General features: G+C 37.0%; 2 protein-coding genes across 3 annotated transcripts; one reads left to right on the top strand and one right to left on the bottom strand.

Annotated features, from left to right (window-relative positions):
• The first annotated feature begins 1,587 nt into the window (after positions 1–1,587).
• Positions 1,588–15,482, top strand: LOC144432700 (organic cation transporter protein-like). 2 transcript variants are annotated; one of them, XM_078120967.1, is made up of 12 exons: positions 1,588–1,707; positions 2,502–2,634; positions 6,621–7,072; positions 7,795–7,898; positions 9,009–9,163; positions 9,633–9,801; positions 10,408–10,561; positions 11,047–11,144; positions 11,816–12,036; positions 12,828–12,942; positions 13,851–14,060; positions 14,912–15,482. In XM_078120967.1, the coding sequence occupies exons 3-12, from the start codon at positions 6,629–6,631 to the stop codon at positions 14,997–14,999; spliced, it is 1,758 nt and encodes a 585-aa protein (XP_077977093.1). In that variant the 5' UTR covers positions 1,588–1,707; positions 2,502–2,634; positions 6,621–6,628; the 3' UTR covers positions 15,000–15,482. The 2 variants fall into 2 exon arrangements, with proteins under 2 accessions (XP_077977093.1, XP_077977092.1); XM_078120966.1 differs by lacking the exon at positions 1,588–1,707 and adding an exon at positions 2,270–2,347.
• A 1,977-nt stretch (positions 15,483–17,459) lies between these two features.
• Positions 17,460–25,732, bottom strand: LOC144433260 (organic cation transporter protein-like). The gene is made up of 10 exons (XM_078121569.1): positions 25,358–25,732; positions 23,838–23,941; positions 22,668–22,822; positions 22,047–22,218; positions 21,580–21,733; positions 21,100–21,182; positions 19,894–20,114; positions 19,218–19,326; positions 18,035–18,247; positions 17,460–17,544 (listed from the first exon to the last, which is right to left on the bottom strand). The coding sequence occupies exons 1-10, from the start codon at positions 25,730–25,732 to the stop codon at positions 17,460–17,462; spliced, it is 1,671 nt and encodes a 556-aa protein (XP_077977695.1).
• Between the last annotated feature and the right edge of the window lie 31,341 nt (positions 25,733–57,073).

Below are 57,073 nucleotides of genomic sequence, written 5' to 3'. Positions count from 1 at the left end.
CCAGCACTGTCAACATCATGCAACACGATCCCCTTTTTCGGAATCAAAATACACATGTACTCATTTAATTTAACCCATCAACAAATGAAAATCACAACCTGTCCCATAAATTTGGTTCACGAAGGCTTCTAAGCTGTGGCATGGGAGATAGATGTTCCGGTAGCAAGTTCAGTGTTTCGCACACGTCAGTGATTAGGTCAGAGGTCACGACAGTGACAGTAGGCAAAACATGTGACGAGAGACGTCCATTTCGACGTCTCATCTAATCCCTCTAATGTTTTAATTTGTAGATTAAGTTTATCAAAGTTGATCTTTTTGTGGCATTTTTTATGTTAACAATAGAACTGCGCGTTGTCACTGTATCTTATATGATGTCAACAAAACTTTCCCTTACGCAGTCAATATACTTCTTGTGGGATTCACGTCGAGTCAGAGCCTGGCCTGGTCCGGCCGTGGACTTAGATAATTTTGATGTCTGCCGTAAAATGAATGCGCCAAAGCGACGCAAGGTGGGAAAATTATTGCTTCATTTGTAATTTTAGGGGGCCAATGTCGCAAGGTCGTGGCCTCGGCAGAACTGGCCTAAGACGCCATGGGGATCCTTACAATTTGCTGTGCTCAGGGGTCGGTCGGAAATAAAAAAACTTTTTTTTTTCTGATGTCGGAGCTGCAAATTAGGGTCGGTCGGGAGATGAGAAACAGAAAAATAAAAAGGGCCGCCCTAATGAGGTATCACAGTTGTTTTTTACCCATCATGCTCTGCACCCGTCCGGCCTCCTCTGGGTCTCACCTATAAATTGAGGTGATAGCCAGGTGCCTCATAGATGCAGCGGTAGGTAGGTTACTAGGTAGGTAGGTAGATGGTTTATTTTATTTTAATATATATATTTTTTTCATATGTGAGTTTCTAGGTCAGGTAGTTATGTTTTCCATTGTTTTCCATATAGTCTCTGTGTTATTGGTTTCTTCTCATCAGATGTACAGCCATTACAGATTGGAAGAATAGTTTATATTCTCTATTTAAGTTGATGGAAGTTTCCACATCCACTATTCCTTGCGAGACTTCACAATTTTCGCCATTTTATTACTCTCTTTTTTTCTCGAATATGTAAAAAAGAAGTTTAGGATCGGGGTGAAAAACTAGGTGGGGTCGGTAACCGGAACAAACAATTTTTTAGGCCCAATAATAATAATATATATATATGTATGTCGGGCTGTGAAAATTAATAGGTACATTTAAGCTGTGTGAAATTACACGCACTTCTATATACAGTATTTAATATAAACATAATATGGGGGTGGCGACGGTGGGCTCAACTAGGAAAGAGGTTAGTAGGTTGTGCCCATTTCACTAATGAACAAAAGCAAATTACCCATGACTCCCTCCCAGTTAGCGTACGCGTACGCAAGAAAGATCAATGATCGATATGACACAAACCCCTTCCCCTGACTGACTCTTTATGGAGAAAATAATTGTTAAAACGCTCATAGCTTTTCAGACTTAGACCTTCAAACCATATCTATGCTCTTATTAAGCCCCGCCTTCCCCAGCGATTAGTATTAGGTCATGTGACATCGTAGGTGACATGAGGACACTGCATTTGTTTTCAACTACAAATATACATGCTATGAGCAACCATGCTGGGGGTATGCCGTATACACAATACTCGTAATTCATGTACAATAAGATCCATTGGAACCATGAAGGTAAGGTTGTTATTTCTTCCAAACAGTGAAATGGTAACACGATCCTTCTAATGCCGAGACTTTGGTCCCGATCATTTTCAGACATATCGACGTAATGTTTGTACCACCATTGCATAGCAAACTATTGTATGAACCGCTAATATAATGTTATAGTTTTGACAATGTCAAGTATCAATAGTCAACTTTCAAGTCGATTTAGCCTTCGATGAGGCGAGCACATGACACGAACGCGGTTCGCTCCACTCAAACTTATCCATGAAGATATATCTTTATAACTTCGAACTCAACCATTTCAAATGCCAAATTTTAACCTGTTGTACAACATGATATCTGAATAACGATACACACTCTGCCACGAACAGCCAGCTGTTATTGCTACAATGCAGTTTTGTTCTCTGCTAATTTTTGTTGTTTTGATCGATGCAAGTAACTAAGTACTTGCGTGCTTATACTTGCACAAATGGAAACGGCCACCACCCGTAATCGAACACATAATTTGCATCTGAAAACATCAAATGTTAGGTTCATCAGATGGTCACCGTTTTATTGTCAGTCTAGCCAGTAGCTACCTGAGCTGAGACTGGGTCACGATTACATTAACACCCCCTACTGTATATCCTTCCTGCTTCCTGTAATTGAGGTATGTCTTATTTGTTTTGTAACGAAACTACATTAAGTCGTATAACTATGAACAAGACTTAATTCGAGCCGTGAAGTTCCCCGGATATATACACAGTAATCAAACTGCACAACTGTAAGTTATGTTAATGAACTGTTCATGTTTTTCTTCGCAGGTGATTGTATTCAGGTGAAGGTAACACTGAAGCACGCGTTCGGGTTTCCAGGTTTACAACTTCTATGCAATACATACAGCGGCAGTGCCTAGAAAGAAAACGGATCAAGTACAGCGGAACTAAACAGAAATATGTAAGTATTTACACTGGGTTTCAGTCCTTGAAAAATATACTTCAATCTATGTGTTCGAAGCTAGGTCAAGGTTCAAAACCTCTCACGCCACGTGACTTGCTCAACCGTTTTTGCCTTTGGAAACGGTACACACGGTGTTAAAGAAAATAACTGCATTGCGTAGTGAGTACAGGCGCATATTCAATTCACAGAAGAATTGCTTTCGAGTGTAAAATGTAGGTAAATCAGAAGTTGGCATAATACATTTTGATTATTTGTGTTGTATACCCAAAACTGCTGTTGGCAATTTACTTTGCAGGGTAGCCTATACAACAACGGTCACCCTAATTGATGGAGGTCACGGACGTCAGCCGAGGGCGAGTCTTTTATAATTTCATGAATGTGTTCACTCACACGGTACCAATGTTCTCCCTGAACATAGTAACAGAGTCACCGCACCCTTTTTTAACATCTGAGTGCCCTGAGTTTGTATATATTCACAAAGGATACACACTTGCGATGTTGTGTCAATGAAGCTGCTTCACACATAACTACATAAAAATGGACATTACTCTACACTAATCTCTTTGGGAAAAGAACAATGAAGACGACCATTAATTACAAAAGTGACAAATACTCCACTATTTACAAAAAACACATATAAGTAACACAGACAAGTTACTTATTCATGCAAAAATGAAGAAAAGTACAAACTTGTGTGAACTGACGCTATACTGCATGCTGAATGCATTTTCCATGTGTACTCCACGTGGAGTCATGATGGGTAAATGGTTAGCGTGACCGGCTTGGAATCTACAGGTTGCAGGTTCGAGCCCTGTCTCTGCCTCTTGTTTGGTTCTGAGTGGCTAAAGTCCTTGGGCAAGATTTGAACCACGACTGTGCCTCAGTCAACCCAGCTGTATAATTGGGGACCTGGTAGGATGTAGGTTGCAATATGCGAAGGCTTTAATCCTATGCGCTGAAATGGCTGCAATGGATTGTATGCTCCCGGGGAGTTGAGGAAGACTAAAGGGCCGTTGTGCCATTCTGATCTGAGCCAGGGGTAATAATTGTAAAGCGCTTTGAGCATGGTGTGGGAAAGCACTTTATAAGAACCTAACATTTTTATCATTATTATTACTATACTATTATCGTACTATACATTTTGATAAAGTGGTCGCGATGTTTTATGCGATCATCAGGTTTATGTTTAATAGTACTCTGAAAACACTTTTGGTTCGTAGTTTGACATCGTACATCGTGAATTTCTAGCGACTGTCAAACGCATCATGTTTTTTCCATTAACATGGCTGATGACATCACAACCTATTGCCAGTTTTAGGAGTCATCAGTGGTAAATTATGGCAAGTCTCACGTTTCACGAGAAAAAAATCGATATGTAAATAAAGATTGATGTTAGAGTTACGAGACTCATGGCTTTGACTGTAGCTATTGTCCGTATACGTGAGCAAGAAGCCCGGGACGGTGTTGTCGCTATCGACTACACAGATTGAAAAATAAGCGGACAATTTCAACCGATTTTGCAAAAAGTAAACGCGTTCAGTTTTTAATTACTTGATGGACTATCTACAAATTCTAGACGTCACTCTGTTCATCCCTTATCTGTTAGAATGTCACCATGTGCTCAAAATACTTGCAGAAATAGTCTTAATTTTATATCAATAAATTTGGCATTAAATACTTTACCCTTTTTTCCTGACCATGGCCAGCTTTTGTGAATATGCCATGGTACAGTGAATACGCAAGACAGACTTGTTTTGTTGTTTGATGAATCAAAACACTCTTTCGTTTTTACCTTTGTGAGCATAACCCCGGGACATTAAGCTGATGTGACCTGTGTGGTTGTAAATATCCTACACTGTCGATGAATCCACCCACACAAATTCCCACCAGTTCGGTATAGCGTACGTTTGAGTACAATGTACCTATACCTCTTCATACAGTGTTCCTATTTACTCTACAATTGGTATTTAGGTGCAGCCAACGAGGCAATTTTCTCCTTTATTTTTGAAAAAACAAAAAATATGTTAATTGACTATGTTAACATACTTTCTACTTATATTGACGGTTAAAGAGGAAAGTGAAAGCTGTTCGTATGTGCCCATCCACTGGATCCGTTTGCCTTCTACCCACTACGTACCCAGAAATATCTTCATCAGTCTCCCCTTTCCTCACGTCAGCATACACGAATACTCGAATTATGACCTATTGTCCATACTTTTACCTTCTCCCCTTGCCCACTCAACTAAAAAAATGTTTCCCCACTGAAACACTGGCCTGTATCTCCCTCCCACTGAGCAATTCAAAAAATCCCCTCCGACTGAAAAATCGTGTACGAACAGCTTTTTGAACGAACAGTTTCGTTGGCTGCACCTGGTATTTCCTAGATTGAATTACACAAACCATGCATTGATATCAGCGTACAAGTGCAGGTGATGGTAGCTGGGTCTACGTACCCGTGATGCATCATGTTACTCCAACAACTGTTGTACATTGAATATTACATGTGCTACTGTAACAGTTGATACATGGAGGACCATGGAGGTATAATGGGAGATACAAAGCGTACTATCAACAAACTTATACAATTCTGCTTCTGCAGCATTCTTTTGTCTAGTCTAGTGTACTATCATCGTCGAGTTGGTGACGCGGGGGATGGGGATAGGGAGATGATGTAATGTACTGTCAGTCTGCTAGGATACCTACTACCTGTCTGCGTTGCACTGAGACATTTGTGAATGATATTCCATTGTACAGAGACTAGAGTTTGGTCAAGCGACCGAGTTCATATTTCCACATAAGTAAACGTATTGTACATACAAATGGTATTTTAACTAACAATTGGAAATAAAGCTCTATGCTAACGAGTTCAAATTTAGTTTGACCAGCAAAAATGGCAGTACATAGCAAATCCTTGCATATTTTCAAACATATATTTTTGTTTTACATATAACGGGTTCACTTATAATATCTGGACGTCATAGTCTGCGTATTACTGTCACATTACTTAATTGTTCAAAATTATAAATATCCACCTGTCTGATTTACATGGAATCTAAAATAAACATAGAAATATTGGCCCATATCGTAATGTGACCCTAAATTATCCCTTGACCCTAAATACGGCACTAGAATACTAAACTTGCACTATGGTTGAGAAATATATTAGTTGTGTTTTATGTTAAGGCTAACATATGTCATTTACTGTTGTCATGCCGACATAAATCTCTATAATAGTAAAAGACATGTGTGAATTACCATTTACATGGTTTTCAAGTATTATCGACGTTAAATGAAACCATTTATTCAGCATTCATTATTTATGTAAGATTAGAGAATGGATAGTGAGATAATTGAGAAATTATAACGAGTAAAACTAAAGATTCTAAAAAACACTTTCCATCAACTGAGGGAGGGGGGGGGGGGCAAAGGACCGGGGTGTGGTGCATGTACAACCGGCTTGCTTTCATCTGTTTAATAGTTATTAACATATAAATTTGCATTTAAGCATATCACTTGGCTTATCTGCATACTGTAACTTTCGAATTCCGTTTCTATTTAGTACGTGTGTTATATTTATATCTGGCTCGTGTATCAACAAAACCAATTTTAACGTAGTGGATATTTTTCTTTAGTGGTCAAACGAATCATCCCATGTAATCCTTCTAACTCCAGTGATGAAAATTTGTATTATATTTAAAGACTGTAAGATTCGAAAATTAGGGCTTAAGTTCACATAAATATATATTGGTTAATATATCATCCTATTTTGGCGAACATGTAAGTATGCATTATTTAGTAGAAATGGCTTGTTATTCTATGTGGCTTGTAATCCAGTTCCCGGATGGACATTGGGAGAGGGGGGTATCACGTGTCTATGTTTTGCACGTTCCACCTTAGGAAAATGCCCTGATGACAGAAATATTGTTTTGATGCACACTGTACTGTGACGGTAAAGCTAAAAGTGTTTCATATTCTCTTTTCAGTTGTGAAAATGTTGCAGTTTGACGACGTTTTGAAATATCTGTTGGGAGAATTTGGAACTTATCAGAAGCGGGTCTATATTCTGCTTGGCATGATATCCATTCCTGCTGCCTACTACGCCATAGTACCAGTATTCTTCTTTGCTGGGACTGACTTCTGGTGTAAAGTACCAAACGTAGACGAAATAAGTAAACAAGTTTGCCTTGGTAACTTCACTACTGCCAGCTGTACAGACTTGGTTAAAAACATCACCATTCCTAGAGAAACGACGGATATAGGATGTGGTCCGATATCTACGTTTAGTCAATGTCAACGTTTCAATGTCAGCTTTAATGGTGCTATAATCTATTCGGTTGAAAAAGACACGAGTTACTTTTATAACAGCACCAAACTTACTTGTGAATATGGATGGGAGTACGATACATCGCAGTATACGTCCACAGTCTCGCATGAGGTATGTGATATTTATATATTATTCTGTACATATAATGCTCTGTTACATTCCAAGCACAGTTTATTGTGTTATTCTAAGTGAACTGGGGAAGTGAAGTGAAGTGTTGTGTTGTGTTGTGTTGTGTTGTGTTGTGTTGTGTAGTGCTAAGCTGTACTTTGCTGTGCTATATTGTGATGTGCTGTGCTGTGTTGTGTTGTTGCGTTGTGTTTTGTTGTGTTGTGTTGTGTTGTGTTGTGTTGTGTTGTGTTGTGCTAAGCTGTACTGTGCTGTATTGTGATGTTTTGTGCTGTGTTGTTGTGTTGTGTTGTGTTGTGTTGTGTTGTGTTGTGTTGTGTTGTTGTTGTGCTGTGCTGTGCTGTATTGTGTTTTGTTGTGTTGTGTTGTGTTGCGTTACGTTGCGTTGGGCTGGTCTGGGCTGGGCCATGGTGTCTTGTACCGTTCATTGGTGTGTTTCGTTGGCTTGGGGTGCTAATTTTATTTCCATATGTTATTCAGAATGTAATTGCATAATGTTTTGTTGAAGATGTCTGATCAACATAATTATGAAATAATATTTGATCAATGTTGAGAGTGCCATGTTTTGAATTCCAACGTCAAAATATATTTTCTACCAAGTGTGTATGCCTAACTTTGTTGATGACACGACAAGTAATTTAAAAAATAGTCTTGTTTATTTCTGTATTTACATCCCAATTTTGTATGTGAATTGCCTTTTTTCAAAGTTTGATCTGGTATGTGATAGATCATACCTAACGGCGTTGGCTAATTCTTGCTACATGGCTGGTTTGCTGGTCGGGTCAATCTTCTATGGAATCGTATTGGACAAGTAAGAATATCATTTTGTGAACATTTTCTTTCAGTCAACAGTTACAATGTAACTACTGTGACCATCAACGATTGCCCATTAGACCTTTAAAAATGTGTGGTTTCGAATACGCTTAATTTTAGAATAGGTGGGGTAGGTAGATTTTGTTGATATATTTTGGTCAAGCGTGAGTGTCTAGTTCAGGTAGTTCTGTGTCCCGCTGTTTTCCATATGGTCTATGTGTTATTGGTTTCTTCCCATCCGATCTACAGCCATTACAGATTGGAAGAACAGTTTTAAATTGTCTTTTTAACTTGATGTCAGTTTCCGCATCCACTATTTCTCACGAGACTTCAAAAAGAAAAGTTTAGGATCGGCAGTAAAAAACCTAAGTGGGGGTCGCTATACCGGAACCAAACAGTTTTCTTTAGACTTAAGTGCAGGTTGTAATTCGCGATCATCCACTGATTAGAAAGGTTTCAGGTAGAACAATTAACACGATATCAAAATTTTATTACTCCTTTGATAGATATTCCTGATAAATTCGAAGAATTAAGTGTATAGTATTTAAGGTGTTTACTTAATATCAAAACATGTCCTCAGATTTTCAAATCTTTTGCTCGGATATTTTATAGAGGTTTTAAACAATCCAATCTGCAACCATGTCACCTGGATATGCATTACACGAATTTACCACTATCCCTTTGTCTTGACAAATACATAGATCTTAAAGACAACTAGGTTACTTGCGATGTCATCACCGGAATTAATTGTTCCCATAAATCTTGCAAGAAAATTCCAAAATACAACGCTGCGAGTAACAATTGTGGACGTGAAGTGCACGTGGCGATAGCTACATTGTGAAATGAAAATAACACACCTTGGAAATGTTATACTGACAACAAAGTTTCCTTCCGAATTCATCGCAACAAGGAACAAATAATACCACATTGGCTGAATGAAAGTAGTAGTAATTAAGTAAGTCAACCCAGGTACTATGTTATTACCCAAAATCGCATGTAAGTTAATAGTAGTAATAACTAAAATGTACTGAAGGCAGATATATCCTGACTGGGTTTTCCTTTTAACAATTCTGCACAAAACGAAGTGTTTCCTTTTGCGTACATCCAGGTTTGGTCGCATTCCAGGTTTGATAGTCTCCATTGTCTTAGTGACAATAGTTGGAATCATCGAAGCATTTTCACCAAACTATGCCATATTTGCATTCTGTCGATTTTTAACTGGAGCTAACATGTATGGAACTTATCTAGCTGGGTTTGTTTTAGGTGAGTCATTATATTATATTGTAAACTGAAATATGTTAATCATATGCTAAACATTATTGAAAGGCAAATTTACATAATTAGTATGTCTGTATGATTATGTCTTTTTACATGTAACATTTTCACCGTTATGACGCAAACCTGGATGAACATTTAATTTTATACAACTTCAGATAGACAACTAACTGGACAAGCCATATTTTACCATGATGAATTCAAAAATTAAAAGAGAAAGAAGCAGACCAGACTCTAATAAAACCTGGTCTTGATGCATTATATTGATGGCCTAGTGGCCTTGTTCATGTCAGAATACTTTGGTAAAAACTATAATTAGTTTCAGACAGTTGAAGTCCCCAGATAGTTATACATTCCCTGGCCGGTGACCTTCCGGTGACCTCACAATGGTATTTATTGATTCAAAGTCTTGTAATGCTTACTATTATAGTGAAATAGTAACTTTTTTTCCTCATAGTTACTGAACTGGTTGGACCATCCAAACGAACCATTTGTGGAATGGTGTATAATGTATTCTTTGGTATAGGCTATATGTTATTAGCCTTGTTTGCATATTTTATTCGTACATGGTGGATACTGCAGTTGGTCCTTACTGTACCTTCTATATTGTTTGTGTCGTACTGGTGGTAAGTATTATATGGAGCAGTTTATCTGTTCGTGTTCTAAAGACATCGATTGCCGAAATTACCAATATATTCTTTTAGCCCCACCCGAGACTGGCTCCCGTTATAGTCCGTCCGTCTGTCAGTGTGCCTGCACCCGCACGTCAATAGACAGTCATATCTGTGGCATGCAATGGCGGTTATCATGCAAACCTGACACAAAGGTGACTACGGGAGCTAGATGTACTCTCCATTAAATGACATATCCAATTTGACAACAAGACTCAAAGTTGCAACCTCTTTCAAATTCTGTTATTTGTCTATCACTCTGCTATGAGCTAGATTGTCTTTTTAGATGTCGATCTTTGGCCTCGTGACAAGGGCTAAGCAAATCACTGATGGCAGTATATAAACGATTACATAGTGCTGTGTACGCATTTTATACTTAATTTATAATATTGGAGACCAAATAATATATTTTACGATAATGATGATAAAAATAGGAAGCCATTTGCACTAGAATACCATTTCAATACATATTCCCACTGTGAACCTAAAGTTATGCATATTTTGGATACAATACTGAATATTAATGATGAATTGTTAATTTTCCCTATTCACCTCTTAAAGGGTCATACCAGAGTCTCCAAGATGGTTGTTATCTGCAGGTAAAGATAGGAAAGCCTTAAAGATAATAGAGAAATTCGCTACTGTAAATAAAGTGGTCCTACCCGAGGATATCTTTGATGAATCATGGAAACCAAGTATTGAAGATGAACAACGGGTATTGTAAAGTCGATTTTATTCTTGAACGATACTATATATATTTGATAATACAATGTGAGTTTCCATTCTTAGCATGAGGACCTTGCGATTGGAGGTGAAAGGTCAACAATAATCCCAAGCCAAAACATGATAATACTAATAAACTGAGCTGGAACAAAAGCCATGATGGTAATTCAGGAGTTTCAGAAGTTACATAACGGATCAACATTCTAGATCATCAAATAAACAGGCCAGATAAAAGTTTGATTAATGTGTAAAGTAAGCTCATATATATGATAACATTCAGATTAATGACACACCTTCAATAACTCTAGGGTCGTTGCTTTTGATATCCGAAACCATTTAGTTCGAAATGAAATTCTGTTGTACTTTTGACTGCCTTGGACAAGGTGACGCGTATGGTCAAAACTTTGATATATGTTTTGCAAAGACTTTCTAGAATATTAATTTGTATATTGATTTCAATCTTTGTGAATGCTACAGAGAAAGGAAGAGACAGCTAGCGGAAGCAGATTTCTGGTTTTCGAACTTTTCCGATTACCAAATATGAGAAAGAAGACACTTATTTTAGTGTACAATTGGTGAGTAATACAGTGTATATAGTGTGGGAATCATTTGTTAACGTTTGAGAGGGTCAGTCTTAAAAATACGTAGCATACACCATTCACTGAGAAGACTGTTTCTAATACAGACGTTATGAATTGAAAGAGTCACTGAAGAACATTATTACATGGCACTCGTGTGCCACTACGTCTCGCTATGAACGGGTCGAACTAATGAGTAGAACATTTATGGCGGTCTGGTAGCAGCAAAAAATGCTTCCAACCAATTCTCGTGTATGTAGTGTAATCAGCTAGGCAACGAACAATCTGTATCACAAACTATGCAATCAAGAAGGTGCACTGGTAATGTTAAATAAATATCAAATTTGCAAGACGTTTGTCAAACAGGTTTTTTTTAGTTTGTCTGTTTCTTATAGCAAGATAATTTATCTAAAAAGTATCTTGGCCTTATATCAACTTGACTTGAATAAACATATGAAACAAGGACCAGTCGAATATAATGTGGTGTAGATCCCTGGTTGCCATAGCAACCCATAGTGAATTTTAAAACAAGCGTTGTTGTCATATCAAATCAAGTTAGCATATATATTACACGAATGTATGGGTTTGGCACGTTAACTGTTCATTGATGGTTGATGTATGTACTCTGATGAGTGCCCTCTAGGTTGTATTGCCTTTTGTCTCAATAGGATTGCTAATACTTTGGTGTACTACGGTTTGTCTTTCAATACATCTAACCTTGGAGGGAATGATTTCGTCAATTGTTTTTTGGCTGGTGCTGTCGAAGTCCCTGCCTATCTCCTTGGTATCGTCATAATGGATAATCGTCGTTTGGGACGACGCTGGTCTATGTTTTATACGATGGTGATTGGAGGTATTGCTTGTATTACTGCATCGTTTGTGCCACCATGTGAGTAGTTTAATTCACCATCGTATCATCTAAAGAGAAGTAAAATTTTAGCCATTCAGGTGAACGTCACAGAATATGACTGGGTCAAAAATGCATTGGGACAATTATTTGCATTTATCGTTCCTGACAAGGGAAAAATCATGTGAAAACCCGATAACCAAGGAGAACTATAGACAGAAAGGGAGCTAGGGGGCAGTAGAGACGACATAGATAAAAAGAGGGATATATGAACACGATTTTCGATTTCTCAAACATTGAGTTTCAACTATAATACATTAAAATTAATAAAATAATGTTGGTTTGTAGATAGCGCTTTCCAACATAGTCTGGGTGCTCAAAGCGCATTACAATTTTTATTACCCCTGGCCCCGATCTGTAGCGGTACAACAACCCTTTATACTTCCTCAACTACCTAAGGAGCATGTAATCAATTGCAGCCTTTATACGCGCATAGGATTGGAGAATTCACCTCGATCCTACCAGGCCCTCAATTATACAGCTGGGTTGACTGAGGCACAGTCATGGTTCAAAATTGGCTCAAGGACTTTAGCCATTCAGAAACAAACGGCGTCGATGGGGCCTTCAATCTGAAGATTCTAAGCCGACCACGCTAACCAATCGCCCATCATGACTCCATGGCCATAAATTACATTAAAAGTGAATTTTCCTTCTCTAAAGCTGTAATTACTAATTTAATAGCCCTAATACGGCATTATATTAAAATAAACAAAGCGCCATCTTCTGTCTTGTAATGACATTTTTGACGGCTCGTTTTTATTTTGAATTTACAGGTGGGAAATATTTATGGCTTGGAATAACAATCACCATGATCAGTAAATTTTCCATCACGTGTTCATTTGGTATGGTGTATGTGTACACTGCGGAGCTGTTCCCCACTCCTGCCAGGTATGATACTAATATCTTGGGATAGGCCACTCACAAAAACATAACATTCGAAATTGCAAAACGATATTTGATACAATCACGCAAACATATGGGTTTAACACAGACTGGCACCGGTCCCTTGGGGAATTTTATTTGTTTATTATCTGTAAATGTTTCAAATGTGTCATTCATTTCAAATTTTGGGAAGGAAAATGGAGTCAATTTTTTTTTAAGTTTTCCCATTTACAAGTAGTAGCCGCCCAATGGACTGGTGTCAGTCACCAGCGTTCAGATGTCACCGACCTGAAATGTGGTCACTAAACAGCGAACGAAGAAAATATTATAGACAGGTCCACAGGTTACTCTATACAATCAGACGAGAATAAAGATTATAAACCATTTTACCGTTCGAAGGGGAAAGTTAAAATCTTTTAGCAGTGCCTGAATGTATGTCTGTCTATGGACATGGTATCTCAAATACTTATACATGCTGCACAACTTTCGTATGGCAATCTTAAGAACTGGGCACGGGTAGGTTTGGTAAACACCTATTTTAAAGGCTATCCGTTGGGTTTTAATCTAAATATATCATTACCCCACGACTGAATAAGGAGCGAAGATGAACAAATTCAAATAATGCCATCCATACATAGTCATTACAACAGTCATTGTCATTAATCACTGGTGTTACAAAATGTCCAAATGTGGTATATCTGTCATGATTATTGTGACACTAACTATGCACTGTTTATGTCATTCTAACAATTCAGGGTTTAGTCATTTGCATGAACAACTGTTGGTTCATGATTTCTCATTAAGCATAGGAGTAAAGATCTTCAGATTCGAACCCAGCGTATATAGCCTCAAGACTATTAAACGTATCTTGTGTTAGTGGCTTTTACCTAATGGTCTTTTCTTTATATTCATAGATCACTTGGTGTGGGTCTTTGTTCAATGTTTGCCCGTATTGGTGGAATTGTAGCACCACAGCTATTGCTAATGTCATCACTCTGGAAAAATTTGCCGGCCATAGTGTTTGGTGTCGCTGCAATCATTGCTGGGATTCTGATTCTTCCATTACCAGAAACTCGTGGAAAGAAATTACCTGAAACTATGGAAGAAGGAGAACGTTTTGGAAAGTAAGAGACTTTCATGTCAAAGATAATATAGTCTTTGTTAACAAAAGACTAATATATTACATCTTCAATATCAAGGGCAGGAATAGTTATAAATGGTGGTGGTGGTGGTGATGGTGGTGGTGGTGGTGGTGGTGGTGGTGGTGGTGGTGGTGGTGGTGTTAATATGTGAAACGTAATGCACAATAAAGTAAGAGTAATATGAAGAAATTTCCTGGTCCTTTCCTCCTTTCCACTGGTATTTCTTCTGTTTTGGTTACATTTGAACCACGATTTTGCGATCAAAACCAGCTGTAAAATTGGGGACTTGGTAGGATAGAGATTGAGTATTAATGTGTCAATCCTATGCGCGTACAGTGCGCGACTACAATGATTCTTCCAGGGAGTTGATGCTAGGACATTGTGTTGTATTGGAGCCATGCATGCCACGGATAATACTTACGAACCGCTTTGGGTGTAGTGTGGAAAGTCGCTACTTAAAATCTAATCTAATATTATTAATAAAAGTATGACTTGTTTTCCTCATAAAAGACGATTAAACAGAGTACCAATTTACCACAAGAAGACTGTTATCGTACAAGGTCTTTGAACTTGGAAAGAGATCTGTCGTGCGTGATCCATGTTTTAGAACTACACTCTTTCATGTTTAACTACATACATAAATAAATAAATACATACATACATACATACATACATACATACATACATACATACATACATACATACCTACATACATACATACATACCTATCTACTTGCCTGCCAGCTTGCCGGGCTGCCTATCTACCTGTACATGCACCCGTCTACCTGCCTGCCAGTTCATTTTTATTCAAAATATGCACTTATCATTTACAGGAAGAAAAAGCTAGCCAGCGATTCTGCAGGGAATGATACATACAAAGTTGCTGATGATTGCAATGAGTTGGCTATGAAATCAATTTAGAAGGAGATAATTCTGATGATTGAACAACCATATTATACTCCAGTCAAAACTAAAAGGAATTTTATTATTATTATTATTATTATCAGTAATTAATCAGAAAATTAGTTATAACTTCAATTTATCTAACATGTGATACACATATCATTCTAAGTTCAAAACCGAAAACAAAATAGTTCTCATTAATTACACATTGATATAGTATGCAAATCTAATAAAGTTATTGCAAATGTATCACACAGGAATAACGTTTGATTTCAAAATCATATAATTAAATATTAAAATCTATGCTTTATACAGAGAATAATGAAATGCTTTGAGATGGTAATCATGTTACCTGTGGCTAAAAAAAGAAGAGGAGAATATCTCATAAAGAAACAAACGTTTCAGATATCAATTCGTCATATTTGTGTTGACATTCAATTTGATTCTTTGACACTCAGTGCAGCTGGTTTATAAAAATTGATACATTTCTTGTTGTGTACCAAATATGGCTTTAATTGTAGAATAAAAATTCATACTTGACTCCATTGTATATAGTATGTAGTAATAGTGAAGTTAGTTTTATTGGAATCTAGTTTGTAAAGTGATTCAGACAAAAGCTACGTAGTCGCTTCAAAAACTAGATTTCAATAAGGTAAGTTCACTATTACTAAGGCTTTAATTATTATTCATATAATCTCAAGGGTTTCTGAGGTTAAAAATGATTTGAATCAATCAGTTTTGTCATCAGCATCATCATCGTCGTCGTCGTCGTTATCATCATCATCATCATCATCATCATCATCATCATCATCATCATCATCATCACCACCACCACCACCACCAGGTCAAGCTAAGTCGGGCAATCTTTGACAATGTTTCTCTATTGATCTTTATGTTGCATTATTGAATATGCATGACAAAATCAGCCATCGTCCGCTGTTTGTCCCTGTCGTCAACGAGTTTGTCTGATTGGCAGTTATTTATATCCCTGGAATGCGTAGATGTAGTAGTATGATTGTTTATTAGAGTGACATGTAATCACATAAGAAAATAGTAACTAAAACAAGTCGAAACAAGGAATTACCCTGCGCAACGGGCTAACAAGTCAGTCAGTCAGTCAGTCAGTCAGTCAGTCAGTCAGTCACAGACAAGTAAGTTACTTGTCTGTATGAGTCAGTGTATACTATATAAAGGTAACATGTACACTGAAGAAAGAAAATAAAGCAGACTACATCCATCACACTTTCCTGTTGAAGGCTCTTGAAACAAATTTTGAAAGTAGTCTTTGATGTTTAGTCATTATGTAATTCAACTTTCTAGTATCGTTGAAGAAAATTCCGGACAGAGCCTCTTGTATTGCTGAAACGATATTGACAAATATCATTGTAAAGTGCACAATAGAAAATAAAAAGAGATTCGTCCTCAATCTCGTAATCTCGTTTAAGTCACAAATCTGTACACGAGATGACAATCGCTACACCCGGGTGTTCCACCTTCGGTCGCTTTTCGTATATCGTATCGGAACAAAACCCGAAGGTCTAGCAGCTAGACTCACTTTATTCATATATGGTGGATACTGCAGTTGGTTCTTATTCTTCCTTAAATTTGCTGTTTGTATCGTTTCTGTGGTACGTATCACTTTGATTGACCCAGTAGTGGGCCCTCTAGTGACAGATCTAGGCTAGGGTGTTTCATGACAATATTTCATTTTAACCAATGCGATTCTGGCTAGACATATGAATTGTGCCCCTATCAACTTTATACGACCAAATTCTATATGTTTAACAGTAAATAATTGTAAAAATGTTACTTTATTTTTCTAGGTACTTTAAAATACAAAGCCTTTTAGAAATTAAGTGTTCCTGTGTACATAAATGTTTGTTATCATACATACAGAGAGATATTATTTGAAAACACACACACACACACACACACACACACACACACACACACACCCATGTCTCACATCCGAACCTAAGGTCCAAAGTCATCGATATCCCGCTAAAATATTTTGTGAATATTTCATGGGTGTGTTCACAAGCAATACTTCGAATTTTCATGTTTTGTAGACATTGGAATTTGTTGGCTAATGAATAAACAGTTGGTACAGCTTTCACTTGATTTTGAAAAGCAAACAAGTCCGTTTTTCTGTACATTTGAAATCACATTATATCCGACGTTTCAGCTACACATATATGGCCGTCTTCAGGGAATAGAACTGGAACAGTGAAAGAATGCGTGTGACTTGGATAATGGCTGACGCTATGTTAGTCTTAAAACTATATTTTATCAATCTCATAGTAGCAAAATATATTACTGTAAACAGGGATTGAAAAATGTAAGGTTGTGTTATTTTAATGAAAATGATTTATTTATCTAAAGTGTTGCCTAAACACAATTATACTTTATATGGCTACTCGAAGTTAAAAAGTTCAAAGTCAAAATAAATCAACGTAGGTAATGTCCATATTGAGTATGTCACTCATATCCACCATTCACTGTACCAACTCCTTTCAGTTCTACTTCCTTTGTGTCAATATCTTGGTTGCTCTTGCTACGCCGTCTGAAACATATATATAGCGAAAAAAGTGTAAGCTAAATATCGTTATATTATAACATAAGGCAAAAAAAGAATTGTTTCTGATCAAGACATTTTGTTTAAAGCGATGCGACGACGCGATTTTTTTTTAAATTCTCAACAAACCAGTCACGCAATCTACTATATATGGCAGTAACTGTTCTTTTTATTTAGTACTTTAGAGCAAGTGTGTATGTTGGGCATATGTCATTTCCTTGTTCATGATTGGCTCTGCAGTTGTCTTCACTGTAGGGAGGGTTATTTTTGTGTTTCCCACTAGATTTGCAGACTGCATGGGCTTGTCAAACACGAAAAAAAGACCGACGCGAGGGTATTTAGGTGATGCGCTCGCTGACCAGAAACAATTATCTTTTTTGGCCTGACGATGGTTTGCGTTTTACGCGCCTAGCGCGTTGGTCATAGATAAACAAAGCTTAATCGAAGTTCATTTGTCGAATAAGTATGTCAAACTTACGTTCCGAAATTTTCTCCCTCCTCGATCGTCTCAGGTAAGGCCTTGTTGCGTGTTTCAGGTAGAAAGAGCACCAGCAAACCAGCCAGAATGGATAGCGAACCGAACAAGACGTACGGTAGAGGGCCCCAGACATAGTCACTCAGCAACATTATGTACGGTGAAAGAATTCCGCCTACACGTGCTGACATTGATGAACCTCCCATGCCAACATTTCTAGAGTGGGGAGAAGGGTTAATGTTAATCCTTTTAGTAGTCGTAGTCTAGATACTATCCGTGGCTTCGAATCTCAAGATCGCTCTTCACTCCGTCTAGCAAGATGACAAATCATGAACCAGAAAGGGTTCATGCATATGAGTAAACCTTGGAATGATGTAAACAATGTGCAAGTAGCGTCCTGACATCACAAAATGTACCATATTTAGATATTATGTAACTGCCCCAATAAACACTAACTTATTGTTGGACAGAATTCTGGGATTGATTAACAAAGGGATGATGTTAACGACTATGGGGGTGATTTCGTTTGAACCTCAAATGTCACGTCAGGACCTTATTAAGCTGGAATTGAGATGATATTCGAAGCCACGGATAACCTTTAGACTATGATCATTTGTTTGGTCTATCTTCAAGTTTTTGAGTGTCAGGTTTTCTGATTCTTTTTAGTGTCTTTCGCGGTAGCTCGTTTTATTTTCTAAAAAAAAGGCATTATCTACTATAACTATTTAAGCATTGTCATCATTCTAAGGGGCGAGATCAACATTCAGTGAACAACGAATTATAAAAAACTAAATTATTTTACTTTAGAGTGGGGGGGGGGGTTGAGTCATTTTAGTTCTCATCCTACAAAAACGAGCTTACTTTTATAAATGGATCTGTTTTGTACCCCTCATTACAAATATTTCTAAAAATGTCGTCAAATCGAGAAATGGACGAATTTTCGCTATGATAAATGTGTGGCTCTAAAGTACAGTACATTGTCAACAAAAGAACTAGATTAATTGTGCTATCTGAAACAATTATTAATGTAACAGTTGATCATTTTACTAAGAAAGGGTGGGGGTCTGAGGCCTAACTAAAAGAATTTAGGTTGTTTTCCTATATCTAAGTATTGATCTCGCACCTAAGTTGTCTGGTCTGTTCAAACGAAATAGTAGGTGTTGAATAAATACTAAGTTAAAGGTACCTGACTGGTGTTGGAAATAACTCAGCTGCATAGACGTAGATGATGGCGTATGATGCAGCAATGCAAAACTTGCCTAACATAGCAAGAGTAACGACCAACCATTCCAAAGCTGTAAGAAAACAAGATATTTCAATCTTTACATTGTATTTACTGTATAACAATAGCATTGTTTGACAGTCATTGCATTTTCGAAATAACTGTCATGGGGCGCGGTAAGCGTGTTATACAAAGGAGAACAAATATGGCAAAGTAAAGAAGCGTACTCCGATTTCTCATTCATTCATTTATTCAATTCATTCATTCATTAATTCATTCATTCGTGTATACATACATACACTATCCATTCTGCCGTAATGGGAGAGATGGACTAATATATAGGCATATAGAAAGAAAGAAAGAAAGAAAGAAAGAAAGAAAGAAAGAAAGAAAGAAAGAAAGAAAGAAAGAAAGAAAGAAAGAAAGAAAGAAAGAAAGAAAGAAAGAAAGAAAGAAAGAAAGACACAGAAGGGAGTTCATTTAGTAACCCGTGGATCGTTACTTTTTCAAGCTACCAATACATCAAATTCATCCGAGTGACAAGAGGACACATATATATCTTGCAAGCAATGACTGAACATGCCATCTTTCTCATCATCTTAATTATTAATATAAATCGTAAGTATTAAACAAGACTTACATTCGTCATCTGGCACAAGAAGAGTAGCAAACAGACCCAGTCCCCCTACCAGCATATAAACACAGACTAATATACGTCGTCCGAAATACTTCATGAAAATGAGACAGGAGATGTATGCAGGAATTTCAACTGCTCCTGATATGAAAAAGTTTATGTAGTCGTTTTCTCCGAGATTGTCCGTGTTGAATGAAAGTCCATAGTAAACCAAACAGTTGGCAAACCTGGTTGTTGATGGTGGGAACATAAATGAATGAATCTATCAATATAATCAATCAATCAATCAATCGATCAATCAATCAATAAATCAATCAATCAATCAATCAATCAACCAACCAACCAACCAACCAACCAACCGCTCACTCACTCACTCACTCACCCACCCACCCAACCAACCAACCAACCAACCAACCAACCAACCAATCAATCGTTCGTTATCAACCAATCACAAAATTACTTAGAATTAAGCACGTACCATGTGCACATTTCCTCTTGTAGACAAATGACTAATTACGGACCCACAAGGGCGCCCTCTTTGCATTTTGGGTCATCATTTCTTTTGCCGCATGACTAATTAGTTAAATCTTTGTTTTGTGACTGTTGTATTACCCATTTTAGTTAGAATATAGCACACAAGATGTACAATGTATAACTTTCACTCATACTCTGGGCTAGACGAAAATGAAATGTATTGATGATAATAACGTAAAATTATGAATCTTTCATATGGCAATAGAAATGCGTTGGTTATCAAGTTGGAAAATCCATCATATTTAGAAATCTTTCAAAAATGACTCTTCATTTCTGCAGCCATCAATGGTTATACTGTGACAACGTATATTAGCAGTATTTTTTTTCTCTTCTTTAATTTAGCCACAGATTTATCAGATTTGCATCAATGGCACTATACTTAATACGATACATGTTATGGGTGAAACCTCGACAAACTACTTGTACATAGTTGACGTGAAAAATTGTGTCCTGACAAATGCAAACCTTGGCGATCAATACATTTACACTATAGAAAGATTTAGAAGTTAAATAAAAAAGCTTAGAGTAGATTGTATTATATAATCAACAATGTTTCATATACAGGTAAGGAAAATTAAATTATCCAATATGTTAATTATAAACAAAGCATAGGAAATAGACAAATGAAATACGTGAGGATGTACATTTCTATATTTCATGAGAAAAAATTTAACTTACCAGTTGAAGAATATATTTAGTGTTCTTATTCTCAGATTTGGTGTTCTAAATAGGTCGAAGAACGTAGCCTTCTTTGTGTTGTCCTATTGGTTACAAATTAAATAGCAAAGACAATATTTGTAATATAAATACCAAATATCCCCCCCCTCGTTAAAATAAGTCGCAGTATTCCAGTACAATAAAAAGACCTTATTTTGTATCAAACATATATTTTTTTACTCTTGGCCAAAAGTCACATGTGTATTATATTAGAATTCGGGTTGATAGCAGAGAAATGCGGACGCAAACGTGTCTCTATATGCAAGATAAATATAACGTGAGAGGAAGCATTGGCTAAGGGCTAATATGACACATACTAAGAAACTATTTTAAGTTACCCCATCACCCCCCCCCCCCAGCAACAAAAATAACAACAACAAAAATCATATAAACAAAAAGAGAACAAACTAAATTACTTCACGAACAAAAATTAAAGGTTACCAATTCAATTTCTTTTTCAAGTTGGTGCTTCTCTTCATCAAATAAATTGTCCGGTAGAGTAACCTTGTTCGTTTTGGCTGCTTTCTTCAGTAACTTTTCTGCTTTGTCATATTTACCCTGCTGTACCAACCATCGTATTGATTCTGGAACAAACCTATCATGTAATAAATGCCAAAAATGCTCAAGGTCTACGGCAGAGGGATGGTGGTGGTGGTGGTGGTGGTGGTAACGGTGGTGGTGGTGGTGGTGGTGGTGGTGGTGGTGGTGGTGGTAACGGTGTTGGCGGCGGCGGTGGTGGTGGTGATGGTGGTGGTGGTGGTGGTGGTAGTAGTAGTAGTGATGGTGTATTGTGGTCATTAGAATTCATATTCCTGAGTTCTGGTTGCCTTAATCATATTTGACTACCAGAATGATTATCTACACACTGTTAATTACAAATCATTGTTATTAAACTAACAAAAACTTACCAAATGTAGCTGAGATAAGGAACTAAAACTATGGCAATAGTCATTTCTAGGTATCGCCATTTGGTATGGTAGGCCCAAGCAACAACAGCCAGTGAGATATACCCAATAGCATAAAAAATCTCTATGAAAATTCCGGCAAACGTTCTCCATGTCGGTCCAACTAATTCAACGCCTAAGATAGAAAATGACAAAACAGTGGCATAATTATTTAAATAGATAACTATTCAGACAGACAGACAGACAGACACAGACAGACAGACAGACAGACAGACAGACAGACAGACAGACAGACAGACAGACAGACAGACAGACAGGCTGGCTGGCTGGCTGGCTGGCTGGCTGGCTGGCAGGCTCAGGCAGACCGCCGATCATCTCACCGGCTCCATTATATTATTTTAAAGTTCCTCACAAGACCTATTCTTCTCCGTACAAATTCAAATTTATGACTCTATTCATGTTAAACGTGATTACTCTTCAGTATGGAAATATTAGAAATACACAGACTATTTCATTTATTTACTCAAAAATAATATTTGTCGTTGGAGCGGGTATTCCAATCAATCATTATAGTCAAATATTTATCTTTTTTCTTAGATGCCAGTGAAGAAAGCCATGACTTACCAATTACGAAACCAACCAGGAAGATTCCCATCGCCCCGATACCCATACAGAATTGACCAATTGCAAACACATAATACGTAGGTGAGAATGCCGTTCCTGCTGATACCAAAATAGTCCACGCAATAGCTGCAATGAATACAGGCTTTCTTCCAAACCTGTAATATCAAGATGTATTTTGTTACACACATATAGTGTTCCCTATCCTTTGGTAGTCAAATAACCCATGGCGCATTGTCACTAAATAACCAAGAGGTGACCCACTTGGACATGTTTGATCACAATTATATTTCACATACTTGGATAAGTGTAAGTTTCGTATATATTTCGCAAAGGGGTATTATAAGCCATTCCAAATCTTATCGAAATACATTTTCCATTGACTTTGAAGGTAGGTTCGAAGCACATGACTGTTGGCAACCCTGGTACATTTTTTTGGTGTTAACAAGATTTGGCTGATAGTTCTCATCATGATTGACTTCGTATTTATTAGCTATGAAATCGTGTATTCTATTATTTCAAAGCCGAAGTCCATTCTCGATCACTCCAAATAGGTCGAGACTTTCAAATAGTGCGGGTTTCTTAGTTTTCGATAGTTGCGATTTTTTACTAACTTAACTAGTCTAGATCTGAGATCTTCGTGTTTTCTTCCGATACAACACAAGCACCCGGGGGTCGCATAATCGAGGGTAGAACATCCGAGCGTTCCGCCCTCAGAATTGCGGTCGCTTATCGCATCGGAAGAAAGCCCGGGGCGCGGGTCTAGCAGAACTCGGACTAGAAACTCTAACAGGAATGTTATGCAAGCACAGTTACAGACTATTGGTATTGATTGCTTCTTCCATTCAGATGCATTATGTTGTCCCCACATATAGCAACTGTTGTTCCTAGGCCTGGTAAGCGATGCCCAAATGCGATGTTTCTTTTTAAGTTGCTGGGTGCAAGAATATGGCATTCAACTAACTATGAGTGGTGTTACACCTCTTCCAAAGAACAAAAAATGCGTTTACTCTGGATGATTATATCCTTATAAATGACAGGTCTTACTTTTTCTTGGTTGTCGTCACTGCCCCATTTTAGTTGACCCGTTGAACCGATCAACAAATTACATATCATGTTTGGCGTTGATGGGTTGTCTGATTGAAGCGATAATAAGATAGCATTAGACCATACCTGTCAGATAGCTGACCGAAGATGAGTGATCCGACCAGCTTCCCAACCAGGATTATAGACTTGGAAAGTTGCTTCAACCAATCTTTGTCACAGACCAAATCAAACTAAACCAAATTATAGAAACGATTTATTTCGTTAATCTTACAGCACAGAAATAAATTACTCGTCTGTTTCATCTGAATACCTACGTCATCAGATCTAAAATGACAAGATAAAGTCCTAGCCTGTCGTTGTCGCGGTATCTGTGATGCTACTGTTAACCTGAATAGTACAGTGGAATCACTACCAGTTACGTAGACAGACGCAGGTTCGTCCAAACCAGGGTCTCGGCTGCACTCCATTCGTACACTGATTTTTCACATGTAAAGTGTCAACATTTTACACAACCTTACGAGCTCCCACTAGAATTTTGTGTTTCGTTCAGCCTAAGAGCAACCGTTATAGGACGTGTATGTTCATCTCGTTGTATGTAATACAAAATATTTATAAGGTGTTTTTGTTAACAAAGTCTGCAATGACTACCTGTGAACCTGGAGAACTACTTGTTTTGACAATATTGAATTGTCAAGGTTTCATAGTGCCGTTATTACAAACCCATGATATCAAATATCTGATAAAAAGATCAATTAGTTTTGAATGTGTTATCTTTGTACAAAGACTCCCTAATTGAACAATCTTGCTATCTCATCTAGGAATAGATATGACAACATGCAATGATCACATGATGTCTGCATGACTTGTTTTGTTATGCTATTGTTTATGTCCATAAGACATAAGTGAAAGACTTATGGGATCATAAATTTACAGAGATTTTGCAATTTCTTCAAATTGTGTATTTTAACCGTTAGGGAATAAACAGGTGTCCCCGGCCCCTATGCGGGCGCGGGCTTACCGTTACAATTGAACCAATTTACAACGTTTCCCATTGATCTGTTACAAGTTTTGAACAACAACAACTACTACTACAGAATTCAATAACAAACGTTATAACTTGCACTGTCACAAATGCTCGCTGCAACCCTGTTACAGCGTTATAAATACTACTCTCCGTCTATACGGACTTGTAATATAAACCTCAGACCACCATAGTTAGAAAATGTATACTAGTGATCTAAGTACATATGTGAAGAATTTGTATTACCTACGTTTGACAACAGTCAAATACAGCGGATCTGTTGTAACATCGGATACAATAATTAGTCGTTTGAGTTTCAAAGTGAGGATGACAATAGTAGTGACATTTGACCACTGACGTACAGCTAACTCATGTGTTTACTTTAGAAAACAGTCCCTGATGACCAATTAATCCGTAGATAACCGTGTAACTGTTAATCAACTGAGAAGAACTGAATAATTGGTGTCAAATGAGAACGCTAAACACTGAAAAGGCGGAGGGTATTAAAGTAAGGAAGTTAACTTTAAAAGATAAGCACAGTAATGAGCAAGTATGCAGAGAAATGCAATAATAAAGGTTGCATGACAAAGAATATATGATTAATTGAATAACAAAGTTGACCTACCTCCTGTACGACCGTACTTTCGTAAGTTGACCTATCGTAAACCCATCCCTGATCGCAAGACAGCTGGTCTTCTCTCTTCCCTAGATCCTCGGGTGTGTAACTCAGACCAGTGACGTTATACTGTTTACATTGCGACCATTCGATTTCCCCGTTGTCGTTGACACTATACGGTATAGTGAAATTTTTGACAGGCGAGTTAGCATCATACGTTTGGTTATCATACACGCGACAGTAATGGTCACTCGAGGCACTCAAAAAACTATTTCCTAGACTAATATAAGCGCATGGCATGGCTACCAAACATATCAACGCATACTGAATCTTCTGGTAACGTCCAAATTCCCCGAGATATTTCAAAATATCTTCGAACCTCATGTTTTCAGACGGTTGACAATTTGGCAGGTGCCTGTATGAGTTCGTGCAACAGTACCGATCTCTCTATCAGCAATCGTCTTTTTGATTACGTCATTTGTACTGGCAATCACTACATGCAAGAAGATTTGAAAACTAGATATTTATTCAACAGATTTATCAGGAAAAACAAGATTATACAGATTGTAATTAATGTCGAAATTGTTGATGACCTCGGTCAAAGAACATCCGTAAATCAGGGAACACGATGACCTGTCATCATAGCCAAAAGGATGTATTCCTGGTAAATGAGGTCATGAGGTGTAACACCCGCTCGACCTCCAAATAATAAGCGTACCTTACACCAAAATAATTGCTATCCATACCTCAGCCAAATAAGCTGGTAACAAACTCGCATATACTGCACGTACTGTAATAAACTCATAATTTGCCTGAGCTTGTAATTTGAGCTGACAATCTAGATATTGGGGTTGGGTACGTTCCTCAGTCCCGTCATAACATTCCCGTGGTAACCTCGACTGAATGATTTCGCCCACACCTATTCCCTGCAGTAACAAATCTCAAATAACTGCGACTGATCTTCAATGAGCTTTACTTGGAATGAATTTACCACTATCTCTTGCCGACTGCTAATGTTTTACTTGTATTGTTCATTTGTTTGTACCACAGTCTTCCTTGTCTGTGTTTGTACTTTATATTATTATACCGAATGTATTAATGTACACTTTCTTTGTGTTGATGTTAAATATGTTAACTATTAGCATACGAGTTAAATCTTAATGTAGCCCTCGTCAATCACAGACAAAATACTGAATATTCCCGGTCAATCAATACTTTCCCTAAAATCTGAAAAAGCGGTCTATAGTGTTTACTACTCATTGATTGTGCAAATATGTGAAACTAAGTTTGAAGCAATGTTTTTGTATGAAACAAAACGTATATTGATATGATAAAATAGCACCTATGTAATTTGAAATCTTGTAAGAAGCCCAATTGTACTTTTTGTACTGCAATTTTAAGTAAAACTTGACATACAGGTTAGGGTAAAAATTATTCATCAGAAATGTTTTCCCATAAACCCTTGTAGGAAATACACAAAATATAATGGCCGAGCACACATTAAGTGCAGTAGCACTTCTTTACAAGACTTTAAGGTTGATTAAGTACTTCATCATCAAATAAAAGTAGCTATATCTTTCCCTTTAAACAAAAATTAGCCATTTTATATCTGCCACGCTTTTTTAACTAATTAATTGTATTTCCATGATTATGTTAACATCAATTTTTTTAAATGTTCCACACGGTAGTTATCCATCCACCAGGGTTTTTCTCTCTCTCATCGCTATCACACAGAAGACAAAAATCTAAATCAAAATGACTACTAAATCGGTTTTATTGAAAAGAATATAAAAAAAAAAGCCCCATCAACTTTGAGTAAGTCATCAAGTAATGAATTATCATCTGTTTATTACCGTTTTTAACTGGGACTATATCTATAAATGACATCATCATGCACCTGAACCATACAATTTTAGTCCAAACTGAATAATTCGAAAACCACCCCCTCTTCACCTGTGGATCTCCAGTTCTGTCAAACAGATTAATTATGTCGACTTCAAAGTCTGCCAAATGATTTCTTTATTTACAGTCTGGTTCACTTGAATTCACCATATTCATTGTCCGATTATTCAAGTGTCAAAAACCGTGAATATAATTCGATTGAGACTCTGACATCATATCTCGAATTCTTGTCAGTTTGCTATATATTTCATTCACAGGTGCAAACATTTGGAATGATATTCCTATTCACATCAGATCAAAAATTATACACAACATTTAAGAAAATCTTAAAAACAATATTTAGTATATTAATATGAGTGATTAAATGTAAACACAAAACGGTATAGACTTGTCATTTGTTGTAGACTTTCCTTGTACTAAACAGGCTTTTGTAAGTACATTTTTCAGTTATGTGTACAGTGTTTCAGTCCCATCGATGGCAACCCTCTTATTGTTATCATTCGCAATGTACAATGAAGTCAGGCTAGACTAGCTGCACGTTATTTCGTGACTCCCAATTTACGTTCTCTCTCTTTTTTTGTTACCAAGGTATTGTGATCATTTCTATATTGGGTAAATAAACCATAAACTTCTTCTTGTTATTATCATTATTACTATTAGCATATTAAGTACTGAATCTAGCTGCTATTGTCAATTAAATCATTGCTCGTACTTTATGATAAACGAGTACTCTCGTATATGGTGTCAATAAAAAACATACTCTCTTCGATAAACAAATGCGCTATCATGGTATACGTATAAAGTAATCATAACATGATCATTAATGATAAAAATTCTCACCAAAAATCTGAGTAATGAAATTGAAAAAAAAATCAGTTTTCTATGACAATCACTGACTGTGTCATATGACCTTTACCAAGCCCGTATAATTACAGTAGCAACAATTAACATAATAAATGAAATTTGCAAAGAATATAAAAATGTATATAAATCCTCAAATTGTGGAATGTTGAAACAAAATCAATCGAAAGATTTGCAGTACTCTCTGGATGTTCTTTTCCATAATTTCTATCAACAACTTCCGTGCACTGTTGTTTGACATGATATGATGTATATTGTAAATTAATAGACAGGATACTAATAACAGCTCTGTATTATTGATATTCTGAGTTATTGATATTCTGAATAAATATTTAATTATAGTAATATTTGGGACATTCATAGTCATATATTGTACTTCTTTGAAAGTATTCCTGAGTAACTTTATATAATATACAAATTGAAAAACAAGTTTTTAGACTTACAAATGACGTGATATTTACATCAAGATTTATAATTTGTTATTAGTGTCAAACACATGCTCTAGTTGAGAGCACTGTAGAGGATAAAGCTGTCAAGTAATCGTGGACTCGAGTAAGATTGCTTTGAGTTCCATGTTAAACATTCAACCATAGAATCTGTTGCAAGACCTCTGATTATTGTGTTCAACTAAACGGTGGATATTAAAACTGATATATCAAGGAAAGGTAAAAACGCACACCTTTTCATAAAGCTCCTGCTTGTGGCACTTTCATTTAACATGAGTCACTATATGGGTTTAATATTCAAATTAACTCAGTGTAAGACCTAACAAACTCTGATTTTTATCGACTTTATTCGCATCTATCTTTTGTTTATAGTGTGTTCTATTAACTACATGTTCAGTTCTGCATATACAATATCTCCAGACTTCTTTTCAGCCATGCTCACCTTTGACCTTCGTGGTGGCTGTTCTTCTGAAAGATCGAGGTCAGCATAGGTCAGATTCTCGGCATTCTTTACTGGCTGTTGCCTAGCATTACTAATGCCGCTATTGTCTACGAGTTTACCATGAGGTTCCATCTCCCCACCTTTGCTTGGTACTTCTCGATCTTCGTACGTGGACTGAATACTTTGTCCCGTGGTTTCATTTGACTGAACGTTTTCGTCTTTATTACTCGACGAGATTTCACTTGAGACAATTTCAGAAGTAACTCTCGGTTTGGGCTTTATTACAGGTTTAGCTGGTTTCTCTATTTCTTTTTTCATGATGTCACAATGTCCCTTACTATCAGATATTTGGTCAGGTCGACGTTTTGGTTTATTTACCACAGAATACAAATTCATAACATCAATAGTGTCATCATCACCACCACCACATTCATTTGCCTTTTGACCAGATGTTCCAGTTGTACGATTATTTGGTAGAGTTTTTGCCTTTTCTTTGTTTCCACTCGTCGTGGTTTCCATATGTTTGACTACATCATTTTTTCCTTCCACTCCTTTGGAATCAGCCTGTTTGTTACCACCCTTTCCCATTTTATTCAACTTGCTCACAGACAAATTCAATTTCAGATTGACACTTACGGTTGTCTCTCTTATGTCACTTACACTAGCGTAAGCTGAATTCGAGGCATCTTGACTCAACACAGGATCTCCTGAAGAGTCAGACGAAATGTGGCTGTATAGCTGTGTTTCGTCAGTTTGTACACTACTTGCAGATTCTCTTTTCTGTCGTCGGGATCTTACTACACATATGACGATTACAATTATAATAACTGTAATGATAATTAAAGCGGCTGTACCTCCAACGGCTGCAGCTATGATTTTCAAATCATCGTTGTATTCATCTGTAAATGGATATGTTGTTAATTTGTCGATGGTCGAAGAAGTTGGTTTACTATTATATAGAATATTTATCTTTATATTACCTACTGCCTCAGTTGTGCCGATAGTATTATTTACTTCACACATGACTTTGTAATCACCATTGTACAAATGATTCATACCACTGACGGTAAGTATAGTATTATTTTCAGTTGTCATGAATATACTGTTCATCTTGATATATTCCCCATCAAATTTCCATCTGTAGGTGAGGGTGTTTGGATTTCCAATAGCATTGCAAGTCAGATTGAAAGAGGAATTATCGGTTAACGTAATAACTTCAGGATAGATATCAACTTTTGGTTTATACAAAACATGGAATGGACCTAGGCTACAAGTATATCCGGAGGACCAGGTAGGATATCTCGCCCTGCAAATGTAATAAGCTTCATTATCTTTGATGTCAGGAGTCCATCTGTATCGTAAAATCAAGTTGTTTTCTGTCAGGTTTGGCTCTCCTGTGCTGATGCTGGCCGACTGTGTAGTATTCTGATACCATTCAATAGTAGGCCAAGGTACCCCAACAGCTGGTAACGTACATATCAGTATATAACCATGTGGATCACCCTCTTCTACATTATGATTGAAAACGTTAGCAGTACTAGTACCGTTATAATGGAGAGAACAATTTGGATTCCCTTCAGGAGGGATAACAAGTACATCAAAATTTACAAGTCTTGATCGAAGAATAATACTGTCTCCATTCGATAGAACACATTGATATTGTCCCGTGTCAAAAGCAGCTGTAGTGGTGTCAATTTGTGTTATCAACAAATCAAACTCTCCAGAGTTACCAGTACCAAAAATCCTGTAACGTGGATTATCAATGAGTACCGTGTAGTCTTCACTTATCGTCTGGTTATTCTTGATCCATGACACTGACTGTCCTAGCTGCATATGTTGAATAACACAGTAAAATGTGTGATGCACTTGATTTGTACTCTGAGTGTTGAAGTCTATCTTGCTGGAAGAAGGTTCAGTCACGAATGAAGGGTCAATCGACAGTACTCCATACCCAGCATACCCAAGGAGGATAATTACCATCAGGAATCTGGCAACCAATGAGAAGACCTGTGGAGCTGGCATAACTGCTTTGTATTAGAATAAACTTCAGTGTGTGAAAGTTCATATTCAACGGTATTCCGATACCGTGTCTATGTTTAGTAACACCACAGCTCAATGACTTCTGATATGCTCTATTTCCTCGATCCGGGTACTTTCACTTGTAACGTTGACGTCACCGTACACACGTGTATTGCCCTGAAGTAACCTTTTGAGAGAGCCTGATGCCAATCAAGAGGTGAACACACAAGTCAGTATCTCAGCACGAAGATGTTTTCCGTAAATGTTTTATAATTTTTTTTATTCAGCACATACTTACATTTCAAGCTATCAACACATGAATTCTGAAACTTTACAGCCGAACTCATCTAACCTTAGCATTTCAATCACGAATGGTTCGAATTCGACCATGGAATATATTCATTACCTTTACTTTCCAGCATGTTGTCAACATGATAATTGTTTTACTGAAGGTTCTTCAGATAACTGTGAGTACAATAAAATAATTGAAAAAACTTACGATACAAAATAAATAATAAAGTTCACGTGTCAATGATGAAATAATGACGACAGAGAACTACCATGATAGATTGCTTTGTTTGTTCCCAAGACAGACATGTTTCTGATCTACCCCCCCCCTAAAATAAAGAAGAAAGAAAGCAAACATCGATCATGATTTTTGTATTATTTTCTTCTTTTAGATTAGAGTGACTCGGTATTTCTTTGTTGGCAGGTTGATAACATTGTTTCATGATTTAAGACATCTTCCGACCGCAAGGGGGCGGGCTTCGATATAATTCTCTTCCACACACCAGTTGATAGATAGGAATGGTAGTACGGACTAAACTATTAATTGACAAGTCAAGATGGATTCAAGAATGTACGTTATGTTTGTCCTATAGGCCTTTTGATCTCTAGCTTAGTCGCCCAACTTGCTATCAAGCTCACGATATTGTAGACAATATCCAAAGCTCGTTTTAGAGGCAGTGGTACAGTTCAGGAACAGGAACGAGTATATGACAAGGCAAACGAGACGAATTCGGTGATGCATTGTCCATTATCACTAATCAAACTAACGGTGTGACCTCGTGCTAATAAGAATACAATAATATCGAGAATGTCTGTCATCAAAGTGTGTTTGGTTAATGAAATCGAAATTAAAAATCTACAGTAATTCAATATGAGTATATGTACGATTCATTCTGTTTAATAATACACTAACTTGTTTGTAGAAACTTACTCACAAAAGTGAAATATTCATTCTTAATTAACACTGACTGTAAAGGAGGATATAATATGCGTAATTGTGAATTGTTTAGGGGTCATTTTCCGACGACTTATCTCAAAAATGTAATGGCCGAATGAAAGACCAAAAATTATGAAAACAATATCACTCACGCAAGTCAAAGCTATGTATTGACTATTGTTATAATTCTTCGCTTTCTAATAGATATTCAGTTATAACTGTCTTTCATTCTCCAATCCCTAAGGCTTACTACATATTAAAGTCATAACTGAATATATTCACGCTTACAATGCCAGAAAGTGTCCTATCGGACACGCGTTGTTCCACTGAATACATCCATATATGGCAATTATTGTATTCACAGCATATATCTTTTCAATTATTATACCTAAATATACACTGTTCATTTCTGACTGTGCAAAACAATCATGTGTTCAGAGATGTGTAAATATCGGTCTTTCTCCCTTCCAGTGATTGGTAAGGACTCTGTTCACAGTTTGGTTTGTTCATTTCAATAGTTACATCGACATCTTCATATGAAATTGTATCAGTGCAATCGGTGATGTTGGATTCATTTTCTTTGCTTGGTTTCTGACGATCTGCCGTCACACTTCGTTTCAGATTTAGATTGATATAGCCATGTCTTACCATGACCAAACCAATAATAACTGCCGTTACAAACCCTCCGAAATAACTCGTTATTGTCGATACTGCTATCGCACCCTTCGGTGATACTTGTTTGGAGGATTGGCACGCATCGCTACATAACGAGATATTCTCGTTTGGCTGCATACTAACAATAGTTTCTGTAATGTCGTCACTTTCTGGTGAAGCTGCGATTGTTGAAACGGGAATATTTACAACAAGGGTACTAGATACACTGGTAACACCGATGGTGTTGCTAACTTCACATGTGACGACGTGATCACCATTATCCCTAGAGTCTACAGTTATAATAATAGTTGTTGTGTTCTCGATAACAAATTTACTGTTGGTGATATCAATATATTCGTTGTCATATACCCAGCGAAAAGTGAGGTCGTTTGGATTTGCCGATGCATTGCATATCAGGGTTACAAATCCTTCTTCTGTAAGAGTTATCAGGTCAGGGTATAGTTCGACTTTAGGTTTGTATAAAACGTTAAATGGGCCAATACTACACGTATATCTGGTGGACCAGGTAGGATACATCGCCCGGCAAATGAAATATGCTTCATTATCTGTGATGTTAGGGGTCCACCTGTATCTTAAAATCAAGTTGCTATCTGCTATTGTCGGTTCTTTGTTGGTCAAACGAACTGACTTTACAGTATACTGAAACCATTCTATAGTAGGCCAAGGTACTCCAATCGCTGGGAACGTACATGTCAGTATAATACCACGAGGATCACCCTCTTCTACATTATAATTTAAAACGTTAGCAGTACTAGTACTGTTATAGTGGAGAGAACATGTTGGATTCTCTTCAGGAGGAATAACACGCACATCTAAATTTACAAGTCTTGATCGAAGAACAACGCCGTCTCCATTCCATAGAATACATTCATATTGTCCCGTGTCAAAAGCAGCTGTAGTGGTGTCGATATGTATTATCAACAAATCAAACTCTCCAGAGTTACCAGTACCAACAATCATGTAACGTGGATTATCAATGAGTACCGTGTAGTTTTCACTTATCGTCTGGTTATTCTTGATCCATGACACTGACTGTCCTGGCTGTATGTGTTGAATATGACAGTAAAATGTGTGCTGCACTTGATTTGTACTCTGATAAGTGAAGTCTATCTTGCTGGAAGAAGGTTCAGTCAAGAATGAGGGGTCAGTCGACAGTACTCCATACCCAGCATACCCAAGGAGGATAATTGCCACCAGGAATCTGGCAACCAATGAGAAGACTTGTGGAGCTGGCATAACTGCTTTGTAATAGAATAAACCTCAGTGTGAAACTTCATATGCAACGATATTCCAATGTCAATGTTATCAAAATTAAACTATGGTTTACAAGGTACGGTACTATATTTATTTCCTCGATCCGGGTTCTTTTCCGTGTAAAACTGACGTCACTGCTTCCCGCAGCCTTTGTTCTGTACTCTCCTTAAGTTTACCTGTTGAGACATTGGCTTGTTGCCTAGAGGTGAGAACATTTTATGGTATTTTGATACATGAATAATATATATTCCATGCATCAAATGGTACATGACAATGTTGGAAAGGTGTACATAGGAATATAATTTTTAATGAAGGTTTGTTTTGACTGATGATTGTTACAGTCATCTCATTAATTTTCTAAGTAACTATTACAACAAAATTGACGTTTAGTCGAGTTTTATATATAGCAGAGGGAGAGGGCATGGCAGGGTTACTAAACAGACAGACAGAAACACACTAAGACAGTCAGAGAGAGAGAGAGAGAGAGAGAGAGAGAGAGAGAGAGAGAGAGAGAGAGAGAGAGAGAGAGAGAGAGAGAGAGAGAGAGAGAGAGAGAGAGAGAGAGAGAGAGAGAGAGAGAGAGAGAGAGAGAGAGAGAGCGATTACAACGCCATTTATGTACCAGATAGCCCAGTTTACCCTTTAATTATCTTGTGTTGAAAGATAAAATATATTTTATTAATCCCCATGGGGAAATTGATATACTTGCACACAAAATAAAATAAATCAAAATACAATATACAAATTACATCTATGCAAAAACAATAACAGCGACATTATAAATGACATTATAAATGGAACAAAACCTACACAACACTGAGTAGAGTCATAGTAGAATTACAAAGAATGGTAAAGAAAACTAAACTGAAATCAGTAGGCTACCAATTAGCAAACATAACTAAAGAGGGCGTACAATTAAAACAATAAAAGGACGTGCAAAAAGAAAAACATGCAAACTATATAGCCACATACAGTGGTTGGATTTTGATAAATGTATTTACATGTATTTGTCAAAATCTTTAAAGCATGGAAAGCCACTGAAATATCATAACTATATTACCAAATGGTTTAATTGATCATATAAACGTTCACATCTATTAGATTACCTATACGCGTTCTTTGTAATGTAATCAATAGTGTTTGTCACCCTTAGCATGATCCAGTATTTGGCCTAGCCCCTTTCTGTATTTGACGTGTACTAAAATATCTGAAGTGGTAATATCGGTTTAAAGACGATTAACAAAGCGAGACCTTTTGGGGTGAAGGGTCGCTGCATTTCTATTGTGTATAGTGCCAAAGAAGTACTTATATGTTGTTGTTTCTGGGAGAACAGCTGTTTACTCTCATCCTTTGTTTTCTATTTCATTCCACCTATATTGATATTTTATCTATTATACAGTATTTTGCATCTTGGTTAAATTTCAAACTAATTCAATGTTTTAGAGAAGTCAACAGCGAAGTCACGTCTTACATGTGCTGTAACTGAACACGTTTTCTGTAATTGGATACACAATAAATATGTACATACATTGTAATATTCAATTAGTTGTTTTACTGAGGATACACGTCTTGAATATCATTAGAATACATCTTCTGACGTCGTTTCTACGTAACAACGTTTTAATTAACCTCGGGGCTGAAAGAATGACCCGCTACGCTTTAACACTGAACCCATGAGGAATGTCCCTCACTGGACTTCTTGGGAGATAAGTGTTTATTATCCAGTATTAATAAAGAGATTATTAAGTCGTTTTCATTGTTGTAAAACAATTGCCTTTCAAAATCTAATTTCTCACCATGGTGTAAAACGGAACAACTTTATTAAAAGATTGTTGGATACGAAAAAGGACTTTTGTTGGACCAGGTACAGGAGATGATAAACGCATGATTCAAATTGTACTACGAATAAAATTAGGTATGAGAACAAATTTTATACGTACCAGCCTATAATTTAATTAATTACTAATCTTAACCGTGTTTCAGGTAAGTAATAAAGTATAAGTGTTTTTTATCATTTGGGACACTCACAAGTTCTATGCGATAGCGCCATCATTTGACTTCGGCTTTCTTCTGTAGCATTCGGCCTGAATGTGTCTTAGGCAAAGTTCGTGGTCTTAACCTCGCATGACAAGTTAAGAGCATTTAATATACATTGTATTCAGAGAACACAGTGGAAATATACTTTCAAATTCTTATAATTATTCATTAATTGACATTGATGCATTTAAACAGACTGAGTTATTAATACAGTATAAGTTATATCGATATTAGAGAGGTTTAGATACACGTTCGAACGCGTACGCCTACGGGAGCATGATAGTGCAGGCGTACAAGTAATGACGCGTACAAAATTGTGTTTAGTTATGCGTTCTAAACACAAACGTGAAAAACAGTGGAAAGTGAACGCGCGCGTTGACATCTTCTTTCCAGAAGGCCAGACACGTCTTTGTTTTCTAAATTTGTCCGTAGTTTTGCCATTTTTTCTGCAACTACCCAAACCAAAAACCAAACAATTAGTTTAACGTTACGCTTCCGAACTTTGATATAAAAAATACGCCTTTTAATCGAAGAAAATGACAAAAACTCAACACGTATTTACAGATACGTGTAGACCGCCATTTTGACGTAGCGTCGTTTGATACAGAACGCCTGAGTTGCTTCGAATCACGTGACTATGACGCTACACGTATAGAACACACGTACATACGCGCATCTAAACCTCTCTACTATTAAACTCTACGTACGTACATTATGTTTCCAGTTAGTAAACGTTAACACATAAGCATACTGCTATTGGTTGACTACATGAAATTACGTGGCACTGATTTCACATGGGTACATAAATCCATGTGTTCATACATTTCTAACCCAAATATTTCAAGACGACTGGACTACTCTTCTGCAGTGGGTCACCAGAACTGTCAAATTAAATATATCGGTTAAGGTGACATTACCGGTGACGTACTGAAGAAGAATGTGTAGCTTTATACCTGCACTAGCTGTAACTGTGGTATTATTATTATTATTTTTTTGTATCAAAATATATTCACTGAAAGTTGTTAAAATACCTATAATCAAACATTTTACATGTCAATTAAAGGTCTTTTTTTATCTATTAGTAGTATATTTATAAGGTGAAATCATGATTCGTTGAGGACGTTGAATTTTGGGTGTGAACCCTAAATTCAATTTGATTGGGTATATTACTCCATACCGTGTCTACAGCTGCACAAATATGTTTACCATGATGTTATTCAATACTCTTCAGGGTGTATGACATCATGATTAAATCATTATACCTAACAAAACAGGTTTTAAAAACTTTCCAGTTGTAGCTAGTGCAGCTTTAATAGAAAAACATGACTTTATGACGATGCTACTATATATACAGAATACCAGTGAAAAGTTATATACATAACTGTATTTATTCGAATATATGAACATGGTTATTATTGACACGATGAACGTCTGTGTGGTTTGAAAAGTTTCGATACTATAGTATATAGATGCCCTCACGTGAATTGACGTCATTCTGTATTTTAAAGTCTCACTTCTGCATAGACAGTTGATTCAACTAAATCCTTTGTTGACTGTCGTTGGTCTCCTTTCACTTTAACATTACTAGCTATTATTGATGACAGGTCAAGCTCCGCATAGGTCAATCCTTCCACATTCTTTAACGACGGTTTCTTTTCATTCGGTTTGACTTCTCGATCTTTCGAGTTGTTTACGTCAGGGGTATTTACGTCTTGCTTAAATGTGTCTGACTGTTTTAAATTCGGTTCACTTTTCTCTGTGCGCTTCATTTTTTTCTTGGCCATGTCGACACTAGCATACATATAACTCAAGTCTGTTTCATTTTCTGTTGGATCTCTCGAGTTGTTTACGTCAGGTGTATTTTCGTCTTGCGTAGGTGTGTCTGGTAGTTTTAAATTTGGGTCACTGTTTTTTGTACGCTTTGGTTTTTTCTTTGTCATGTCGACAGTGGCATACGAAGAACTCAAGTTAGTTTCATTTTCTGGGGTGATTGTTGGAGCCGTGCTGTTTGAACGTGATTCGTGTCTATTTTGAATATCCGAGTCATCTGGCAAATCGGAACTGTATCCATCGTTCGACGAATAATAATTCTCTATTTGCGTTGATGAAATGTTAAGGTTTTGCTCTGAAGTAGTATTTTCATCACCCCGTTTGGAAGATGTTGCCCTTCTCTTTGATTTAATTATGTAAATGGACAGAATCACGAGGAGACCGATTAAGATTACACCGACGTATGCTCCAACCACACCAGCTATAAGAGAAACTTGGGTACCAGATTGTTTCATTGGCATTGATGTCACACTCATGGGAGTTTTTGGAAGAAGGGTTGCAATTTCACTGGAAGTACTACCCAAAGCATTTATAGCAATGCACGTAATATTATGTCTGTCTGCTTCACGCCCTGGTATATATTCAATAATAAGTGTTTCATTTTGTTGTTTAATTCCATCATGTGTGTTTTCACCTATTTCTGTGCCATCATATGTCCATTTATATTGTTCTACACGTGGATTTGAACTAGCCTTACAGTAGAACGAGACTGCCTCTGTCGACATAACATGCGTGTGTGGTATGATTTCTACCGTAGGTTTGAATAACACAGTTATTGGCCCAATGTCACACGTCCTATTTTCCATTAGTCCCGGATGATAGAGTGTACACACAAATATATTATTCCCTGTTCTCATTGCTGTCCAAGTAACATTGACAACAACCAGTTCATCTTCACCTTCCGTCAGTGACCCTTTTGATGACGTCATAATATTATGAAAATCTCTCCACTGCAAAGCCACTTGTGGTATTCCATTATACGACTTACAAGACATGATAACTTGGGTTCCTTCAACTACCTCTATTTTGCTACTGCTAACTTTGTTGTGTGTTCCCTCGGGTATGTCCTTTTCACAGATCGGATATTCTCCTTTCGGAATTATGTAAACTTTGACATTAACAATCGATGATTGAATGATGTTGGTATCGTTTGCTCCCCATTGCAGTGCACATTGATATCTGCCACTGTCGAATTCAGCAGTCTCCTCTGTAACGGCATCGATTTGTAGGTCATACCGCCCGTATTCTGTACGACTGTCAATTGAATATCGACTGTCCTTTAAATGACTGATATTTTGGCGAAAGTGATAGGTGTCACTTATAATGACGTCATTCTTTATCCATGATGTTTTGTCTATCACTCCTTGTGAGTCGAAACCCTTAATACGAAAACTCAGAGATATCGTCTTCACATCTTGTGATCCTTGTTCAATTATCACAGTGGTGTTCTCAGGTTCCTCAAGGAAGGACGGTACAGACATCACCGAAGGAAGTATAGAGGCAATAATAAGCAATAATAAGATACCCGTGAACTTGCCTGTAATCATGGTTCAGTCAATTACTAATCTGAATATATCATTATCGATATCTTCCACTAGTTATGTAGAGTAGATCTCTACGAAAATAATATCAAGTACAGTTTGGGTGACTGCGTGTGACTTCCGGTGTATGCTAAGATAAAAGGTTAATGTGTGTATGCTCTGTGAAGCATGATGGGAAATAAACTTTAGTCAAAGGCTGTAACAGTATAATTTGACTAACAATAAAAAAGTATGTGAAGTACTGATACATCACAATACACTGTAGGGAGGAAAATGTATTAATAACAACTCGTGGTAAGTAAACCCTAACAATACTTGTACCCATGATAGGCAAAACCAGTATGACTGACATGTACAAATAGTGCTTATCAACAACCAATACAGAAACATAAAACTATAATTACCTTCTATGCGTCTGATTAAACATATCAATAGAAAAAATAAATAATACCAAATTAATTGGGGCAATTATACAATAGTGACCAATATATTATGTCAAAGTCGGAAATTAAGTATTGACTTTGCAATAATATAATATTTGCATATGGATTTCCTACAAATTTAACTAATTACTTCTTTATAACAATAAGTCGAAATGTTGAATTATAATAAATCGTCTTCTGGAATATTTGTCCTTTATTAAAATTGCTTCCTTTTGTGTGGTTTAGCTATCTGAATATGTGTGCATTTGGTTGGTTGGTTGGTTGGTTGGTTGGCTCGTTTGTTTGTTTGTTTGTTTGTTCATTCGCTCGTTGGCTTGTTTATTGGCTGACTAGCTGGCTGGCTGGCTGGCTGGCTGGTTCGTTCGTTCGTTCATTGATTGGTGATTGATTGATTGATTGATTGATTGATTGATTGATTGATTGATTGATTGATTGATTGATTGATTGATTGATTGATTGATTGATTGATTGATTGATTAAGGAATGTGTCGATTTGTCATATATCTGCCGAACCTTTCGTCCCGATGGATAATGTGTTATGATATATTTACGATTTCTTCAGTGATGTATACATATCATTGACCTGACCAGTTAATGTTTGATAATGTTCACCATCTCCTTGTCTTTCTGTATTGTCTCTGACCATTTCATACTCATCATTATTTTCACACACCTCATTACTAACGCCGTGCGTGACATTGTCTTCCTTCTTGTTTGTAGTCGATGGAAAGGGTAGCCGTCTAAGTTTGTAGGCTATGTAAAACATCGCAATAGTCGACAATGAACCAGCAAGAAAACACGACAATGCTACAGCGACCAATACTCCCCCACTACACTGTGGACGATCACATTGACTACACGTATCACCTGGTAGTGCCGTTGTCGAACCTTGTTCATTGATGTCAACGTTCAATATACTAGAGGCGTTTGCATATCCAACACTGTTTCGTGTTACACATGTAATTAGATATTGCCCGTTTTTATCACCATTGAAATCTGACACTGTTAAAATATTTCCATCAAGTGTAAAAGCAAATTCATCGGAATTATACACAACATTACCTTCTACAAACCAGTCGTATTCTTCTACTGGGGGATTAGCAGAGAAAACACACGTGATATCAATAGACTGTGTTGACTTATTTACATAAATTAGTTCAGGTGTTGTACTGACTACAGGAAGATATTGTATATAAAATGGCCCGACGATACATGACCTGATTTCACTTAAGCCTGGGTGTGTCAGTGTACATGTGAACGTAACACCATCATCCGCAATGACTGGATGCCAGGTTAAGTCATATATCATCAGTTCTGTCGAATAGGATATGTTATAGAAGGTGCTCAGTACTTCTTGGCCATCATTCCTTTTCCATTGTATTGTACTTTGTGGTATTCCTGTGTCTGATCGACATGACAGTGTCACTTCTGTATCTACTATCACATTTATTCCAGTGTTGTTGTTGTTGTTGTTGTTGTTGTTGTTGTTGTTGTTGTTGTTGTTGTTGTTAGTAATATGAGATGTTTGACACACGGGATACGTTTCTCTTGGAACAATGAACACCTTTACATAGATAATCGGAGATTCAATAATGTTGGTATCGTTTGCTGTCCATTGCAGTGCACATTGATATCTGCCACTGTCGAATGCAGCAGTCACCTCTGTAACGGCATCGATTTGTAGGTCATACCGCCCGTATTCTGAACGAATTTCGATTGAATATCGATTGTCCTTTAAATGACCGATATCTTGACGAAAGAGATAAGTGTCACTTATAATGACGTCATTCTTTATCCATGATGTTTTGTCTATCACTGCTGGTGGGTCGAAACCCCTCATACGACAACTCAGAGATATTATTTCCATCGCTCCTGATCCTTGTTCAATTATCACAGTTGTGTTCTCAGGTTCGTCAAGGAAGGACGGTACTGCCATCACCAACGGAAGTATAGAGACAACAATAAGTAATAATACGATACCCGTGAACTTGCCTATAATCATGGTTCGATCAATTACCAATATGAATATATAATTATCGATATCTTCCACTAGTTATGTAGAGTAGATCTCCACGAAAACAATATCGTCAAGTACAGTTTGGGTGACTCAGGGTTACTTCCGTGTATGCTAAGGTAAAAGGTTAATGTGTGCATGTTGCGTGAAACAGGATGGGAAATTAAGCCAAAGGCTGTAACAGTATTAATTTGACTAACAATAATAAGTATGTGAAGTACTGATACATCACAAAGTACTCGAAATGAAGCTGTATGACTGACATTTACAAATTAATATTGTTGATCATAAACCAATCAATACAGAAATATAAAATTCAAATATACCTCCTCTGTCAGAACAAATACATCAATAGAAATTAATAGGCAAGACAAAATAATACCTTATAGCATGAAGTAATAACAGTACAGAACCTGTGTATTACTTCCAAACCATGAATTCACTATATATGTTTTTTCTCCTTAGAAAACGTCACCAATTTGCAGGCCGCACCCGCTGTATTCTACACGACTTTTTAATAAAGTGAAAGGTGTCACTTATATTGGCGTTCATTATCCAATATGTTTTATCAACAGTTGGAACCAGATCTCTGATCTTACAACTCAAATATATCGTCTTCATCCCTCCCGACTCTTGTTCAATTATCACCGTCGTGTTTACAGGGATGTCAAGGAAGGAAGGTATATATATCAATGATGAAAATAAAATTATATAAGTGACGACAAACAAGAATACAGTAGTCTTGATGAAGCGGGTTACCACGGTTTCAATTATTGCAAGAATAAACATTTAATGAAAGATTTACGCTGTGTTTTCGTATAAAAATAATAGCAAGACTTGTATAGAATGAAATTGGGCAAAGTAAATTGTGTAGAATGAAATTGGGCAAAGTAAATTGTGTTCTGTCAACGTTTGCTCAGTACAGTCTATACCATGTACATGTACATGATGACTTCCAATCGATAAAGCGATTTATACAGAGCTTAGTATAGGGATATTCTCTTGTGTTGTGTAAAAGGCAGGTCATAAACACGTTTTTAAAAATTAGGTTTATGTCTTGTTCCAATATTTAGTGATGTAAGAATATCGGCCGGTTGCATAAGACTGAAAAAAAAACAATTGCTATTAAAAACAACAGGCAGGTTGAATGTTATCAGAGATCACTGTTAGATAGTTTCAACTACAGTATTTATTTCGAGTTAGCTGTAACAGATTCATTGTTACTGGGTAGGACTTTGTGTCTAATTTTACTGTTAGTACGGACAGCACTGTTTGTGTGTTGCTTATTCCTACTTGTGTTTCCTGCTGTTGTAGTGCTTTGGAGTTTGTTTATGCAATAACATTTTTTTTTTAATAAAAAAAGGAATGTCGGCCGGTGTTTGATTCAAACAGGTTTCAGAAGCATCTACTGGTGAAAGTTCGATTATCGTACGATTCAAGTCTGGTTCTTAGCACTTTGAACGTAATATCATGACTGCATTGTATAGTTTGTGTGTCGTCGTTTTACAAACTGATTTCAGCTAAGAGTCCATTTGTTATATGTGAAAAGTATTTTGAATTGAATCCTGAATATATACTATATAGGCTAGCATCACCCCTGTATATGATACTACCGGTTTACACTCAGCATATTGAAGTTACTATTGTCTCACGTCTGCATACACAATATTATCTTCATCGTCTGCAACTTTGTCAGGTCGATCTGCAGTGTTGGTGTTTGAAAGGTCCAATTGAGCGTACATTAACCCTTCGACATTTAGATGTATTGGGCTATTTGCATCTTCAATAGTGTCCTGATGACCCCTATGGTTATTGTCGTCTGCATGAGCTTCGAATCTCACTTCGTCGTATTCAGCTAGGGTTATGTTGTCTTTGTTATTGTAAATTCATATTCTGATGTCATTGTTCTCTCCTGTATATTTTTCCGCAAGGGTCAGTTTGTCGCCATGGTTACTATTGTGAGTCTGACCCGTGGTGTCGTTCACCTTCCATTCCTCTTTACAAGCTGTCAAATCTCTCATATATTTCTCTTTGTTTTCCCTCACGACAGATTTGTGGGCTTTCGCGTACACGTCTTCAACACCGTCACCAGCTCCTGTTGTAACAGGAACGTTTGATTGCACAGTAACGTCCACAGAAACATTGGTCGATTCTTGATCACCAGTATTCTTGTCAATGTCTTCCATTTCAAAATTCTGATTCACTTCTCCGTATGGCTTAATATCATCAACAAGTGTATCATTCTGTTGAGTTGCCTGTGTCACCATTTCTGATAGTTCCCTACTTTCTTGCGACATCTCCCTTTGCCTTTTCACCAAGCAAATTGTCAACAGCATAACAACAATCACTACAATGACACCAACAATTGTACCAACAATAACGGTAACCCCGTCTGCTGTTGGTCTGTTCCCCTTGTAAGTTATTGATAAACGAACTGGCTGTCGTTGACGTACCGGTAGTTGTACCAGACGTCGTAGGACGAGCTAAAACAATTTTTACCACAGTACTACCAGTCCCTACCGCATTTGTCGCTTTACAAACAAGTCGATTTTCCCCTGTACTTTGAAATGTCACGTTTTCGATGACGATTGTCTTATTTTCGTTCTCCAGGACAATATTTTCAGTTTCATCGACTCTTACATTTTCACCATTATATGTCCATTTGTATGAATATACTTCTGGGCTACCTGTTGCTTTGCACGTAAATGTCAGGTAGGTTTTGAATCCTTCGTTGACAATAACGTCTTTGCCTGGGGTGATTGTAACATCTGGTTTGTATCTCACGTCAATAATTGGTCCAATATCACATGTTTGGTTTAAAAGAAACGCAGGATGTATCTCATTGCATATAAATAATGTCCCCACATCATGTCTGTCTGGATTAAAGTTATACTCAGCAGTGATTTCCTTCCAATTTGTAAGTTCCTCTAGATTGTTATTCTTCTCACTTACCCATCGGAGATTTACCTATGGAATACCTGTTTCGACTGATCTACAAGTTAATGTAACATACGTGCCTTCAATAACGTGTAAGGATCCTGTTAATGTTGACTGTTCGTTCCCATTTTCTTGCCTAGCTGAACAAGACAGAATGTGATTTTCAGGATATTCGTAGACGTTTAATGTTGCTGTCCTTGATTCAAACACTATTTCGACAGTTTCATGTAACACGACCACACACTTGTATTTCCCACTATCTTGTATCGCGGTCTCCACAGTTATGCCATATATAGTTAACATGTAATCTGTACTGTTGACACCACTGACTTGGTATCGTTCATCAACTGCACCTTGGTTGGGTCGAAAATTTGACAGAAATATCATTACGTCATTTTTCCACCAAGACAATTCTTGATCAGAACCCAGTGAATTGACTTTGCAGTGAAAAATGTGGTTTAAAGCTAAATTACTCTGAAAAGTAAAAATAAGATCGTCATCACCAGGCTCAACGTCAAAATGTAAATCACCTAATAACATGGGAACAGACAGGTACATGTACACAAATAACAGAGTCACTCTGACGCTGTACATGTAGTGGTGACTTGACTCGAACATGTCTGGTTGCAATGGCACGAAATAAATTTGTGATAGCTTGGTCAAACCAGAGGAGGCTGGAAGGGGTCCCACGTGACACCCATGTGACCGTTTCGCGATAGAGCATACGGTCTGACGCTGATGACCTCGGTGAGTACGTATACCCGATGCTTTTATCCGTTTTATTACCATTTGCGTCATTAGTCTTTCGTTCAAACTATCACTATTTTTCAAAATGACCATTACGAGTGTAATGCAACATGGCAATCGTGTTTTCAGTTTTTATAGTGTGTCTAAAACGAACACGAACTTTGGTACTCGACAAGTCAATGTTATCCATATCAACATTTCTGTGTTTTTCACCTCGGTCGTTTTAACACAAAATTATGTTTTTGTGTATGCTTTTGTCACTTTTCTATTAATTATCGTTGTGAATTTCGTTGCTCTGCAGCGATCTTCCCAATACCCCGTCGTATAATGTGTATAAATTGTCATTACTTTTTGTTGATTTTGGATGTTTTCAAGATGGCGACCCATTGTGCATACGTAGTGGCTTGGCCGTTGACGGCTGTCCTACACTTGCTGGCCGGGTGTGCTTGTTGACACTCCCGTGTCGTGCAATGATCGTTACCCGTAACACTAATTTTCAGCATTTTCTCTTGTATCCTTAGAATTTTGCCCTTTTCACTCTTATCAAGTCATTTTTCTGTTTATTTTCAGATTCGTCGCTATGGCTAGTCGATTTGCTGTGCCAAATCTGGACTTTCTTCTGTTCTTCATGTTACATTTTGTTTCGTATTAAACCATCTCTGTATTGACTTCTATAAATTTGTCTTGCGTGAGAAAAAGACATAAATATAATTTAATGTAAACCCCTTTCCTACCCCCTGATGATAGCTAAAGAAATAATTTAGCTTACATCTTACAAACTAATTGTTAAAAAAATTAATGTACAACAACGTCATCTATTACAAGTATGATAGACAATTGAGACCTCCAAGACCAAGGCCTAGTTTATGTCTAAGCTTTAATATGTTCAGAAAACACTCATATTACGGATCCATGTAGTGAATAGTTTCCTCTTCACATGGCTTTCATGCCAATCACTCAAAATATCAAAGGGTATATGTCAGTATCTACAAATCTCGCCATTCCAGCTCAAAATTATATATATTACATCTACCTTGCTAGTTATATAATATTTCGCAATGCTTACATGATCAAAAATACCTCATCATACGTTACCACAATTTATGTAGCCTGAGCACATTTTGCTACACATGTTTGTCGCGTTGCCAGACAAGTGAGCAAAACCATGTCGGATTAAAATATGCGAAACTGAGAGACTCGCACAATTTATGGCAATAGAAAACTTTATAATAAAAAGTCCGAAGTCTTGTTGTTGTTGTTGTTGTTGTTGTTGTTGTTGTTGTTGTTGTTGTTGTTGTATTTATCTATTTATTTATTATCTTTTGAACAAATGTTTGTATTTTGGAAGGTAGACATGCATCTAACGTTGTTAGCTACGTAGACTGAGTAAAGTCGAGGTGCTGTACTCAGGACACTGCACTCAAAAATTCGACCTGCTTACGCGAGTTGCCTTTATTCTGGTGTCACTATTACACACGATTGCAGGGTGATATCGAATTTGGCAAGTTACATTTAACTTGAAAATATCTCAACATGTGCGAAAACAGACCCTTTCGTGTAGGGTCAATGGTGAAAATGGGTGTGAACAGTGATATTAATTACTGTAGTAGTTGAGCAAGTTGTGAGAAGCTCGCCTGTCACGTCACGTCACGTCACGTCACGTCACATCACTTGTCAATGGAGGTCACCTTCGACTCTGGGTCGGATGACCCGCTTTCTACCGAAAATCTTGAACAGACCTTGTCTATTTCTAACAATAGCCATTTAAAAGTACACAAGAATACATCTATTTTGCAAAATTTGTAAATTTGGGGCGAAAAACCGGGCCGAAATTTCCGACCTCAGCGGGGTCAAGTATTCTTCACGAAATCGCCGAAAAATCACAGTATTCCTATCAATAATTCCGAAATCGATTCTTCTAGCACGGAGGGAGAAATATCAGTCAAGATTTTCGCTTTTAAAGTATCCAAAATCATGAATTGTTGTGAAAGTTACGGCGAGTTGAAAATGCCCGAAAATACAGCTGGTGAGCACTGAGCCAGCCACCATTGTAAACGTACCACTCATCGAAGTGTACAAAATAGCGGCTCACTGCGTAATTATAATGAGCTATCACAGTTGTTTTTACCCATCATGCTCTGCACCCCTTCCAGCCACCTCTGGGTCAACCGTCGAGATCTGTTGTTGACTAGACATCGCGCCAAGACCACCATTGAGGGCGCTCATTGAGCCGTAACACTTGGAAACAATCGAACGAAAAAAACCCCTTGCTCTTGGAGTTAGCAACGTCACTTTTGCCACTGTGAAATGTAAGTCTTTGATTACATCTGTCTGACGTATCGTCTGAACTCTACCTTCAAATCGAAATTGTAGATTTGTTTTTTTTAATGTACGAGGTACATTTGAATAACTGCATTTGAAATTGATATTGTAGGGTTTTCGATTATCCGTATTCAGTGCTCATAGAATCATACATTAAATGGCATTGGAATAGATACTGTGCACGTTTTTTGAAATACATTTATTAGATATAATGACGTACTCATAATATCATATATCCTGAACTGTATTGAATCACATGAGGATAAAACGTGTGTACGTGTGTGTTTACGTATACAGTCACAAAATATGTTACAATAAATCCATACAAATGTATTTTTTCGTTAGCACCCATAAATCAGCGATCCAATGCAAGCGCGATTTTAAGCTGTTCCTTCCTTACTGCTTATGGATACAATCGACCTCTAATTAACATGGTCGTTAAATATTGGCACATTAACAATTTTCGGTGAATATATTGTTGGTTTTCTGATCGAAAAATCATAGCCTAGTTATAGCTTATGCAGTTTAAACCAAATACCAACAACTGCATAAACTCATTAATGGTTAATTAATTCCAGATCATTTCCATACGTCAAGTTACATAAATAACCTGCAAATGTATTGTATATAATAATGTATTGTATATACAGGGTGCAGTGGGCATGTTTTTGAAAGCATATGAGTCATGATCAATTGATCAATATCACACCCAAAATAAATTTAATTTCACCACAAAAATTAATCGATCAGTCAATCGATCGATCGATCCATCAATTACATGCTCGCTGTATCCTGTGGTAAGACAAATCAGTGTAATGTATCAAACTTTAAAGACTATCTTATGGACAGTTAATATTTAAACCAATGATGAGAAATTCAGTGCTAGGGTTGTCGGTGACCGAGTGGTTAAACCACTTGCCTCTTACCACAGCGGTTGTGGTCCGAGCCCATTCAGGGTTTGATTAAATTTACCACGCTGTAAGAAAGAAGAGTGTCGTTCTGTTTGACTCTACGGAACAATGCAGGTTTTCCCCGGGTACTCCGGTTTCCTCCTGCATTAACACTGAACCCACGAGGGATGGCCCTCACTGGACTTCTTGGGAAACAACTGTTTAAAGAACTTAAAGAACTATCATGTATACATAAACATTATCATAGACTAGTATGCACATTGATTACACGTGTATAGGTATGCCACTAGCAGTAAACACAAGTGGGTGTTCAGCCACATACTCAAGTGTTGTCTGTCTACCTGAATGTGTTTGTTTGTTTGTTTGTTTTTGTTTGTTAATGTCTGTCTGTCTGTCTGTCTCTTTATCTGTCTGTCTGATTCCGTCATCTTATATTTATATGTCTGTCTATGGACACAATATCTCAAAATCAACATGTGTCTCATGAAAGATCACACATATCTTACCCAGGTATCACAAGAACTGATTGATTAGGTTTCGGTTAACATTCTTGAATAGTAATGAGTAATTTACATACATAATGATTTCCGGTCGCAAGCTTCGAAATGTATATAATATAGAACGTTCATTGATGATAACAATGCGGACGTGTTATATAAAGCTCGTTACTGTAGTATTTTATTATAATTAGTTATTTGCATAATCAATGCTTTTTGTGGAAATAGGTATCATCTTTAGAATGCATATTATTTGGATCATACATTTATGATACCTTAGCGCACGTGTCCTATGAAGCTTGTTAGTGTAGCTTTTAATTTGAACAAGTAATGTGCATAAGTATTGACATTTTCAAAGTTATGGATATATCTTGTATGATAGCTCAGAATTCCGCATGCTAACAATACAATGCGTGTCGTAACAGCAATTAAAAGGTTTCCTTGTATATATGCCATTAAGACAGGCCTTTACTTGAAGATGCTGATTTAGTCGGTTTTTATCACATTATTAGTGAGTAGACTCGCTAATGCCAAAGTAATGTTAAATTTCAAGTTCACAAGGATGTGCAAAAAGAAAAACATGCAAACTATAGCCACATACAGTGGTTGGATTTTGATCAATGTATTTACATGTATTTGTCAAAACCTTTAAAGCATGGAAAGCCGCTGAAATATCATAACTATATTACCAAATGTTTTAATTGATCATATAAACATTCACATCTATTAGGTTACCTATACGCGTTCTTTGTAATGTAATCAATAGTGTTTGCGTTTGTCACCCTTAGTATGATCCAGTATTTGACCTAGCCCCTTTCTGCATTTGACGTGTACTAAAATATCTGAAGTGGTAATATCGGTATAAAGACGATTAACAAAGCGAGACCTTTTGGGGTGAAGGGTCGCTGCATTTCTATTGTGTATAGTGCCAAAGAAGTACTTGTATGTTGTTGTTTCTGGGAGAAGAGCTGTTTACTCTCATCCTTTAGTTTTCTATTTCATTCTACCTATATTGATATTTTATCTATTATACAGTATTTTGCATCTTGGTTAAATTTCAAAGTAATTCAATGTTTTAGAGAAGTCAACAGCGAAGTCGCGTCTTACATGTGCTGTAACTGAACACGTTTTCTGTAATTGGATACACAATAAATATGTACATAATATTCAAGTAATTGTTTTACTGAGGATACACGTCTTGAATATCATTAGAATACATCTTCTGACGTCGTTTCTACGTAACAAAGTTTTGATTAACCTCGGGGCTGAAAGAATGACCCGCTACGCCTTAACACTGAACCCATGAGGAATGTCCCTCACTGGACTTCTTGGGAGATAAGTGTTTATTATCCAGTATTAATAAAGAGATTATTAAGTCGTTTTCATTTTTGTAAAACAATTGCCTTTCAAAATTTAATTTCTCACCATGGTGTAAAACGGAACAACTTTATTAAAAGATTGTTGGATACGAAAAAAGAACTTTTGTTGGACCAGGTACAGAAGATAATAATCGTATGATTCAAATTGAACTACGAATAAAATTAGGTATGAGAACAGATTTTATACGTAACAGCCTATAACGTAATTAATTACTAATCTTAACCGTGTTTTAGGTAAGTAATAAAGTATAAGTGTTTTTATCATTTGGGACACTCACAAGTTATATGCGATAGCGCCATCATTCGGCTTTCTTCGGTAGCATTCGGCCTGAATGTTTCTTAGGCACAGTTTGTGGTCTTAACCTCGCATGACAAGTTAAGAGCATTTAATATACATTGTATTCAGATTTGTCAAAATTATATTTGAATGTAAATTTGAAATGTTGACATGACGAGAACACAGTGAAAATATACTTTCAAATTGTTATAATTATTCAATAATTGACTTCGATGCATTTAAAGTCTGAGTTATTAATACAGTATAAGTTATATGGATATTAAACTCTACGTACGTACATTATATTTCAAGTTAGTATACGTTAACACATATAAGCATACTGCTAGTGGTTGACTACATTGCACTGATTTCACATGGGTACATAAACCCATGTGTTAATACATTTCTAACCCAAATATTTTAAGAGGATTGGACTACTCTTCTTTAGTGGGTCACCAGAACTGTCAAACTAAATATATCGTATATATCGGTTAAGGTGACATTACCGGTGACGTACTGAAGAAGAATGTGTAGCTTTATACCTGCACAAGCTGTAACTGTGGTATTATTATTTTTATTTTTTTTTGTATCAAAATATATTCACTGAAAGTTGTTAAAATACCTAGATAATCAAACATTTTACATGTCAATAAGATGTCTTTTTATCTATTAGTAGTATATTTATAAGGTGAAATCATGATTCATTGAGGACGTTGAACTTTGGGTGTGAACCCTAAATTCAATTTGATTGGGTATATTACTCCATACCGTGTCTACAGCTGCACAAATATGTTTACCATGATGTTATTCGATACTCTTCAGGGTGTATGATATCATGATTAAGTCATTATACCTAACAAAACAGGTTTTAAAAAAATTCCAGTTGTAGCTAGTGCAGCTTTAATAGAAAAACATGACTTTATGACGATGTTACTGTATATACAGAATACCAGTGAAAAGTTATATACATAACTGTATTCATTCGAATATATGAACATGGTTATTATTGACACAGTGAACGTCTGTGTACATGTGGTTTGAAAAGTTTCGATACTATAGTATAGATGCTCTCACTCGGAATTGACGTCATTCTGTATTTTAAAGTCTCACTTCTGCGTAGACAGTTGATTCAACTAAATCCTTTGTTGACTGTCGTTGGTTTCCTTTCACTTTAACATTACTAGCTATTATTGATGACAGGTCAAGCTCCGCATAGGTCAATCCTTCCACATTCTTTAACGACGGTTTCTTTTCATTCAGTTTGACTTCTCGATTTTTCGAGTTATTTACGTCAGGGGTATTTACGTCTTGCTTAAATGTGTCTGACGCTTTTAAATTCGGTTCACTTTTCTCTGCGCGCTTCGGTTTTTTCTTTGCCATGTCGACACTAGCATACATATAACTCAAGTCAGTTTTAATTTCTGTTGGATCTCTCGAGTTGTTTACGTCAGGTGTATTTTCGTCTTGCGTAGGTGTGTCTGGTGGTTTTAAATTTGGTTCACTTTTCTCTGTGCGCTTTTTTGTTTTCTTTGCCATGTCGACAGTGGCATACGAAGAACTCAAGTCAGTTTCATTTTCTGGGGTGGTTGTTGGATCCGTGCTGTTTGAACGTGATTCGTGTCTATTTTGAATATCTGAGTCATCTGGCAAATCGGAACTGTATCCATCGTTCGACGAATAATAAATCTCTATTTGCGTTGATGGAATGTTAAGGTTTTGCTCTGAAGTAGTATTTCCATCATCCCGTTTGGAAGATGCTGCCCTTCTCTTTGATTTAATTATGCAAATGAACAGAATCACGAGGAGACCTATTAAGATTACACCGACGCATGCTCCAACCACACCAGCTATAAGAGAAACTGGGGTACCAGAGCGTTTCATTGGCATTGATGTCACACTCATGGGAGTTTTTGGAAGAAGGGTTGCAATTTCACTGGAAGTACTACCCAAAGCATTTATAGCAATGCACGTAATATTATGTCTGTCTGCTTCACGCCCTGGTATATATTCAATAATAAGTGTTTCATTTCGTTGTTTAATTCCATCATGTGTATTTTCACCTATTTCTGTGCCATCATATGTCCATTTATAGTGTTCTACACTTGGATTTGAACTAGCATTACAATAGAGCAAGACTGCCTCTGACGACATAACCTGCGTGTGTGGTATGATTTCTACCGTAGGTTTGAATAATACAGTTATTGGCCCAATGTCACACGTAATATTTTCCATTAGTCCCGGATGATAGAGTGTACACACAAATATATTATTCCCTGTTCTCATTGCTGTCCAAGTAACATTGACAACAAACAGTTCATCTCCACCTTCGGTCAGTGACCCTTTTGATGACATCATAATATTATAATGAAAATCTCTCCACTGCAAAGCCACTTGTGGTATTCCCTTATACGACTTACAAGACATGACTACCTGGGTTCCTTCGACTACCTCTAATCTACTCCCTTTAACTTTGTGTGTTCCCTTGGGTATGTCCGTTTCACAGATCGGATATTTTTCTTTCGGAATAATGTAAACGTTGACATTAACAATCGACGATTGAATGATGTTGGTATTATCTGCTGTCCGTTGTAGTGCACATTGGTACCTACCACTGTCAAATTCAGCAGTCTCTTCAGAAATGTCGATAATTTGTAGGTCATACCGCCCGTATTCTGTACGACTTTCAATTGAATATCGATTGTCCTTTAAATGACTGATATCTTGACGAAAGTGATATGTGTCACTTATAATGACGTCATTCTTGATCCATGATGTTTTATCTACCCCTGGGTTTGGGTTAACACCAGAAATACAACACCTCAAAGATATCATCTTCTTATTTCCTGATCCGTGTTCAATTATCACAGTTGTGTTCTCAGGTTCGTCAAGGAAGAACTGTACAGACATCACCGACGGAAGTATAGAGGCAACAGTAAGCAATAATAAGATACCCATGTACTTGCGTGTATTCATGGTTCAGTCAATTACCAATATGAATTCATAATTGTCGATATCTTCCACTAGTTATGTAGAGTAGATGTCCCCGAAAATAATACCAAGTACAGTTTGGGTGACTCAGGGTTACTTCCGTATATGCTAAGGTAAATGGTTAATGTATTGTATGCTGCGTGAAGCAACATGGGAAATAATGTCAAAGGCTGTAACAGTATCATTTGACTAACAATAAAAAGTATGTGAAGTACTGATACATCACAATGCACTGCACTGTAGGGAGGAAAATATCTTAATGACAACTCATAGTAAATAAACCTTAACAATACTTGTAACCATGATAGGCAAAACCAGTAATAATGGTGCTATCAACCAACCATTACAGAACATAAAACTATAATTACCTTCTATGCGTCAGAATAAACACACCAATGGAATTAACTATTGACTTTGCTATAATATAATATTTGCATATGGATTTCTTCTTGTATAACAATAAATCGAAAAAATCGTCTTCTGGACACTTTGTCCTTTATAAAAATTGCTTCCTTTTCTGTGGTTGGCTACTATCTGAATATGTGTTCATGATTGGTTGGTTGGTTGGTTGGTTGGTTGGTTGGTTGGTTGGTTGGTTTGTTTGTTTGTTTGTTTGTTAATTCGCTTGTTGGCTTGTTTATTGGCTGACTGGCTGGCTGGCTGGTTCGTTCGTTCGTTCGTTCATTGATTGATTGATTGATCGATCGATTGATCGATTGATTGATTGATTGATTGACTGACTGACTGACTGACTGACTGACTGACTGACTGACTGATCGATCGATCGATCGATCGATCGATCGATCGATCGATCGGTCGGTCGGTCGGTCGGTCGGTCGATTGATTGATTGATTAAGGAATGTGTCGATTTGTCGTACATTTCGTCCCGATGGATAATGTGTTATGATATATTTACGATTTTTTCAGTGATGTATAAACATCATTGACTTGACCAGTTAATGTTTGATAATGTTCATCATCTCCTTGTCTTTCTGTATTGTCTCTGACCATTTCATACTCATCATTATTTTCACACACCTCATTACTAACGCCTTGCCTGACATTATCTTCCTTCTTGCTTTTAGTCGGTGGAAAGGGTAGCCGTCTCAGTTTGTAGGCTATGTAACACATTGCAACAGTCGACAATGAACCAGCAAGAAAACACGACAATGCTACAGCGACCAATACTCCACCACTACACGTATCACCTGGTAGTGCCGTTGTCGAGCCTTGTTCATTGATGTCAACGTTCAATATACTGGAGGCGTTTGCATATCCAACACTGTTTCGTGTTACACATGTAATTAGATATTGCCCGTTTCTATCACCATTGAAATCTGACACAGTTAAAATATTTCCATCAAGTGTAAAAGCAAATCCATCGGAATTAGACACAGCATGACCTTCTACAAACCAGTCATAGTTTTCTACTGGGGGATTAGCAGAGACAACACACGTGATATCAATAGACTGTGTTGACTTATTTACATAAATTAGTTCAGGTGTTGTACTGACTACAGGAGGATGTTGTATATAAAATGGCCCGACGATACATGACCTGATTTCACTTAAGCCTGGATGTGTCAGTGTACATGTGAACGTAACACCATCATCCGCAATGTCCGGATGCCAGGTTAAGTCATATCTCATCAGTTCTGTCGAAGAGGATATGTTATGGAAGGTGCTCAGTATCTCTTGGCCATCATTCCTTTTCCATTGTATTGTAGCTTGTGGCATTCCTGTGTCTGATCGACATGACAGTGTCACTTCTGTACCTACTATCACATCTATTCCAGTGGTGTAGTTGTTACTAATATGAGATGTGTGACACATGAGATGCGTTTCACTTGGAACGATGAACACATTTACATTAACAATCGATGATTGAATGATGTTGGTATCGTTTGCTCTCCATTGCAGGGCACATTGGTATCTACCACTGTCGAATCCAGCAGTCTCCTCTGTAACGGCATCAATTTGTAGGTCAAACCGACCGTATTCTGTACGAATTTCAATTGAATATCGATTGTCCTTTAAATGACCGATATCTTGACGAAAGTGATAGGTGTCACTTATAATGACGTCATTCTTTATCCATGATGTTTTGTCTATCACTGCTTGTGGGTCGAAACCCCTAATACGACAACTCAGAGATATCGTCTTCATATCTCCTGATCCTTGTTCAATTATCACAGTGGTATTCTCAGGTTCGTCAAGGAAGGACGGTACAGACATCACCAATGGAAGTATAGAGGCAATAATAAGCAATAATAAGATACTCGTGAACTTGCCTGTAATCATGGTTCAATTAATTATCAATATGACAATATAATTATCGATGTCTTCCACTAGTTATGTATAGAAGATCTCCACGAAAATAACATCGTCAAGTACAGTTTAGTACTAGGTGACTCAGAGTGACTTCCGTGTATACAAAGGTAAAGGTTAGTATGTATATGCTGTGTGAAGCATGATGGGAAATAATGTCAACGGCTGTAACATTATAATTTGACTAACAATAATAAGTATGTGAAGTTCTGATACATCACAAAGTACCATGGGGAGGAAAATGTATGAAATGAAGCTGTATGACTAACATTTACAAATGTTGTTGATCATAAACCAATCAATACAGAAACATAAAATCCAAATATACCTCCTCTGTCAGAATAAATACATCAATAGAAATTAATAGGCAATATACAAATTAATACCTTATAGCATGAAGTAATAACAGTACAGAACCAGTGTATTACTTACAAGCCATGAATTCCAGGTGAAAGTAATTCGTAAGTTTTTTCTCCTTAGAAACTTCACCAATTATAGTATAGACTGTACTGCAATAAAAGTACCCGCCGTATTCTACACGACTTTTAATAAAGTGAAAGGTGTCACTTATATTGGCGTTCATTATCCAATATGTTTTATCGACAGTTGGACCCAGATCTCTGATCTTACAACTCTAAAGATATCGTCTT

The sequence above is a fragment of the Glandiceps talaboti genome, chromosome 3 (assembly GCF_964340395.1).
Source record: "Glandiceps talaboti chromosome 3, keGlaTala1.1, whole genome shotgun sequence".
NCBI classification, from domain to species: Eukaryota; Metazoa; Hemichordata; class Enteropneusta; family Spengelidae; genus Glandiceps; species Glandiceps talaboti.
The sequence above is the reverse complement of the archived record's forward strand: the minus strand, read 5'-3'. Positions and strand labels throughout refer to the sequence as shown.

Bases quoted from the DNA above. Each gene is read 5' to 3' on its own strand.
- LOC144432700 (XM_078120967.1), top strand. From the start codon at position 6,629: ATGTTGCAGTTTGACGACGTTTTGAAATATCTGTTGGGAGAATTTGGA. The intron at 12,037-12,827 runs GTGAGTAGTTTA...TTGAATTTACAG, and splicing joins TGCATCGTTTGTGCCACCAT to GTGGGAAATATTTATGGCTT. The intron at 12,943-13,850 runs GTATGATACTAA...TTATATTCATAG, and splicing joins CTGTTCCCCACTCCTGCCAG to ATCACTTGGTGTGGGTCTTT.
- LOC144433260 (XM_078121569.1), bottom strand. From the start codon at position 25,732: ATGAGGTTCGAAGATATTTTGAAATATCTCGGGGAATTTGGACGTTAC. The intron at 22,219-22,667 runs GTAAGTCATGGC...TTTCTATCTTAG, and splicing joins CCTGGTTGGTTTCGTAATTG to GCGTTGAATTAGTTGGACCG. The intron at 18,248-19,217 runs GTACCTTTAACT...TCCCCACTCTAG, and splicing joins TTATTTCCAACACCAGTCAG to AAATGTTGGCATGGGAGGTT.